The sequence below is a fragment of the Triticum aestivum genome, chromosome 3B (assembly GCF_018294505.1).
Source record: "Triticum aestivum cultivar Chinese Spring chromosome 3B, IWGSC CS RefSeq v2.1, whole genome shotgun sequence".
Taxonomy (NCBI): domain Eukaryota; kingdom Viridiplantae; phylum Streptophyta; class Magnoliopsida; order Poales; family Poaceae; genus Triticum; species Triticum aestivum.
This window is the reverse complement of record NC_057801.1, coordinates 262,315,413-262,387,501: the sequence shown is the minus strand read 5'-3', so window position 1 is coordinate 262,387,501 and position 72,089 is coordinate 262,315,413. Positions and strand designations below refer to the sequence as shown.

The 72,089-nt window shown below is 46.8% G+C and overlaps 1 protein-coding gene across 1 annotated transcript; it reads left to right on the top strand.

Moving 5' to 3' along the window:
* The first annotated feature begins 33,913 nt into the window (after positions 1-33,913).
* On the top strand, positions 33,914-52,420 carry LOC123069634 (translin-associated protein X). The gene is made up of 7 exons (XM_044492540.1): positions 33,914-34,106; positions 34,178-34,308; positions 48,529-48,608; positions 49,132-49,273; positions 49,344-49,493; positions 49,591-49,792; positions 52,135-52,420. Exons 1-7 carry the CDS (start codon positions 33,971-33,973, stop codon positions 52,236-52,238), a joined length of 945 nt encoding a protein of 314 aa, XP_044348475.1. The 5' UTR covers positions 33,914-33,970; the 3' UTR covers positions 52,239-52,420.
* Positions 52,421-72,089: the final 19,669 nt, after the last annotated feature.

The window sequence follows — 72,089 nt, the reverse complement described above, 5'->3', positions numbered from 1 at the left end:
TGGAGGAAAGAAGAAAGGGAGAAGGCAGGGCGCGAGGTCCTGCTGGCGGCGCTGCTTGCGGCCGGCTTGAGGGATTGGCTGGCATCTGAAATCGAGGAGGGGATGGATTGGGGAAGCGGGCACTGACTGGATGGGGATGGATCCCAAGGGGATTTGTTGGAGTGGCGGCGCGACTGGGAGGATGGGACAGATCCCTAGATTTTAGGGTTTGGTCTCAAATGGATTATGGTTTGACTATATATAGGGAAAAGAGAGGGGGGTTGGATCATCCGATCAAAATCCGACGAACGAGAATAAATATGATAAGGAGTCCAAATAATAAAACGGAGATGTTTTATAGATGTTAGGGGACGAACTGAATCCAAGGGTGATGACTGAGCATGTCGGGTTCAGGGAAGTTTTGGACGCGCGCAAAAGGGTTGGTGGTTGTGCAGAGAGGGTGGGCATTTAGACGAGAGGGGAAAACAAAGACAATGGGGTTCGACGAAAGGCCACGGGGACAAGGGGGGTTTTGTTGGTCTTGGAGAAAGAGAGAAGAGAGGGTCCGGTTGATCTAAGAGTGGTCAACAGGGACAAGGAAGAAGCGGCAACTACGAGCGAATGCAAGTTTTAAAACATAACGACAACGGAGTGCCAATGCAATGCGAATGATGCGATGATGAAATGCAAGACATGAACAAAATGCAACACAAAAAACAAAAACCCAACCCCGAAGGAAATAAAATAACACATCTCCGAAAAAGGCAAGAGTTAGAGTTACGAATATGGAAAGTTGTATCCGGGGTGTTACAACACTCCACCACTGCGAGAGGATCTCGTCCCGAGATCTAGGATGGCACCGGAGAGAAACGGAAGAGGTAGAGAAGAGGTAAAACTAAGTTGCTTCTTCGACCAATGAGTGAAACCAAAGAACCTTGAGAAGTTGAGCAATTTAAAAGAAAGAGTACAACAGAGATGAATGAGATTGCAAACAATCCGTTGGAACAGAGGAACAAGGAGTATTACGAGGACTTGAAGGTTGAAAGACATGAATCAAGAGTTTCACGAACGAAAAGAATATGACCACCTCGGTATAATGAGATAGCCAAGGAACAAGAATTACAGAATTTGGATAGCACTCCGGTAGAAAAGAGAAGAAAACTTTATGAGATGAAAAGATATTGAAGAGATGATACAACACTCCGGTTAAATGGATAAGCAAGAAAAGAACACGGTCCTCACAAAACAAGGTGATGGGTGAAGGGCACAACATCACAATACCTCCGTAACAAAGAATAGAAGTTAGATCATTGGGATAAAGGGATGGAGAAGAAAATGTGAACTTTTGCCACAAGTGAACTTGGAAAGCATCTTTGCAAAGAAGAATCGAACGGAGTTGTTGGAAAATCAACAACGAGAAGCACAAGCTTGTTGTGGGCTTATGGAAAACATCTCGAGACTATGAGGTGACAACCGGCCACTAATGGAAACCATTGATTAGATTGAGAGCACCAAAGAGATGAAAAACTTCTTCACCGAGATGAGAAGGAGAAAATTGGATCATTGATATGCACCACAAATAGCTACATTCCTTAGGGAAGGCTGTAGATGAGATATAACCCAATATAACTCCAACAAAAGATTGATGGATTTAAAATACCTCATTCTTGACAACATATGAATCATGAAACATGAAGGAAATTGTCAAGAGTGACATAACACCATCTCAAAAGATAAGGTAGAAAGAATTGCACTTTGGAATGCAAGAAGAAGAATACTTGAGCTCCTCAAAACAAAACATGTGTTGAGCACCATGTTTATTTTAGAGTATAGCTTGGCGGATCATAACTTCAAGAGAAATCTTGAAGAACAAATCGAGAATGAAAGGAATCCTTGACAAACCACCATGTAGAGCCTCCATGAAGAACTCCAGTAATAAAAGGATGATGAAAAGAAAAAGAAGTTGAAAACACAAGGTGAAGCCTTGCAATGATTTAGATAGAGCTTCGCGATGATAATACGGAAAACTTGGAACTCCGGAAAACAAAATATGAAGCATCTCGAACCGAGAATGTGATATGATGATCAACTCCGGAAAGAAAGATGAATCACTTGTAAACAAGAATTTATTCATCATGAATAATCTCCGTAAAAAGAATTGAGTCACCTTGAGGAAATAAGAATAAGATTTATTATAAGCTTATCCTTCATCAAATTAAATTGATGACAAGCAATGGATTTGGCATACTACTTATTCTTCTTAAGGGATTGAAAAGAGATATAGCGCCAACTTGAAGAAGTTATTGATGGGACCACCGGTGGGATTGGAAACAACGAATGAATTGATATGATATCAAAGGAAGAGAAATCTTGAACGAACCACCGTAAAAATTGAAAAAGAGAGTAGCAAGGGCACAATTCACCGGAAAGAGTTTGAAAACGAATGAAGATACTTGAAGGGATTTGGATACATGAGAACGAAGAGAACATGAACTGATTAGAGGATATTTGAACGATTCACCGGTAAGATTTGGAGATTGATAGCTACACGCTGAGAATGGAGAATTATGACATGATGACCTTCGGATGATTGAGAAAGGAAGCAACTCCTGAAATGCGCCAGATAATTGAAAAGAATTCTCACAATCGAAAAAAAAATTATGAGAGGATGGCATCAAGCTTGAACTACGCATCTTTGGAAGAACGGGTAAGGATTTAAGAGGAACTCTTCTTCGGTCTTCAAATGACGACGGGAAACACACCAAAATATGTTGAGACACTCCAGGGAAACGAAAGGCGAAGAGGTTGAGCCAACAATGAAAAATGATAAATTTGAGATCGATCTTGGAAAAACAACTGACTCATGAGATTCATTCTTACATCAAACTTGGAAATGAATTTGAGAATCACTCCTGATAATTCGAAGAGTCAGGTAAGATCCTGGGAGAAGACCTGTGGGTTAGGGCCCACTCAAAAGAAAACACCGTTTGAAATGATTTTAAAAAGAGATTACACCGGTTGAATTAAATGGCTTGAATGAGATAACAATCTCCAAATAGCTTGAACGGATTAAGAATGGAAACACAAATCTTCTGAGATATCTTCAACACTCTGGAACAAATGAATAGCAAGAGGTGAGTGATTGAGAGGTGCACCGGCATGAGAAAGCATTTGACACGAAGAAAGGAATATGATCAACACTAAAAGCTTGAATTGGATCCACCGGAGAAGCAAAAAGAACGGAGGATGATGAACTTGAAGCTCGTGAGCATCTTCACGAGGGATCACCGGATCAGAACATTGATTGAAAAGAGTGAAGTGACTTCACATGAATAAATGGATACTTGATTAAAATAAATGAGTCCTTGAAGAAAAGGGTGGGAGGGTGGGGAAAAACAAAGACAACTTGGGATGAACGAAACAAACACCGTTGAGAAAACTTGGAATTGATCTTGCAGATGGGGAGAATGATGGGATCATCTCGAAGAGAAGCGCACCGGTTGGAAAAGAATTAACATGACAACCTCAATGATCAAAAAGGATTAGTATTCACATAGCAATATGAGAACACCATTTAGGAAAGGTATGGATTCAACATTTGACTTTGAAGCAACTCGAATACCACAAATAAAACAAAACAAAGGATTTGGCTTGCAGAATAAGTCGGAACAAACATATGATAGAGATTTCGTCTGAAGTTTTCGTGGTGGGGCCCACACGGGCTCAATCGTACAGCACCATCATGTGCAAGGCAGTGCACATGACATACGAAGTGTCCCCGAATCGGCATAGCCAAGGATTCTTTAAGACACAACGAGACCACTGTAAAACCAACCGTGGATAGGCGGACCACTAGACGTCGAACCCCAATCTCATATCATACATCTGTCGGAAAGATATTCTAGGAGCTACTTGAATTCCCACCTATAAAACTCCCAAAACTTTCTGGTTATGCAATCTGGTGTTGGGGATACAGGGGAAGCAATATATATATCACCCAAAACTAACAATCCCTACATCCAAGCTGTATCCATCCGTCAACACATAACCAAGAAACCTTCGGAAATCGTGTACCTCAACCTTCGAAAAGCATCCATTATACGAGTTATGGCAATACTCCCGAACTCCCCAGTACTGGCTGGCGTCGAGGTTATCTCACCAACAACTGCATAAAAGAGATTTTCGATGTCGGCAAAACTCAGGTATTCCAGAACTGCAACGATAAAATTATGACGACAACACCTCGGAACTCAACTCCCCGGGACACTGCCACAACCCCTAAATGTCAGGAGGCACCAAGAACAATGTTCTCGTCATAAGAATATCGGAACGATCCCAAGATACCCGCTTGATCCTAAAAAAATTAGTGAAATTTGAGGAGAGAAAAGACAAAACATCTACGTCAGGAGACCTCACCAGAGCGACGAAGGGGATGAGGAGTAAAAAGAATCCTACTCTCCGATATATATAATCCTAAGACTCAAAATAGTTTTTTTCTAGACTCAACAACGGCCAACAATCAAGGGGGCTCCTATGGTCGGTCGAGGCTCTGATACCAACTTGTCACGCCCAAGATGTGACCCTATCCTAAAGGAACTCGAAGGTCCCACCAAGGATAGAAGCGCATCTTGAAGACGCTTTTGCAAGGTGGATATCATTACATCAACATTACATAATAGTGGGGATACATCCAATACATACAATGTCACATGAATACAACAATACAACATACAAGAACAACATCCGACTACGTATGAATCATAAACAGAAACTCAAACAGTATCCACCCTGCTAGCCCAGGCTGCCGACCTGGAACCTATCCCCTGATCGAAGAAGAAGTAGAAGAAGAACTCAAACAAGCAAACATCGCTCTCGCGTCAAGATAATCGCATAACCTGTACATGCAACTGTTGTTGTAGTAATCTGTGAGCCACGAGGACTCAGCAATCCCATTACCATGGGTATCAAGACTAGCAAAGCTTAATGGGAAAGGAAGGGGTAAAGTGGTGAGGTTGCAGCAGCGACTAAGCAAGTATGGTGGCTAACATACGCAAATGAGAGCGAGAAGAGAAACAAAGGAATGGTCGTGAAGCTAGCAATGATCAAGAGGTGATCCTGAACACCTACTTACGTCAATCATAACACAGAAACCGTGTTCACTTCCCGGACTCCGCCGAGAAGAGACCATCATGGCTACACACTCGGTTGATGCATTTTAATTCAGATCTGGTGTCAAGTTATCTACAACCGGACATTAACAAATTCCCATCTGCCACATAACCGCGGGCACGGCTCTCGAAAGTTTATACCCTGCAGGGGTGTCCCAACTTAGCCCATGATAAGCTCTCGCGATCAACGAAGAATATTCCTTCTCCCAGGAAGACCCGATCAGTCTCGGAATCCCGGTTTACAAGACATTTCGACAATGGTAAAACAAGACCAGCAAGACCGCCCGATGCGCCGACATCCCGATAGGAGCTGCACATATCTCGTTCTCAGGCCAACACCGGATGAGCACTCCGTACAACTAAAACCAGACCTCAAGTTTCCCTGAGGGGGCGCTGCAAAGGACTCTAGTTCGGACCAACACTTAGACAAGCATTGGCCCGGGGGGGCTATAATAAAGATGACTCTTGAGAGAGCGACTCCCAAAGGAAAAGTAGGTGGTGGTGAGGCAAATGGTAAAACCAAGGTTGGGCCTTGCTGGAGGAGTTTTATTCAAAGCGAACTGTCGAGGGGGTCCCATAAATCACCCGACCGCGTTAGGAACGCAAAATCCGGGAACATAACACCGGTATGACGGAAACTAGGGCGGCAAGAGTGGAACAAAACACCAGGCATAAGGCCGAGCCTTCCACCCTTTACCAAATATATAGATGCATTAATTAAATAAGAGATATTGCGATATCCCAACATAACCCTGTCCACCATGGAGCAATCTTCAACTTCACCTGCAACTAACAATGCTATAAGAGGGGCTGAGCAAAGCGGTAACATAGCCAAACAACGGTTTGCTAGGAAGGGTGTCAAAGGTTAGAGGTTCATGGCAATTTGGGAGGCTTGAAGAGCAAATGATAGGTAACGCAGCATAGCGATAGAACGAAGCAACTAGCATAGCAATGATAGTAGTGAGATCCAGGGTAGCGGTCATCTTGCCTGAAATCCCGCTAGGAAGAAGAACGAGTCCATGAAGAAGACGAACGAGAGTAGTCGAACGAATCCTCACAATCGCAACATTACCGGAACTAAGAAGCAACACCGGAAAGAAACAAACAACATGGTAAATGCACAAGCATAAACATGGCATGATGCACAAACAAGTACGATGCATGTCCGGTTTAATGAGGCATGGCATGGCATGGCAAAGTGCAACAAGCAACACTACAAATTAAGTGGAGCTCAATATGCAACGAGTTGCATATTGACAAAACACCACATTGACATATTTAGTTTAATCTCGTTTAAGCTACCAAACAATGTTAAATGTCGTTAAACATGGCATGAGGTGAAGCACAATTAAACTACCTATCTAGGCAAGTTTAAATGAGGACGGAACAACAAACAACAATTCCGAAAAAATCCCCATGTGCATATTTATGCATTTGCTACTGTTCTGCCCTAAAACATATTCTAAAGTTGTTAAACAGGAAAATAAAGTTCACCATGTTAAACTAGGCATTTTTCCACCCCAAATACATATAAAGTTTGTTTAAAACCGAGCTACGGTTATTTACTTATGAATTAAATCATTTTTGCATGGCATTTGAGAAAATTTAAACAAACATCATTTTAAACATTTTAAACATGGATGACAACAGCAGATTATGAAACTAGATGAAAAACTAAGCATTTTTCATATATAAATCATTTTAATCCGATGCACGGTTTGTGAGATATTAAATGCATGAACATGAGGGTTTTTCTGCAAATCTGTAAATCACTGGATAATTGCTAAAATCGCAGAATGAAAAAAACATGCATGGGCCGAATCTGCCTAGCCCAATAGTGGAAAGGCCAGGGGGGCTGCTCACCAGGCCTCATGGGCCGGTCGATGGAGGAGGCCAAGGCAGGCCGCGAAGGAGCGCGCTGGGCCTGGAGGCGCGGTCAACGCGAGGAGCAGGGGCACGTCATCCCGTCTCGCTTGAAGCAGGGGAAGCAGGGGCAGCGGCAGGGGTTTGTAGGTCGGTGCGCGAGCTGACCAGGAACTCCGGCGACGGGTGGCTGACGGAGACGCGAGCGTCGGGAACGGGCAGGTCCGGGCGAGAGGGTCTCGGATCCGGCGGCGCAAGGGAGCTGCGAGGCGGGGAGGAACTGCAGGGCCATGGCAGGGAAAATTCAATCAAGCGACAGGGACAGAGAGAGGGTCGGAGTGAGAGCGAGAGGAGGCGAGGCGACCTGGCCGTGGCCGGCCGGCGGTAGGCGCGGGCGAAGCAGAGGAGGCGACGGGGTCGGGCTCGGGACTTGCTGCGAGGACGAGGGCGAGGATGGTCCCTGGCGAAGCAGGCGCGGCAACAGGGCGATGTGGCTGGGCGGCGAGCCTCCTGGACCCGCGCGACGAGGAGGAAGATGTGGCGCGGGCGAGCTCGTGCTCGAGTGCCTGAAGATGGCGCGGCGGCGGAGCTTGTCGCGGATCTGTTCGGCCTCGGGCGTCGTCCTCCTAGATGCGCACGAGGAGCTTCTCCAGCGACGACGCTGATACAGAGAACAGAGAGAGAGAATCCGGTGAGACAGAGAGCAATGAGGGAGACAGAGGAAAGAAGAAAGGGAGAAGGCAGGGCGCGAGGTCCTGCTGGCGGCGCTGCTTGCGGCCGGCTCGAGGGATTGGCTGGCATCTGAAATCGAGGAGGGGATGGATTGGGGAAGCGGGCACTGACTGGATGGGGATGGATCCCGAGGGGATTTGTTGGAGTGGCAGCACGGCTGGGAGGATGGGACAGATCCCTAGATTTTAGGGTTTGGTCTCAAATGGATTAAGGTTTGACTATATATAGGGAAAAGAGAGGGGGGTTGGATCATCCGATCAAAATCCGACGAACGAGAATAAATATGATAAGGAGTCCAAATAATAAAACGGAGATGTTTTATAGATGTTAGGGGACGAACTGAATCCAACGGTGATGACTGAGCAGGTCGGGTTCAGGGAAGTTTTGGACGCGCGCAAAAGGGTTGGTGGCTGTGCAGAGAGGGTGGGCATTTAGACGAGAGGGGAAAACAAATACAATGGGGTTCGACGAAAGGCCATGGGGACAAGGGGTGTTTTGTTGGTCTCGGAGAAAGAGAGAAGAGAGGGTCCGGTTGATCTAAGAGGGGTCAACGGGGACAAGGAAGAAGCGGCAACTACGAGCGAATGCAAGTTTTAAAACATAACGACAACGGAGTGCCGATGCAATGCGAATGATGTGATGATGAAATGCAAGACATGAACAAAATGCAACACAAAAAACAAAAACCCAACCCCGAAGGAAATAAAATAACACATCTCCGGAAAAGGCAAGAGTTAGAGTTACGAATATGGAAAGTTGTATCCGGGGCGTTACAGACATGCTCCGCAACAAGCGCCAAAGGCTGGTGGAGGAATCCATGGATGTTCTCAAGCAGCGTCTTGAGGACACGAAAGAGCCCATCGCCGCTCGCCACGGAGACTAGTTCCCGCGGCCTGCAGCAACGCATCAAGAAAGTAGAGATCAGCGAGCCAGATCCTTGTCTTCCTTCTTCTTTTGCCCTTGTGTATTTCGGGCGTAGCCGCATGTGGCTTTTTAAATTATCTTTCTAATTATGTAAGACAATTAATCATCCTTATCTTTGTATGGAAGATCAATGTTGCGAGGCTGGAATGAAGAAAACTCTTGCTGTGGCGACCCTGGCGTTGTTGTTCTTCTAGTTGCTGTTGGGCTTCCTTCAGTTTCCTGGTTTCTTTTGATGTAATAATCGGTTTAGGATGTGGATTGTGTCGTCGGTTGTGAAATGTTGGGTTCTAGCACGGATGTTTGGCCTTTGTTGGCCTCTTGGGATGTTGCGATTTCAATCTGGTAGCTTTTAGTCCTTCGTGTTAGGCTGGAGTTGTGCTAAACTTCTTGTGAATTGTGGTGGTTTTCAGTAATGAAAATCGGAAGGGGCAAGACCTTCTTTCATCAAAACATAAATTAATCGTCCTTATATATTCATCAATCTTGCTATAAGTCGCAGTAGATGCTATATAGGTCCGTCGGATCTTACATCAAGATCCGTGCTTTCAGATTTTCTTTTTTCTCTCTTAAATCTCAGTCGAGTGAGACATAGCCACGCCATTAAACAGAGGCTCGAGCGCCATTAATGGAGACCTTGGGAGAGAGGTGGACGGCAGATGGAGGTCAAAGGGCTCTCCTCCCGATAAGCACGCACAGGGGTCTGATCGCACGCCTCTCGTACTCAAATAGCTACCCTGCATGGCGCCTCCTAGCTAATAAAAAATGGGGACGCGTGGCGGCACGTAAATGGTACTAGTAAGTAGAACGCCCACGGTTTCAATAATACTTGTGTTTCCGATTGTAATGTGACATCACTTGTTCCAAAATGACTTTGTTGATTGTTAATGTGTGCGCCTTCGCAAATCGGACTGCAAATTTACCACAGCATGTTGGTGCCATGTCATGGCACCAAGCCAACTTTCATTATTTTCATGCGTGTTTTGGATTTACAAGAATTAAAAAACTAAGTTTCTCAATGTTTCCAACCCAGCCACGACGCCCAGAATTTTGAATTTCATTCCCATTTCTTGCATGGAACCTAGAAATTTACCCAAGGACACACATGTGATTTTTCAACCAACTTTGGTGCAATGGAACATGTGCTTGCATTTCAAGTTTGAATTATGCACACAAAGGTGACACGTTCCCTCCCAGAACCACGAGCCTTCTTGAGAGAAGCTCCGATTTACAAGAAGCTTATACCAAAATTTGTTCCTATTCGGACAATTTTTTTTACCACGGCATGGTACTACCATGACATGACACCATGCCAAGTTTCATGATTTTAAAACCAAGTTTCTCAATGTTCTCGACTGAGCCACGATTCCCAGATGTTTGAATTTTATTCTCATTTTTTGCATGGGACCTACTCTCCTTCCATCTATATAGGGCCTAATGTGTTTTTCAAGACAGCCTTTGACTATTGACAAGATTAATAGCACATGAGATGTATACTATGAAAATTATATTATTGGAAGCTCCTTTGACATACAAATTTGAAGGTATGCTTTATGTAAGTTGCATGTCATATATTATTGCTCTAACATTTGGTCAAAGTTAGTCTTGAAAAAACGCATTAGGCCCTATATAGATGGAAGGAGGGAGTAGAAATTCTCCTGAGGACACAAATGTGATTTTTCAACCAACTTTGGTGCACAGGAGCATGTGCTTGTAGTTCAAATTTGAATTATGCACATTAAATGACCAAAAACTCAATTAATGTGTAAATAAGGCCAAACGAAGCCGGAATAATTCCAAAATTTAACAGGGCACTCATGTAGTTCTATGTTGCCTTTGTAAATAAACTCAAGAGGGACAACGTATATCGTTTCGCACTCAAAGGTGGCACGTTCCCTCTCAGAACCATGAGCCTTCTTGACAGAAGCTTCGGTTTGCAAGAAGCTTATACCAAAATATGTTCCTATTCGGCCAATTTTTTTTACCACAACATGGTAGTACCATGACATGACATCCATGCCAAGTTTCATGATTTTCAGACGTGTTTTGGATTTACAAGAATTTTAAAACCAAGTTTCTCAATGTTCTCGGCCGAGCCACGATGCCCAGATGTTTTAATTTTATTCTCATTTCTTGCATGGGACCTAGAAATTCACCCGAGGACACAAAATGTGATTTTTCAACCAACTTTGGTGCACGAGAGCATGTGCTTGTAGTTCAAATTTGACTTATGCACATTAAATGACCAAAAACTCAATTAATGTATAATAAACGACAAACGAACCCAGAATAATTCCAAAATTTAACAGGGCACTAATGTAGTTCTATGTTGCCTTTGTTAAGAAACTCAAGGGGGGCAGCGTATATCGTTTCACACTCAAAGGTGGCACGTTCCCTCTTAGAACCATGAGCTTCCAAATCGGCCCAATTTTTTACCACAACATGTTACTGCCATGACATCACACCATGCCAAGTTTCATGATTTCCAGGCGAGTTTTAGATTTACATGAATTTAAAATCTACGTTTCTCGATGTTCTCGGCCGAGTCATGACGCCCAGATGTTTGAATTTCATTCTCATTTCTTCCATGGGACCTAGAAATTCAACCAAGGACACACATGTGATTTTTCAACCCACTTTGGTGCACCTGAGCATGTGCATGCAATTCATATTTAGATTATGCACATAAAAAGTCTAGAAACTCAATTAATGTATTAAAAGGCCTAATGAACCCGAAATAATTCCAAAATTTAACAGGGCACTCATATAGTTCTATGTTGCCTCTGTAAATAAAATCAGGGGGGAGGCAGCGTATATCGTTTCACACACAAAGGTGACACGTTCCCTCTCGGAACCACGAGGCTTGTTGAGAGAACCTCCAGTTTTGCAAGCAGCTTATACAAAAACTTGTCCCAATTCAGCCAAAAATTATACGTATGAAAACAGGGTTTAGATTATCCCGAACATCTCGCTACCTAGACCAATAATGTACTATGATTTGAATTCAACATAAAATGGATACAAATATTAGAATTGGAGAGCGTATGGTACATGTAGTTCATAGTGAAATATGATTACTGCTACATGCATGTTTTTTGTTATCAAGATAATATTTAAATCATTGTATAACTTGACAACAATCGTATTCAAATAAGGAAAATTGATTCAAATTTAGTCCATATGGTAGACGACAATATATATGTTCACATGGTGGAGTAAAATGTTCATATATGATGGAAGATCAAAATGTACGACTACATCAATTATAAACCGCAAGGTCACCTAACGATATATTCGAATTCAACATAACGTGGATTAAAAAATTGAAATTCGAGATCATGGCATCTGTAATCATATAAAAAGGGACATTACTCTTTCTTTGGTGGGAATTGATTTGTTCTTTGTTGTTGTTGAGGGAAGTGCGAATCGATTTGGTACTGTGCAGGGTAATGTTGTTCTCCCGAACTTTTTACATTTTTCTTGTAGTTTTTTCAATGGCATCTATAGCAATATAGTAAAAGGGGACACGACTCTCTTGTGTCTTGTATGAATTGTTTTTTTACACGTTAAGTTTGTTCTGTCGAACAAGGAATCCGCACCTTGTTATCCCGAAATTTTCAAGCTCGAGTATCTTTTGTCTCACCTGCTTTGAAACTCCCGCTTCTTCAACCCGCGCCGCGCCTTGTTATCCCGAAATTTGGACGCGCGTGAGAACTCCCTCCTCATCCGAAATCGCTCCCGCAGCCCAGACACGCGAAATCCCCCTTCTACCCCTCAGCCGGAAATGAAGCTCCACGTCACGGTGTCAAAACCGGTGGGGGTACGCTGGTAACTTACCCTACATTTCGGACAAGCGCGTTGTAACGCTCTCGATTCAATCGTACACTAATCATGCACGCAAATGTGTACGATCAAGATCAAAGACTCACGGGAAGATATCACAACACAACTCTAGACACAAATTAAAATAATACAAGCTTTATATTACAAGCCAGGGGCCTCGAGGGCTCGAATACATAAGCTCGAATACACAAGAGTCAGCAGAAGCAACAATATCTGAGTACAGACATAAGTTAGACAAGTTTGCCTTAAGAAGGCTAGCACAAAAGCATCTACGATCGAAAAGGCAAGGCCTCCTGCCTGGGAGCCTCCTAACTATCCCTGGTCGTCGGCGTCCATCACGTGGTAGTAGGCACCCTCGGGGTAGCAGGAGTCGTCAAAGGTGGCATCTGGCTCCTGGACTCCACCATCTGGTTTCAACAACCAGAAAGAAGAAAGAAGGGGGGAAAGGGGGAGCAAAGCAACCGTGAGTACTCATCCAAAGTACTCGCAAGCAAGGATCTACACTACATGTGCAACATTATCAAAGAGGGGCTGTATATGTGGACTGGGCTGCGGAAATGCCAGAATAGAGAGAAGGCCTAGTCCTATCAAAGACTAGCATCTTCTGGAAACCACCATCTTGCAGCAAACAGGAGGGAGTAGAGTAGCATAAAGTAAAGTAGTAGTAGTGTTATCAACCTCGGCCAGAGATCCTTTCTCGACTCCCTGCGAGAAAGCAATCCCAGAGCCATACTATCCGGTTATCACCTCATCACAATCCAATTCTCATCCCAAGTATCCAGTTCTAGTTGTATCGATCGGGATACAACTCCGAGTGTCCGTTCCGTAGGACAGGCTATGCATAGATTAGTTCTTCCCTGCAGGGGTGCACCAACTTACCCACCATGCTCGCTTAACTCCGGTCGGACACACTTTCCTGGGTCATGCCCGGCCTCGGCCAAACAATACGCCGCAACCCGACCTAGGCTTAATAGAGAGGCCAGCACGCCGGACTAAACCTATGCCCCCAGGGGTCATGGGCCATCTCCCCGGGAACTCCTGCACGTTGCATACGCGGACGGTGCGCTGACCTAGCTACCTCCTTCAACAAGGCAGGTGCTTACGTAGTCCAACCCGGCGCGCGCCGCTCAGTCACTGACGTCTATTAAGCTTCGGCTGATGCATACGACGCAGAACGCCCATACTATGCCCACGTGATGGTTAGTGCTATCAGGCCAGAGGCCCCTCGGATCAAATATCCAAATTGTCGTGGATTAGGAACGCGCGGTAACAAGTAGAGACTCATGAAAGATGTGACCCCGTTGCCCCGTCTCGAGGACTTGCGGCAAGGACTAAGAATGCCCGGCCACGCCTCGTAATTATCTCGCAAGCACCCTCCAGGTCAACCCGTCTCCACATCACTCGCGGGTACCCCTCAGGGTCGACCCGCCCTTCCAAGTAACAATTGTAAAGTCCAAGTATCCGTGTGTCCAAACATCAAGGGGAGAACCCGAGGAATCACGCCCGGTGAATTCCACTCAATGTAATCATCAAGGTGCACGTAAGAGGAGCCACCCCCGAGGTTCACACTTGAGGGGTTGCACGACAGAGTCGTATCGGAAGTGGTTAAGGCAGAATCACCCTTGATAACCATGACCGAATAGCTACACTACAGGGTTAACATCAGAAGTGCTGTAGAGGTCTCACCCTCGACACTCGATAGTAACCCAGCAGTGTCGAGCAACTAAGGGGAAAGTGATGTGCGGTGCCGGGGCCTGGTCTTCGATCCCGTTGATCGGGTCTTCAATGATGAAGCAGGGGCAACAAGGACAAGGTGGGGGGGTCACTGATGGATCACTAACCAACCTATACTAACCAGTTTAGAATAAGCAGGTAAAGTAACAATAAGCAGGCTATGCATCAGAATAGGAGCAAACAATAACATTAGCAAAATGTAATGCAAGCATGAGAGAATGGAATGGGCGATATCGGGATGATCAAAGGGGGGCTTGCCTGGTTGCTCTGGCAAGGAGGGGTCGTCAGTGACGTAGTCGATCACAGGGGCAACATCGGTCTCGGGGTCTACCGGAGAGAAGAGGGGGAAGAAACAGTAAGTATAAAGCAAACATAGCATAATAGGACAACAGGCAGAGCTAGACGTGTTCTAACGCGGCGCTACACGATACCGGCGAGGGGGGGAAGTCAACCGGGAATGTTTTCCCGGTTCCGGACCTCTGTCACACAGATGACCGGAGGGGGAATGTTCCATGTTCAGATAGTTAGAGGCATCTAACAGGTAAACGGACCGCGTATCCGGATTCGTTGGATTTTTCTGAGCAACTTTCATATAGAAAACATTTTCATCTGAGTTACAGTTTATTTTCTATGATTATTCAAAGATTAAAGCATTTTCAGAAACTATTTAAAATAACAGAAAAGGAATATTGCATCAGCATGACGTCATAGTGACGTCAACAGTCAACAGGACGGCTGACCGGTCAAAACTGACATGGGGGACCCACCTGTCATAGACAGTGGGTTAAACAGGGTTTAAACTAATCTAAATTTAGTTAGTAAAACTACTGGGCCCACCTGTCAGTGTCTAATTAACTAAACTAATTAGTTTTAATTATTAAAATGTTTTAATTAGAGGATTAAGCGGTGGGACCCGCACGTCAGTGGCTGGGGCCTGCCCAGTCAGCACGGTTGACCAAGTCAACTGGTCAACAGGGGGCTAGGGGCCCCACTGGCAGTGACCCAGGGGTGGCCCCAGGTGTGCCACGTCGGTGGTGGCCGCCGGCTAAACGCCGGCGATCAAAAATACGGCGGAGGCGCTCGGGATCTCGCCAGAATCCACGTACATGGGGCCATTTGGCCCGTGCGTTGGCACGTTCGAACGAGTGAGCAACGCCGCATCCAACGTGGGTGGCCACACGAGCTGTGATGGCCGGAGCCGCCGCCAACGACAGGGACGGCGGAGACCCGAAGCACGGCGAACTCGTGCATGATGAAACGGAGGCCAAAACGGGCGGTGCGCTACTCCTACGGCGACTACTCGAAGCCACGAACGCGTTGGTGAGCTCGGCGGACCAGGACGAGCCCTACTATGATGGCTGCAAGCTCGATAGCGGAGCCAGGGCGCGACAATGGCGGCGCATCGCGCACAGCTTGCTGCGGCACGTAAAGGGAGCTAGGACGGGGATAGGAAAGGTGTGGAGCTCACCGAGTGGCTCACACGAAGGCCCGTGGTGGTTTAGGAGCTGTAGAGACGGCGCCGGAGGCGAAGAAGATCGACGGCAACCGGAGATGGGGACGAGGACGAACGGCGACTGCGGTGCTTCCTGGTTCCAGCTGAGGCCACCAGTCGATGTAGTCGACCCTGGCGGAGCTCACCGACAAGGTCAGCGGACGCGGGTCCACCGGTGGACGCGACAACGACGGAGGGCGGCGGCGACTACGCTCGGGCCGCGGATCTGGAGGAGAGGAAGGGCGGAGCGAGTGCGTGGGCGAGAGAGAGAGAGGGGGGGCAAGTGGGCGAGTGGGAGGCGAGGGGGCCGAGGCGTCAGGGCGGCCTTATCCTCTCCCGTCGACGGCGAGGTGGTCCGGCGGCGACGCGTGGGCGCGCGCCCTCGGTCGGTTGAACAGGGGGAGGGGAGAGCGACGACCCAGGGGGTGTGGGCCAGCCTGTTGGGCCAGCTGGCTCGGGTGGGCTGAAGCCTGAGTGAGGCAGAGGGCCTCTCTCTCTCCCCTCTACTTCTCCTTTTCTCTTTTCTTTTTGTTGTTTTCCTTTTTCTTTTCCAGCAGCTTTTGCATTTTCTTTTAGCCACAATTGACTTTGCAAAATTATGCCACTGGCCAAAACAATCTCAAAGAATTAAAGTGCACTGCCTCAAAAAGGTTGGGAGGCTTTTGGAATAGTTGCCAATTTTATAAATTAAAAAGGGCATTTAATTTATTGCTTAGGTCACTGTTTTAAGTAGTTTAGGCCACTTAAACCCTTTGCAAAAATGTTGGTTCACCACCAATATTAGTTGTGGAATATTTGGCACATGATGAACATTTTTGTTTTCATGTTTGAGAAATTCTGAATTCCCCTCAAAATTTGAATTTGAATTTGACTTTGATTTTTCATCAAGTGATAATTAGCTCAGTAAGCATGGTGACCTGGCACCATTAACAGGGGATTACTATAGCATGACACTGAGGGTGTTACAAATCTCCTCCACTACAAGAAATCTCGTCCCGAGATTTAAGTGGGGAAGAAAAGAGTAACTTCGGGAGAACTGACCCTTATGGGTTTAATTGTCTGGTGAACAATGCAGGTAATGTGACAGAAGTATCTCTCGAGTTGAAATTTAAGAATAACGTCGAGAGCAAAATATGAAGGTACAATAAGAAGTTTCAAGCGGATGGACAATCGATCGATACCTGAACAGAGTGTGAGAAGGGGTTCAGAGCATCAGGAATAGCTCATCCCTCGGGGGGGTGGCTCGTGACATGATACGAAGCCAAATGCAAGAATATTTCAGAATCAAAGATATACAGGAGAGTCAAGTTTCGATCATGTGGAACTGTGGGTTATGGGCCCACCGTGTGGGTTAAAAGCAGGAAGGCACTAAAATTTTGCACGACCATGATAGCAAGGCAGGTCAGAGGATAGCCTGCCAATTATGTTGGCAACAGCATTGGTACCAAGGGCGAGGGACGAAGAGAACAATTTTCCTGCTCGTAATACGAGGTGAACCAATAGGCAAAGTTCTCGTCCATCGGTGGTTACCGGAATGTCATCAACAATAGTAACAGGGTCTTACTGATAGAGTTGTACACCGAGGTGCTTACTTAAGCAAGGATTTATTTCTGCTCAGACAAGTTAGATGACAAGAAAGGTGAAACAAAACAATGGAAAGGAAAATGTGATTATTATGATAACCAGACCAATGGAAAGGAAAGATGTTTATACCCAAGTGTTAGAGTATAACTTTCCCAAGGAAAGGCAGAGCATGATAGGGCTCCAAGTATTAAGCCTTTTAGACAAAGGAGCAAGGAATTTATGAGGTTTACCCATACAACGGTGTTTGGCTAATTGATCAAGAACAGTTAGCATTGCGCTCCCAATGTTCTTGTTGATGATCGGAGTATCACACACATGCTTCGGGATAGTGTTGACATGGTCATCAGGGAAATGTCAGACTTCGGATACACAAAGGATCCATTGGAACAACTTATAAAATAAGTCATACAATTTCAGCAAGGAAAAGATGAGGATGGGGCCCACGGGCTCAGCAACAATTCATCGAGGGGGCAAGGATGGTATTTCTCATCATGAATTTGGTTGATATCCTAGGAAAGTTTGGAATGATGATGATGATCACGACACATTTGTCGAGAGGTTTCATGAAGATGTAATCGATTAACGATGAGATTAAGCAAAAGAAATGATGAAGTGTAAGGTTAATTGAACCACGAGTATGACACAAACTCGAAAGCAACCTTGTTGTTCATGGCAAAATGGTATGACGAGGAAGATCGACATAAGCTTAGCTCGTCGTCGAAAATTATGCTCCAGAAAGGACCTGGTAGCACAGTTAAAATTTAGCATGATAATGATATAACCGATCAAGCTAGGAATGATGTGATGGAGTATCATTCCAATGAGAATTCACAAGTGGTAGTGCAATGACACAATATACTTGAGATAACAAGGGGAATACTTGAGGTAGATCAAAAATAGAGGTTAGACATATGAAATGATCTGCAGAAGACAAGTATTTTAACTTGTCCGGGAAATGGAGTTAAGGAGAAACTATGGTCGGAACCACGGTTACGAATGATCAAACCACTGATACAAGATGAACTTATAACAAGGGGTAATCATTTTTACGAGCAGCTTCCACGATAAGTTCTACATCGGGTCCATGGGCATGAACACAAGGGTTCAAGGTCGACTCCCACTTCTTCAATGCATAACCTTTCATTCACTCCTCGTTTTTCAAAGAAAATGTAGTGCAGAGGATTTATCTGGCGAGTACCAGAAGAGTAAGACTCGTGAGAACTCTCGGGTTCACTCGGATTACGGAAGGCATAAGTTCAACCCATCGGGGCATTTTTACGAATCTATACAACCATCAACCAAGCAAAAGATACGAGTTCGAAAGCAGAGTATCGAAGTCAAAGCAGATGATACAATATACCGAAGGTATTATGTATCAGGGAAATACTGATAAGATTTTGGATGTGAAGGACACTGTCGGATAACAACCCAGCAGTGGATCTGGCGATTCACGACAGAGTTGATGTGAGTATCGGTAATCAATCAGATGAAGAAGGGGATGCAAAGGCATCGGCTTATATAAACGTCTGAATGATTCGATGCTTGGGTACACAGGAATTATGATTTCAAGACGAAGGATCAGAAGCAGAGGCTCTGATCAAAAGATGAGTAAGTTGAATAGACTTAGAGGTGCACTCGATCAAATCTTGATTGGGCAATAACCAGCTCATATTCAAAACAAAGCCTGAGCAGGAAAGAAAATTTCCAAGGATTAATTGATGATCGTGTGCATTCTCACACATGCTGAATCAACAGGATCAGAATGTTAATCCCAAAGGATTTTAATGAATATCGCTAGACAAATGGAATTAACCAGAAAGCAAGTATGCAAGAATTCCAAGAGCAACAGGTTCCGCGGTGATGGCGACCCCCCCCCCCACCTCCACCCACCTCAGGCGACTCCCATGGCGATTCTAGGGTTTAACCCTACGATCTCCTCCCGACGACCCCAATGGACGGCCTCCTCCACTGGGATTTCTCCCCTGGCCTCAAGGTTGAGGCACAGGTGCGTGCAAGGTTTGGATCTACGGTCCACTTCGTCCCCAACCCCGGCTCCAAGGAATTCTTCCTTGAAGTTTCCTTCTCCTCGGCTTATTTTCCCCTCTGGGTGGATTCGGTGGGTTTGGCCCTTCAGTCATGTATTGGAGGTCTTTCTGCTGGTTTCAATGTCTTGCGATTGGGTGATCGACATTTTCGGTTTTCAGTGGCCTCAAATCGTGTGGGACATTTCATTTTTGGGTTGAGAGACCGTATTTGGCCGGACTTTATCTGCCACTTTCATCTCCATCGTTCTGGGAATTCACGCCCATGGCTCCCCTCATGGCATGCTGATTCTGAGCTAACTGGTTTGGCTTCATCACCTGGTCCGGCGATTAAATCTAAATGGCTCTCTAACCAGAGTAAACTACCATTGGATCCCGCGTCTTTACCAGTACTGCAGAAATTGGGTTTCATTCCACCGCCGACGGACTTGCATTCCGGTGAGCCTTCAGATCGGATCTCCTTTGGTAGTTTTTCCTCTCCGGTTTCTCCGGATTCTTTTCGGATTGGTTCCATATCTTTACCTATTGCTCCCGATATTCCTGGAAGGTTGCCATCTATTCATGGGGAAGGATATATTGTGGGCTTATGGGATTCAATTCCGGATGAGAAACTTCTTTCTATTCTGGATGGCTGGCAGGCCGGATATGATAATGATAATGTTAAGCTTATGGTGCAAATTTCGTCAGTCCCCACCAAGGATTACATTTACAAAAGACTTTTGCATTGCTCTCTCTGTGATCGTCTTGGCCATGTTGATGCTTCCTGCACTGGAGTTTTCTGTCAACGTTGTGGGGATGTTTCTGGCGCCTATGCTTGCTCGATTACACGTCCTGATGATCACAAGCATGTGCCATGCAAAGTGGGCTCGGACCCTTTGGGCATTCCATGTAATGCATGTTCTGCGGTTGACCACATGACTAGGCTTTGTCCTGGGCTTCGCCGCTGTTCTCTCTGCTATCGTCTGGGCCACAAGTCACGTAAGCTTAAGGCTTGTGCTTTTCTCCCCCGCTGGGCTTGGAAACGAAAAAATCTAACACAATCGGAGAGGATCTTGCCTCGGGCTGCCGCGGATGAATCTGAGGTTGGTAACTCTGTGGATGTTGGTATGGCCCGTGTTGTTAGGGATCCGCATGGTGGTTGCATATGGAAACGGAAACAGATAATCCCACACCACGCGGACGTGGCTAACCCCCATTGCTTGACGATACGCCTACCCGGTCAGGGTGTAGTCAATTCTGCCTACCAAAAACCCCAATCGGGTGAGATGACGCTCTCCTCGAGTTCTACACCCACGCCTCCACCATCTCGATTCCTCTCATCTATGGCCTTGAGCAAGAAACCACCACCCCCTACTCCGGCAATATCTCTCAAGCCGCCGCAGCCCCCGGCTCCATCTACCATGGCGAACTTCCTCGTGCGCCCGTTTGCCTTCGCTCCTGATGGATCCACCTTTGATCGTGGGCCTGCTCACCGGGTCCAACGTCACGTTATGGTGGTGGATGATCCACCTCTGAACCATGATAGGTACGCCATTGTCTCCGTCAATCCTCCGGCCTTGATCATCAGAAGGAGTTCTGGCTAGCTGAGGTCTGCTGCATTATTGTTGGAGATTTAGAGTATGAACTGCTAGATGACTTTGTTTACCCGCTGGGGATCGGGTGTGTAGTGTTTGCGGATATGGAGAGTAGAGATGCTGCCATTAGAGAAGGACCGCATGCTTTGACTGAGGATTCCACCTTCTCCCTAGTTCCACATGATGAGAGTATCAATATGCGCATGCCTGCCTTTGAATATGAAGTTTGGGTCATGTTTCTTGCTTTTCCAATGGACTATCAAACTGAGCATTATGTCCATAAGGCTGTATCACACTTTGGGAAGATGCTTGCCTGGCCCCGTCCGGGACAGAACAAGGCTAGAATCCTTGTTAAATGTCATATCAAAGATGTGGCTGAGGTGCCGCATAGTCTTGTGATTACCAGGGTTGGTTTACTACCGGGTCTTGCTCGCTCGTGGTCGGTGCCTGTTTATGTTCTGAATGGCAGAAACACTATACCAAACTTGGTTGGTAATGAGGATGTTCCCCCACTTTTGAATGCATCTCCACATCCATACCAGCTTCCTTACTACACCCTCATGCAGCAAGCAAGAATCGATGAGATGGCTGCTCAGGATGCTTTGAATGAGGCTGCCTGGAATGCCCCTGAACCTGCTCAGGATGTTCAGGATAACGGGTGGGGTGTGTGGCCTGTGATCCCTCCACCTTACACTGGATTCAGTTTCAGGACTTTCTTTCAGTATGATGGTCCGTCTCTCATGGATGGTGTGGACCCGGAGCATAATGTGCAGGATAATCTATCTGACATTTGGTCATCCGATTCGGAGTTTCAGGCAGTGGAAGCTTTGGTTGATGGATTTGTGAATGGCAACCCTGCAGCCAGGTTGGAGTTCGTCAGGGCTGGGGGAAGCTCTGTTTTTCTTCAGGTTGCAGTTGATCATGAGTTCTTGCTTTGGATTGGGGGTATGCTCAAACGCATATATACACCAGCTATCACCCTTCAGCACAATTCTCCTGTGATGTTGCCCCTCAACCCTTTTCAGATTATTCAAAATCATCTTAATGCTGCTACTGCAGCTTGGATTGAGTGTATGGTGCCTGAACCTGACATCTTCTCAAGGATCTTTGCTTCTGGAATTTAGTGGGGGGCAATTACTGTTCCATCGTGTATGCTGTCGCCTAAACCCAGGGCTCGGTTGATTGCTCCGAATTGGGATCTACCTGAACACTCTCCTGGCCTCAAGGCGATCACGCAGCTCGTCTCGGCGGAGGTGGAATCTCAGATAGTGCCCTCATCAGATCAGCCTACTGCGCTTCAGGTGCTTGCATCCTCCTCTGTGTTCAATGCTACTCAACACCGTAATGTGTTAGTGCCTTTGGACACCACTACTGTCAGATGGAGCAATAGATCCAACAAGTATGATGGATTCAAAATCAACCACGCTCCAGACGCAAAGCGTTCCAAGTCAAGGGTGAAACCACGTGAGATTCCTTTTGTCAATGCTGTTTCTTTGGCTGCTGCTCCTGTGCAGGTGCCCAATGCTACTTGCCCCCCACCAACACCGATCAAGGATCTTCAACTGATGGGAAGTAACTGTGGAATTGCTCCGGAAGCCCTCTCCCGTGATAAGCTACTGGATGACCAGCGCTCGCCGGGGGCGGATGAACACTGAAGTCTTCCCTTCTGATGAATAAATCGTGGAATGTGCTCTCGTGGAACATCAGAGGCATAAACTCTGATGCAAAAATTTTGGCTATTAGGAATGCGATTGATACTAGCGGTTGTTCTGTGCTATGTATCCAGGAAACTAAACGTGAATCCTTCGATCTTGCATTTATTAAGACTTTCTGCCCTAAGCGCTTCGATAAATTTGTTTTTGCACCATCAGTGGGTGCCTCTGGTGGCATCATTGTCATTTGGAATAGTGCTGTGTTTACGAGCACATCTTGGTTTGTGGATTCTTTTGCCATTGGGATTTCTTTTGTGGCCACGCAGTCGAATGATTCGTGGAATCTGATCAATGTCTATGGCCCCTGCTCTGGTCAGCGTAGAGTGGATTTTACGAACTGGCTTTTTGATTTGAATAACCCTGATGATGAAAACTGGCTAATTCTTGGCGACTTTAACTTTATTCGATCCACGAATAACAGAAACAAACTGGGGGGTGACGCTGCGGACATGTTGTTATTTAACGAGCTCATCCGCGCACAGTCACTCATGGAATTACCAGTGAAAGGCCGAGCATACACCTGGAGTAATATGCAGGATGATCCTCTGCTCGAACAGTTGGATTGGTTCTTCTCGTCGTCTTGTTGGACCACCGCATATCCAAACACAATGGTCCTGCCCCTGGGGAAGCCAGTGTCTGATCACATTTCGTGCGTGGTCACGATTGAATCAAGTATCCCCCGATCCAAGCTTTTTTGGTTTGAGAATTTCTGGACTAATCATGATGGGTTTATGGAGGTTGTTGCTAGCTCATGGTCTAAAACATGTCATGCACCCAATGCCGCGGCGCGAATTTGCAAAAAACTTAAAAACTTGAGATACGATCTCAAGTGTTGGAGTAAGGGTGTCTCGAAACTTAAAGTTCTGATTCAACACAGTAATGAGACTCTGGCCATCATGGACACCCTTGAGGACAAACGACCTTTATATGTCCAGGAGTCAAACTTCAGGAAGATATTGAAAACCCACTTACAGGCACTGCTCAAATACCAGAATGAGTACTAGCGAAAGAGATGTACTATCAGGTATTTTCGCTTTGCTGACGAAAACACTAAGCTCTTTCAGTCTTTGGCCACAGAGAGGTGCAGGCACAATGCTATTGCCATGCTTAGAGTTGGCGAGGTCGAAATCCATGACCATGTTGGCAAGGAGGGGGTCCTGTTCAATACATACAAGGATCGTTTGGGTTCTTCTAAACCTACCAGCATGAAGTTTGATCTCTCTAGGATCATCCGCAGGATTGATGGGCTGGACCAACTGAGTGCGCCTTTCTCTAATGATGAAATAGATGCTGTTGTTAAGGAAATGCCGAATGACAGAGCACCTGGCCCAGATGGTTTTAATGGTTGTTTTCTTAAGAAGTGCTGGCAAATCATCAAGTCAGATTTCTATGATCTTTGTCACACTTTCCATGCTGGTGGTCTTGACATCACTAGCATTAGCGAGGGTTATATCACCCTGATTCCAAAAATATCCTCTCCGGAAACGGCTAATGATTTCAGACCAATTACCTTACTGAACTGTTGTCTGAAAGTCATTACAAAGATCTTGGCGAACCGACTGCAGAAAGTCATTCTAAAAATCATACACAGGAACCAATATGGTTTTATCAAAGGTAGGACCATCCAGGATTGTCTCGCGTGGTCGTACGAATATATTCACCAGTGCCACTCGTCTGGGAGAGAGATTATATTGCTTAAGCTTGACTTTGCCAAGGCCTTTGATACGATTGAGCATGCCCCCATGTTGGAAATCATGAAACACATGGGTTTTGATGATAGGTGGTTGGGCTGGATGGAAACGATCTTTGGCACGGGAGTTTCGTCAGTCCTCTTAAATGGTGTTCCTGGTCGAAAATTCAAATGCAAGTGTGGAGTGCGACAGGGTGACCCTCTTTCACCATTGATCTTTGTCCTTGCGGCTGATCTGCTCCAAGCTGCGATCAATGACGCTTACGCTCAGGGGTTGCTGGAGCTTCCCATTCCCCGTGAAAATGCAGGTGACTTCCCGGTGGTGCAATACGCTGACGACACAATCTTGGTTATGCAAGCTTGTCCTACGCAGGCAGCCCGCATGAAACTTATCTTGGAGGATTATGCGGCTTCGGTGGGGCTCAAGATCAACTTCCATAAATCGACCCTCATACCCATTAATGTCGACCACCAGCGTGCTGGTGGGTTGGCGGAGGTGTTTGGCTGCTCTGTTGGCACCCTGCCGTTCACTTATCTTGGTCTCCCCATGGGGACGACTAGGCCGAGTGTTCTCGATCTCATGCCATTGGTACACTCGGTTGAGAGGAAAACTTCCACTGCCCTATCACTGATGTCGTCGGGGGCCAAGCTGACGCTGGTCAATTCGGTGATCACCTCCATGCTGATCTATGCAATGTGCACGATCAAGCTGCACCCTAAAGTGGTTGAGCACCTGGACAAACTGCGCCGCTACTGCCTCTAGGCAAAAAATTCTGATGATGGGATCAAATCCAACTCCCTTGCTGCCTGGGAGCTTGTCTGTCGACCGAAACGGTGTGGTGGCCTTGGTGTTATTGATATCAAAATACAAAATGCCGCGCTTCTCCTAAAGTACTTGTTCAAATTCTACAATCGTGAGGATGTGCCCTGGGTTCAGCTAGTCTGGGAGGCGTACTACCCGAACAGGGTGCCGCACGCCGCTGAGCCAGTGGGTTCCTTCTGGTGGAAAGACGTAATGCAGCTCAGTGGAACCTTCCGTGGGATTGCCAAGGTCATCCCCGGAGATGGTTGCAGCTCTCTGTTTTGGAAAGATGTCTGGCTTAGTGACAATGGCTCTGCACTGATGGACACGCATCCGCGAGCCTTCTCTTATGCTCTGAACGAGGACGACTCCGTTGCCAAGGTTCTCAGGACCACTGATCCAGCCGCGATCTTCAGTCTGCCTCTTTCGATCCAGGCCAGGGAGGAGATCAGAGAGATACAACAAGGGTCCTCGCATGTCAGTTTGGACAACGGCTCGGCCGACGTTTGGGTCTGTGACCTAGGACGTTATTCGTCAAAGAGGTACTACAACCACTATTTCAGGCAGGTGAAAGCTGATGAGGCCTTTGGATGGCTATGGAAATCCAAAAGCCCGATCAAGTTCAAGATGTTTGGGTGGCTGCTTATGGTCGATCGTTTGAACACCAGGAACATGCTGAAGCGGCGGCACTTTGCTGTGGCTGGGGGCAACTACACTTGCATGCTTTGCCAAAACCCGCCCGAGGAAACCGTGGAACATCTCTTCTTCACGTGCCCTTTTGCCCAACAATGCTGGAGTAAGGTTGGTCTGACCTGGCCAGGAGGAACCAATAGGCTAGCCATCTTGCATGGTGGGAGAGAGAGCTGGCGTCGGCCGCTTTTCATGGATATCTTCTTGCTTGCTGCTTGGAGCCTGTGGATGGAAAGAAACAACCAACATTTCAGGGGGATCCCACACTCGTTTGTGGCGTGGTTAGCTAGGTTCAAACATCTGTTGGGTTTGGTGACCCATAACTGTCCTGAGAAGGTTCATCCTTTTCTCTCTGATTTCATTGTAAGTTTGGACCGCTAGCTCTTGTTTCTGCAACCCTTACGGCCAGGGGGCCTAAAACCCATTGTAACACACATGTAACTATTATGTTGTGAGTAATACAAAGTCAGTGGGAGCCTCTCCCACTGTCACTGATCCTTCAAAAAAAAGAGCAACAGGTTGTAGAGGATTTTCAGAAGATCAAATAGTATTTCGAAGTATTTTGTGAATCACACGAACAACTGAGGATGAACTGATCCTCGGTGAGTGCGAGGAATTATTCGAAGGGGGGTATTCATGGGGCAAAGAACTGTAAGGCAGTAAGCTCAAAGGATTCTTGAAACAATAGAGAATTTCGGGGCATCTTGTAATATCAGGAGCAACTAGGGATGAAGGTACAAGCGGCAAGGATGTTATTCAAGGGGATTACCAGTGGTCAGGAACTGCAAGGCAGTTGGTACAGGGTCTCGAGAAACATCGAGGAGTATCCGCAGAATCTTCTGGCGAAGCAAGCGATCATCGATAATGTCGAGGCTCTCCGGGAGGAAGTGGGTACGAGAACCTAATGCCAGAGTTTAGTAAAATGGTTAACCCGAATAGAAGAGAGATTAGAGTCCCAGAGTATAGACGAGGAATAAAAGATCCTAATACCACCCAATGGCGACGTGGGCCCGTAAGCCACACAGTCAATGTTAGTAAAAGTTTTTCAGTGACTAGACTCAACTTCGGCCAAGGAGTTGGAAAGGGGGCTACCTACAGGCAGTCGGCTCTGATACCAACTTGTAACGCCCTCGATTCAATCGTACACTAATCATGCACGCATATGTGTACGATCAAAATCAAGGACTCACGGGAAGATATCACAACACAACTCTAGACACAAATTAAAATAATACAAGCTTTATATTACAAGCCAGGGGCCTCGAGGGCTCGAATACATAAGCTCGAATACACAAGAGTCAGCGGAAGCAAGAATATCTGAGTACAGACATAAGTTAGACAAGTTTGCCTTAAGAAGGCTAGCACAAAAGCATCTACGATTGAAAAGGCAAGGCCTCCTGCCTGGGAGCCTCCTAACTACCCCTGGTCGTCGACGTTCGTCATGTGGTAGTAGGCACCCTCGGGGTAGCAGCAGTCGTCAAAGGTGGCATCTGGCTCCTGGACTCCACCATCTGGTTGCAACAACCAGAAAGAAGAAAGAAAGGAGGAAAGGGGGAGCAAAGCAACCGTGAGTACTCATCCAAACTACTCACAAGCAAGGATCTACACTACATATGCAACATTATCAAAGAGGGGATGTATATGTGGATGGGCTGTGGAAATGCCAGAATAGAGAGAAGGCCTAGTCCTATCGAAGACTAGCATCTTCTGGAAACCACCATCTTGCAGCAAACAGGAGGGAGTAGAGTAGCATAAAGTAAAGTAGTAGTAGTGTTATCAACCTCGGCCAGAGATCCTTTCTCGACTCCCTGCGAGAAAGCAATCCCAGAGCCATACTATCCGGTTATCACCTCATCACAATCCAATTCTCATCACAAGTATCCAGTTCTAGTTGTATCGATCGGGATACAACTCCGAGTGTCTGTTACCGTAGGACAGGCTATGCATAGATTAGTTCTTCCCTGTAGGGGTGCACCAACTTACCCACCACACTCGCTTAACTCCGGCGGACACACTTTCCTGGGTCATGCCCAGCCTCGGCCAAACAATACGCCGCAACCCGACCTAGGCTTAATAGAGAGGCCAGCACGCCGGACTAAACCTATGCCCCCAGGGGTCATGGGCCATCTCCCCGGGAACTCCTGCATGTTGCGTACATGGCCGATGAGCTGACCTAGCTACCTCCTTCAACAAGGCAGGTGCTTACGCAGTCCAACCCAGCGCGCGCCGCTCAGTCGCTGACGTCTATTAAGCTTCGGCTGATGCATACGACGCAGAATGCCCATACTATGCCCACGTGATGGTTAGTGCTATCAGGCCAGAGGCCCCTCGGATCAAATATCCAAATCGTCGTGGATTAGGAACGCGCGGTAACAAGCAGAGACTCACGAAAGATGTGACCCCGTTGCCCCGTCTCGAGGACTTGCGGCAAGGACTAAGAATGCCCGGCCACGCCTCGTAATTATCTCGCGGGCACCCTCCAGGTCAACCCGTCTCCACATCACTCGCGGGTACCCCTCAGGGTCGACCCGCCCTTCCAAGTAACAGTTGTAAAGTCCAAGTATCCGTGTGTCCAAACATCAAGGGGAGAACCCGAGGAATCACCCCCGGTGAATTCCACTCAATGTAATCATCAAGGTGAACGTAGGAGGAGCCACCCCCGAGGTTCACACTTGAAGGGTTGCATGACAGAGTCGTATCGGAAGTGGTTAAGGCGGAATCACCCTCGATAACCACGACCGAATAGCTACACTACAGGGTTAACATCAGAAGTGCTGTAGAGGTCTCACCCTCGGCACTCGATAGTAACCCAGCAGTGTCGAGCAACTAAGGGGAAAGTGATGTGCGGTGCCGGGGCCTAGTCTTCGATCCCGTTGATCGGGTCTTCAATGATGAAGCAGGGGCAACAAGGACAAGGTGGGGGGGTCACTGATGGATCACTAACCAACCTATACTAACCAGTTTAGAATAAGCAGGTAAAGTAACAATAAGCAGGCTATGCATCAGAATAGGAGCAAACAATAACAATAGCAAAATCTAATGCAAGCATGAGAGAATGGAATGGGCGATATCGGGATGATCAAAGGTGGGGCTTGCCTGGTTGCTCTGGCAAGGAGGGGTCATCGGTGACATAGTCGATCACAGGGGCAGCATCGGTCTCGGGGTCTACCGGAGAGAAGAGGGGGAAGAAACAGTAAGTATAAAGCAAACATAGCATAACAGGACAACATGCAGAGCTAGACGTGTTCTAACGCGGCGCTACACGATACCGGCGAGGGGGGGAAGTCAACCGAGAATGTTTTCCCGGTTCCGGACCTTTGTCAGACAGATGACCGGAGGGGGAATGTTCCATGTTCAGATAGTTAGAGGCATCTGACAGGTAAACGGACCGCGTATCTGGATTCGTTGGATTTTTCTGAGCAACTTTCATGTAGAAAACATTTTCATCTGAGTTACGGTTTATTTTCTATGATTATTCAAAGATTAAAGCATTTTCAGAAACTATTTAAAATAATAGAAAAGGAATATTGCATCAGCATGACGTCATAGTGACGTCAATAGTCAACAGGACGGCTAACCGGTCAAAACTGACATGGGGGACCCACCTGTCATAGACAGTGGGTTAAACAGGGTTTAAACTAATCTAAATTTAGTTAGTAAAACTACTGGGCCCACCTGTCAGTGTCTAATTAACTAACTAATTAGTTTTAATTATTAAAATGTTTTAATTAGAGGATTAAGCAGTGGGACCCGCACATCAGTGGCTGGGGCCTGCCCAGTCAGCACGGTTGACCAAGTCAACTGGTCAACAGGGGGCTAGGGGCCCCATTGGCAGTGACCCAGGGGTGGCCCCAGGTGTGCCACGTCGGTGGTGGCCGCCGGCTAAACGCCGGCGACCGAAAATACGGCGGAGGCGCTCGGGATCTCGCTGGAATCCACGTACATGGGGCCATTTGGCCCGTGCTTTGGCACGTTCGAACGAGTGAGCAACGCCGCATCCAACGCGGGTGGCCACACGAGCTGCGATGGCCGGAGCCGCCGCCAGCGACAGGGACGGCGGAGACCCGAAGCACGGCGAACTCGTGCATGATGAAACGGAGGCCAAAACGGGCGGCGCGCTACTCCTAGGGCGACTACTCGAAGCCACGAACGCGTTGGTGAGCTCGGAAGACCAGGACGAGCCCTACCGTGATGGCTGCGAGCTCGATAGCGGAGCCAGGGCGCGGCAATGGCGGCGCATCGCGCACAGCTTGCTGCGGCACGTAAACGGAGCTAGGACGGGGAGAGGAAAGGTGTGGAGCTCACCGAGTGGCTGACACGAAGGCCCGTGGTGGTTTAGGAGCTGCAGAGACGGCGCCGGAGACGAAGAAGATCGACGGTAGCCGGAGATGGGTACGAGGACGAACGGCGACTGCGGTGCTTCCCGGTTCCAGCTGAGGCCACCAGTCGACGTAGTCGACCCCGGCGGAGCTCACCGACAAGGTCAGCGGACGCGGGTCCGCCGGTGGCCGCGACAACGACGGAGGGCAGCGGTGACTGCGCTCGGGCCGCGGATCTGGAGGAGAGGAAGGGCGGAGCGAGCGCGTGGGCGAGAGAGAGAGGGGAGCAAGTGGGCGAGTGGGAGGCGAGGGTGCCGAGGCGTCAGGGCGGCCTTATCCTCTCCCGTCGACGGCGAGGTGGTCCGGCGGCGACGCGCGGGCGCGCGCCCTCGGTCGGTTGAACAGGGGAGGGGAGAGCGACGACCCAGGGGGTGTGGGCCAGCCTGTTGGGCCAGCTGGCTCGGGTGGGCTGAAGTCTGAGTGAGGCAGAGGGCCTCTCTCTCCCCTCTACTTCTCCTTTTCTTTTTCTTTTTGTTGTTTTTCTTTTTCTTTTCCATCAGCTTTTGCATTTTCTTTTAGCCACAATTGACTTTGCAAAATTATGCCACTGGCCAAAACAATTTCAAAGAATTAAAGTGCACTGCCTCAAAAAGGTTGGGAGGCTTTTGGAATAGTTGCCAATTTTATAAATTAAAAAGGGCATTTAATTTATTGCTTAGGTCACTGTTTTAAGTAGTTTAGGCCACTTAAACCCTTTGCAAAAATGTTGGTTCACCATCAATATTAGTTGTGGAATATTTGGCACATGATGAACATTTTTATTTTTATGTTTGAGAAATTCTGAACTCCCCTCAAAATTTGAATTTGAATTTGACTTTGATTTTTCATCAAGTGATAATTAGCTCAATAAACATGGTGACCTGGCACCATTAACAGGGGATTACTGTAGCATGACACTGAGGGTGTTACACGCGTCCCTAAACTTGGCTCCCCCTCCCCCTTCGCCCCCATTCGTACATCGAGGCCACCAAAACCCGCGAAACCCCACGCTCCTCCGTCGGCCTCCCGACCGCTGCCCAGCCGGAGACTCTTCCCCGACTACGTCGTCCACCGCAACAGCTTGCCGTCCCTCATCCACCGCACCGGATGAGGATCCGTTGTCGATCTCGTCGTCCCGACGGATCAGCCGCCCCGTCCTCCACCTCCAAGGAGCTGCCCCGACGTTCGCCTCGTCTATCGCGCCACCTCAATCCCCGACCTGCCACATTGGAACCGCAGCACCCTCACCAATTCCTCCGATGAAGCCGAGGCCAACTCGGCGCCACCAAGGAGGTTCTGCACTCACCGCTGCATTTTATCTTTTATTCGATCTCACGGGGCTGCCGGTGCTCGATACTGAGCAGACATGGCGTGTCTCCATCGATGGCGCCGTCACCGGCCACATCATCCATGGCGTCTCTCCCCCATGCCGTTGATTCCTCGGTGGCGACTTCCACAACGGCACTAGATGCAGCTGCTCCGGCTGTCGCTTGCGTTCTGGCTCTGTTCTTGCTGTCGGTCGCGCTGCTGCACTGCTCCTGCTTTCGTTCGTGTTGCTGCTCTGCTCTTGCTCTCGCTTGCGCTGCTGTTGCTACTGCACGACCTCCGACAGCTACAGGAGTTGCTGCTTTAGCACTCGCTCGTGGTGCTACTGCACAACTTGCTCTCTGTTAGTGCGTTCCCTGCTCGAGCGTCTGCTGATTTAGATCACTGCTTCTCTGCTACTAGTGCTCGAACGCCCTAAACATCTATTGCGATGCTCTGTTACTAGTTCAATCAGTTTTGACAGTAAAATTCAGTTTCGACTGTGAAGTTCATTTTCTGCAGTTAACTTCAGAGTGAACAGTACTTACAGCATCTGTCGGAGCGGCCTAGGCGCGGCTGATGCGTTTTACATCTAGCACTTTTTGGTGATGTATTTTACATCATCTACTGCAGATGGTATTAGGGTCCCACTTCAGATTAACGTTGTCTGTCTTGTCATGCTTCAGCCTCGTCGCCGTACACCTTAGCGGAGCTGCTCCAACGACGGAACCGTCCATCACAGCGGAGCAGTACCCTCAGCGCCGTTTCCAGAGGCCTCAGATCATCTTCCCCATTGCCGGCAGCCACGCCAACTGCATTACCATCATCGACTGAGCAGATGAACCTGAGGACTACACAGTTCCGGAAGAGAGGTCGCAGTCTTTCGTGTTTGCTTATGTTATACTGGTCTTTCATGCTATATGTAGAAAACTCCGTGATGTTTCTGGTAATCAACCCGCAACCCAGTTTTAAGCCAGATTTTTGCTTTTGCAGGAAACCCCCTGATATTTGAGTTAATTAGCCGGCAGTACATATCAAATGCTTAAAAAAATATCCAGATATTTTAAACCCAAATTTTAAATTTAACATGTTATATATGAAATTTGATTAGAAAATTGTGTAAAATCTGAATATGATGTTATTCTACATGTTAACTATTAAAAAAATGCTATTTAGGATGCAACCTTAATCAATATCAGATGATTTCTTTTTCTTTCATACAATGCCGATCCTATTAAACATGAACATCTCAGCAAAACTAGGATTGGAAACGAAAAAGCCATCTATAACCATGCATGCACACCTCGCCAAAAGCTCATGGAGGAAAAAAAAAGCAAATTTATAATCTTATGCCGAGAGAGATGATTTAGGATTGACAAAATTCAGACATGTTGTGATTGGGTGAACATTGAGTCCACCCTCGGCGAGGGTAGGAAGGAGGATGCGTGGCAACACATATGGGATGCCATGTGTTGAAATAAAGGATGTAGCCTATTTGAAGTATGGAGACATGATTATTGGGTTAGAAGAGTGTGGTATTTTTTCATCCCTTGCAATAAACATACTATTTTGCTAGTATATACTACTTCCTCCGTCCCAAAATAAAATAAACGTCTCAGGTTTAGTACAACTTTATACTGAAGTTAGTTTAAAGTTGAGATACTTATTTGGCGACGAAGGGAGAATGACATTAAAATATTTAATTGTCATTTGAGACGCCGCAACAAAAGTTTGCAGGATAGTCAGAAGTGCACATTGAACCAATCTGTGGTTGGACAGTGGTGTCCTCGACTCATCAGGTTTCAAGTCCTGAACTTACATTGGTACTCGCATTTTCGTGGATTTATTTCAGACCTTCTGGCGAGGTGCGTTTGATAGGAAAAGATGTTTCGTCGACTACGAATAGCGACTTTGTCAATCTTCTTTTTTCATGGAGTGACTTTGTCAATTTTAAAATAAGGACTGGGATCAGGTGACATGCGCTATGGTGATATGCACGGTGACATGCGGCCCAAATACAAATTTAAACATTGCGAAAAAATCTGAAAAAAATCATGCATATTCATAGCACATACTAAGATAACCCCTAAAAATGTCAGATCAAAATTCAAAACATACATCTAGAAATAAAAAAGAGAAACTCAGATGTGAATAGTTTACAGAGAACCGTTCGGGAACTATTCATGACAGATTTCTTTTTTTTTGTTTTTCGATGTATGTTTCGAATTTTGATCTGAAATTTTTAGGGGTTATCTTAGTATGTGCTGTGAACATGCATGATTTTTTTTCAGATTTTTTCGCAATGTTTAAATTTAAATTTGGGCCGCATGTCACCGTGCATGTCACCGTAGCGCATGTCACCTGATCCCAATCCTTAAAATAACGTGTGTATGTCATGTGTAAAAAAAAGTCTAGACACACGAAAAGAGGCAGCCACGGGCCCTCAAGAGCCGCGCCGAAACCGTGGGACGGGCCAGCCAGATGGTGCCCCTACGCGTCTGCCACCGCCTCGTCCACCTGCGCGGCCTCCCCTCCTCGCTTCGGCTTCCTCTCCCCTCCACCATGGCGGCGCCCCAACCCGGCTGCAAACCCCCTCGCCCCACCACCACTTCTTCGCGTAATTCACCTCCCTCCTCACCCCCACTCTCGCTCCCTCTCCGCGTTCTCACTGTCTGCTGCTCTCTCCAGCGTCTCCTGCCGGCCCGGCCACCAAGAGGTCCAGGACAATGGCCACCGACGCGGCGACTTCTCCGGCCTCGGCGGGGTGCTCCGCGATGAAGGCCGAGTTCACGGGCCACGCTGAGTACCTCAACGCGCTGGTATGTACGCGCGGGCGCTTACCGTTTCTCTTGGCTTCGCTCCCTCCCTGGATCAAGCCGCTGCTTGACGTGGCGGCTGGGCGTGATGCTTTCGCCGCCCGGGATTATTTTCTGCTGTGTAGCGCGCTCGAAGAGGGGTAGTCTAGAGCTTTATGTGTAGGTCAGCGCGTGTCTTTTTCTCTCTTGCCAAGATCTTCTCATGCGTGCTAGGTGTTCGGAGAAATTACAAGGAAATTTGTGCTGTATCTGCCTAGTGCTGATCCCGAATCAGGCAATGGGCGCTCACTTCGATAACAAGTTACAAGGTCACTCACGTTAGAGAGATATCAGCACAACAAGCCGAACACTCAACAAGTGCCAAGATCATTTGTGCTCAACCTGAACCAACCTGATATTTTACGAAAAAACTATTACACTAATGTGTGGTGTAGGCGATGCTCAGTCTTGACCCAGTGTCACGTCCTAGCCGCGGCAAGGTTCGCCGGACATTGATCAACTACGGCGAGGATTCGGATTTGGGAAGGGGAGAGAGACGAGGTAGGCAGCTAGAAGATAGAATGAGAGGTTCAGAGTCATTTCATTTCTTCGATGCCGAGACTCGACCGTTGCTTATATAGCTCAAGGTCCATTACAACTCACACCCTGCCCACACGGTCCATTACACAGGCGCTAGCCAGCCCAACCCACCATTTGAATTACGCACCAGCGCTTGACGCCTTCCCAGTCTTGCCTTTACGTCTCCCAGCTTGGCTGACGCCCATGGCCAGTACCTCAGGACTGACAGTACCTCCCCCTGAAGATCCAGCTTGCCCCCAAGCTGGTGCCTCTGGATAACGCGCCTTGAGAACGTGGTAATCCTCCCAAGTGGCTGCTGTGGAGGGCATGGTTGTCCATTTCACCAGAATCTGCTGGTGCGCTGCGTTACCCTTCTTCACCAGACGACGATCCAAAATTTCTTCAGGTGCGAGGCCAGGAACAGATAGGTCCAACGGCTCTGGCAGTGTAGCAAAAACGGGGGTGTGGTCAGGTATGTGCTGTGCCCCTGGGTAGCTCCAACCTGTATGCAACTTGACCAATCTTCGACAGGATCTTTCATAGCCAGCTTAGGACAGGGACGATTTGCCACTGAAGATTGGGTATACGGCTGCAGGCACAAATATACCATTTCCCCTTCTGTGAATTGACGATCCGACCTCTTTTTGTCAGCATTGTGCTTGTATTTGCACTGCGCCCTGGCCAAATGCTCCTTTAAAACTGCTGCGTGTTAAGTATGGGATGACAGCCAAGCCTGAACATCAGCATTCAGCGAAACTGTCTGACCATGCAACTGGCCCACATTAGGGTCATGTCCATATAATGCTCTGTAAGGAGTACAGCCCAGAGAAGAATGGCAGTACGTGGTATTATTACCAAAGTTCTGCCTGAGGTAACCAGGAGGCCCACTTAGCTGGTAAATCATGTACTGCACAACGCAAATACATCTCCAGACATTGATTCACTCTCTTGGTTTGTCCATCCGTTTGAGGATGATAAGCTGTGCTCATTTGCAGTTCAGTGCCCCATACTCTGAAACAGTACCTTCCGAAAAGCACTGGTGACGATCTTGTCACCATCAGATACAATGAACAGAGGCAGACCATGCAGTTTGACTATGTTATTCAGAAAAACTTTAGCCACTGAAGCTGCAGTGAATGGGTGTTTTAGATGCAAGAAATGAGTGACTTCAGTAAAACGATTCACCACTACTAAAATAGCATTAAATCCTTTTGATTTAGGCAAGCCCTCAATGAAATCCATACTTGTAGCTTGCCAAGGACCATAAGGTATAGAAAGTGGTTGTAACTGACCTGGCACTTTGCATAATTCATGCTTTGCTTGTTGACAAATGCCACATTGCTTCACAAAGTTTTCCACATCTTTCTTCAGACCAGATCAGCTGAACAGTTGTTTCACTCTATGATATGTTGGTAGCATGCCTGAATGCCCCCCCTATAGTAGTGGAATGATAAGCCTGGATTAACTTGGTTTGGAGCCCAGCATTGCCCCCACCCAGATTTTGTCCTCATGTTTAATCAGCCCCTCTTGCAACTGTTATCCAGGCATTAGCATCCAAAGCCAATTTCTGAAGAAGTACTTGAGCAGTGGATCTACTGTGTAAGAATTCATAATTTTTGCGCCCAGACAGGTTTACTAGTGGACATTGTTGAGAATAGCAACTTGTATTATTAGGAGGTCAAAGCCAACATATATACACATACATGAGGATGCCAAAAGGCTACAAGAGGATGCCAAGAGAGTAGAATGCAAAAGGCCAAAAGATATCACTTAATATAACTCTAACACCCCCCCCCCCCTCAAACTCATGGTGGATCCACAACACTGGGTTTGGAGAGGTGAAATCCATGCTGCTCTCTAGTCTGAGCCTTCGTGAAGAAGTCCGCTAGCTGTAATTCAGAAGGCACATACTGAAGAGCAACAACATGTTCCTGCACTGCAGCGCGCACATAAGAAGCATCAACACTAATGTGTTTGGTAAGCTCATGCTTCATGGGGTCCCGCGCAATATTGATAGCACCTGTGCTGTCTGACAGGAGGGTGGTAGGTGTAGTAACAGAAACACCAAAATCCTCCAGTAACCAAGTCACCTCAGCCGTCAGAAGAGCCATAGCTCGCAACTCAACCTCTGCGCTCGAACGAGAAACTGCAGTTTGTTTCTTCGTCTTCCAGGAAATGAGGGAACCACCAAGAAAGACACAGTAGGCAGAAAGTGGACGGCGATCTGTAGGATCACTAGCCCACGTAGCATCCGAATAGGCCTGGAGCTGTAACGAACTGGAATGGGGAAAAAAGAGACGATGAGAGATCGTGCCACTAAGATATCGTAGAGCGTGAAGAAGGTGACTATAGTGAATTGAAGCGGGAGCAGAAACGAACTGACTCAGAATATGGACAGGATAGGAGATATCCGGACGGGTGACAGCAAGATACACAAGACTCCCAACAAGATGACGATAACGTGTTGGATCAGACAAGGGCTCACCATCAGAAGCATGAAGGTGAACATTGAGCTCCATAGGAGTCTCAGCAGTGCGCTCATCACTAAAAGCCGCACAAGTAAGAAGACCCTGGTTATACTTTTCTTGGGAAATGAAAAGGCCAACAGAGGTGGAGAAAACCTCAATCCCAAGAAAGTAACAAAGAGGACCAAGATCAGACATAAGGAACTGCTCATTAAGATGGGCCTTGACAAAGGCAATGCACTCAGAATCGTCACCAGTGATGATCATGTCATCAACATATAGAAGAAGAGTGCGACCACGAGCAGAAAGGTGGACAAACAACGCTGGATCGTGATCACTGGGTGAAAAACTAGCAACAGTGACCACAGAGGCAAAACGCTCAAACCAAGCGCGAGGGGCTTGCTTAAGGCCATAGAGAGAGCGACGAAGACGACAAACCATGCCATCGGGAACTGAATACCCAGGTGGCTGCATATAAACCTCCTCACGCAACTCACCATTAAGAAAGGCATTTTTAACATCAAGCTGTGACACAGACCAGTGGCGAACAGAGGCCACGACGAGAAGTGTGCGGACAGTGGTCATATGGGCCACAGGAGCAAATGGCTCATCATAATCACGACCATGCTCCTGCTGAAAGCCATGAGCCACAAGACGAGCTTTATAACGCTCAAGAGAACCATCAAAGCGAGTCTTAATCTTATAGATCCACTTACAAGTGATGGGATGAACATGGGGAGGAAGAGAAACCAGATCCCTTGTGCCGTTGTGCTCAAGTGTGGCAATCTCCTCTGCCATCGCAAACTGCCATTCAGGATGAACAACAACATCACGATAAGAGGTAGGCTCAAGTACAACTGAAAGGCCATATTGGCTAGGAGAATAGCGGTCAGAAGGAGGGCAAGGTCGAGCCTGAAGACCATAAGTCGGCTGGGACGAGGAAGACGGTGCACCAGAAGTAGATGGCACGTCAGTAGATTCATCCATACCACGTCGACGACGGGTATAATGAAAGGAAAAGTGGGATGAGAAGGAACCACCGGAGGTGATGGAGATGGAGAAGACATCGGTGATGAAGGTGGAGTGTCATGCAATAAGGAAGGAGAAGACACGATAGGAGAAGACGGTGTCGGATCTGCAATAGTGGGACGAGAAGGAGTAGGAATATGAGGCATAGAGGGAGGTGTATCAGGAAACGTGAGAAAAGAGATATCCTCTACTGAAAAGGTCGAAGAGGATGGTCGTGGGTAGAATGGACGAGACTCATCAAAAGTCACATCCCTAGAAATACGCATCCGTCGACCAATAGGATCCCAACACCGATAACCCTTATGTTCATCACTGCAGCCCAGAAAAACACATTTGACAGACTGAGCGGTTAGTTTGGTGCGTTCTCGGGGGGCAAGGAGAACATAACAAACACAACCAAACAACCGAAGAGCAGAATAATCAGGAGAATGATCAGAAAGACGCTCTAGAGGAATACCTCCTTGTAGAGCAGATGAGGGTTGAATGTTTATGAGATATGTGGCAGTGGAGACAGCCTCGGCCCAGAAATGAGGCGGAAGAGAGGCGGCAATCATCATCACACGAGCTGTCTCAAGAAGGTGATGATGCTTGCGCTCAGCCACGCCATTCTGAGTGTGAGCACCGGGACAAGAGAACTGAGCAAGAGTACCTTGCTCAGCAAGAAAACCACGCAACATTTTGGAGATATACTCGCCAACGGAATCAACACGAAACTCGAAACACACGAATAGGTGTAGAGAACTGAGTGTGGACCATGGCGGCAAAACGCTTATAAATAGAGAACCTCGCTATGAGAAGACATGAAGTAAAGCCAAGTGTAGCGAGAGAAATCAGCTATAAAAATAATACAGTACCGATGGCCCCCTTTGGAAGAGAAGGGAGCCGGACCCCACACATCTGAATGTACTAAATCGAAAGGGCGCTGAGACACTGACTCACTAGTAGGATAAGGTACCTGAACTTGTTTACCAAGCCTACAACCCCGACATTGTAAGGAGACATCTCCTGAGACAGGCCCTAGAAGACCACGACGAACTAAAGACGATAGTGGAGAACCACAAAGGTGACCAAGTCGATGATGCCACTGCTGGAAGGAGCTGGTAGCTGAAGCGACGAAGGCAGATGGATGTCGAGTGTGGTGGTAGCGGAAGGAACATTAAGCCAGTCCAACTCCCAAAGCCCCTGAGAATCATGGCGGCGCGGAGGACAAGGGACCTCACCGGAAAGAACAACCTAGAGACAAATGCCACGCATGTGAATGCGCATAAAGGCAACGAACTCAGAATAGTTAGCCCCATCAAATATCACTTGGCAGCGCGGGATGGCAACATAGCCAGATGACGCCAAAGACATGGTGCACCTTTTCCGTCTTTTTTTTGAGTAGCAAAGGTCACCCAACTCAACTGACCAAGATGAGAGCGACCAGAACCACCAGCAGATCAATCACAGGAAAAGCCAGCCGAACGAGGACCAAATCGATTCGACAGAGTCGCGATCTGGAGCAGTAGACACCCGGAGAAGAAACGGCAGCAGCCACTCACGTGACCACGCGAGCGCCCCGTAGACAGCCGCGGAAGACAGTAGCGTCGCGGACGGGCGGGCGGGCGGTAGCAGCAGTGCAGACGGGGCCCGCGACCGGTGGTGCTGCAGAAGGCAGTAGTGGCGCGGACGAGGCCGGCGGCCGGCAGCTGTAGAAAGCAGCAGCGGCGCGGACGGGACCCACGGCCGGCAGCGACCTTGGAGAAGGACGAGCGGCGAGCTGCTGGATCGATTGAGACCAAGTCCGACCGGATCCAATATTAGCCAGCGGATTCCACGCGAGGGCCAAATCGATTCACAGTGGATTCCACATGAGGGCAACAACTAGCCAGCGGCTGGGGATCAACTAGCTAGCTTGGATGGGAAGTTCTTGTAGCTGGAGATGGACGCAGGCAAAAGCAAAATCACGGCCGGCAGGAAAGAGAACAACAGCGGCCGTGTAGGTGTTTGGACCGGGTGCAGCACGAGTTGCGCGTGCGGAAAAAAATACCTAGAGCTCTAATGCCATGTTGAGAATAGCAACTTGTATTATTAGGAGGCCAAAGCCAACATATATACACATACATGAGGATGCCAAAAGGCTACAAGAGGATGCCAAGAGACTAGAATGCAAAAGGCCAAAAGACATCACTTAATATAACTCTAACAGACATTGCCTAGACTGAAAACAAACGTGACACCCTGGAAAGAGCATCAGCTGCTGTGTTCTCCACTCTTTTCTTGTACTGTATAGAGAACTGTAAGCCAACCAGTTTTGTCGTAGCCTTCCTAGTTCCTTTGCAAATTAGAAGTCAAATTTTGATCTCCCAAGTGGCAAGGACTCTGGCGATCAGTTTTAATCACAAAAGGAGCTCTACACAGATAAGATCTCCACCTGTCAATGGCCATCATTATAGCTAGAAATTGCTTCTCATATATGGAAACCTTGTGGCTGTTAACCCCCAAGGCCTTGTGGTAATAAGCTATGGGATGGTCCTCTTGTGTAAGCACAAGCCAGTATTGCAAGCATCTGTTTCCACAGTAAAGGATTTGTTGAAATCTGGTAATGCCAGAACTGGAGTAGTAGCCATTGCCTGTTTCAACAATTGAAAAGCTCTCTGGGCTGTGGCCATCCACTGGAAGGCCTGTTTCTTGAGAAGAGCTGTCAGTGGTTTAGCCAGTAACCCATAATTCTGGAAAAAATTCCTGTAGTATCCAGTGAGCCCTAAAAATTCCCTTAACTCAGTGACATTTGTGGGAGTGGGCCAGTCCACCATGGCAGCAGTCTTTGTCGGATCAGTAGTAACTCCAGCATCTGAAATAATGTGGCCCAAATACTCCATGCTCTGTTGAGCAAAAGGCATTTACTTTCCTTCACAAACAGCTTATGCTCTTGTAGTATATCAAACACTGATTGCAGATGTTTCAAATGCTCTTCTAGAGTTTCACTGTATACTAATATATCACCCATGAAGGCCAAAACATACTTCCTGTTGGGAACTGCAAATATGAAATTCATAAAGGATTGGCAAGTTGCTGGGGCAGTAAACAACCCAAAAGGCATGACTTTAAACTGATGCTGTCCATTATGTGTTTTAAATGCTGTTTTGAATTCATCTGCTTCTGTCATTCTGATCTGATCATATCCTGACCTAAGATCCAACTTAGAAAACCACTTAGTGCCTCATAATTCATCTAGTAACTCATCAATCACTGGCATAGGAAATCTGCTTTTGATAGTTAGAGAATTGAGTTTTCTGTAGTCCACCCAAAATTCCAAGTGCCATCCTTCTTCTTCACCAACGGAACAGAAGAGGCAAAATGACTTAAACTGGGTGTTATTAGACCAGCTTTGAGCATTTCAGCAACCTGTCTCTCAATTTCATCTTTTCGCAAAGGAGAGTGTCTATAAGGCCTACAGTTGGCATTAGGAACCAGGTGAATGGCACGGTCAAACTCTATGGGAGGCAGGGTCTTGGGATCAACAAACACTGCTTTGTTAGTCTCCAATAGTTGCTGTACTTCAGTTGGGACTTGAGCACCCGGAGTAGCAGTAATGGGTTGTAACACAGCTGTGGCTCAGATGTCATTACCCTTCTCCCATTTCAGCAGCTGGTCCACAGAAATTTCTTGGATAGACTCTTGCTTGGCAGGTAAGACCCCCTGTAACTTCACTTCTTTTCTCTGATACACAAACTGAATCCACTTCTCAGCCCAATGACGGTGCATTACACCCCACTGTTCCAGCCAGTCCATCCCTAAAATAATGTCATGTCCTGCCAGTGGTAACACTTTCATAGAGGTTGTGAAATTATGGCCTGAATCCACCAGGTTAAGTTGGGTACAAATTCAGTGTATGCCACCAAGTCTCCATTGGCCACTTTAACTTGCAAGGGGTGAGTCAGTTTTTCTGCAGTAACTGGCACTCTGCTCAACAGGGCCTGATCCACAAAGGTGTGTGTACTGCCTGAATCAATGAGCACCAGCACCACTTGATTACCCATGAGAGCCCTTAGTTGAATAGTTTTAGGATGTGAAGCTCCAGACAAAGCTGTCACAGAGATAGTAGCACACTCTTCCTGAAAATTGTCCACTAAAGCATCTAAGACAGCATCAGATATTATCTCATGAGGATCAACCACTTCAGCTGCCTTAAGTTGAGCTGTAGGAGCAGGAACCTGCTTGCATACATGCCCATATATATATTTTTCTCCACAACTGTAACACAGACCATTAGTACGTCTATATTCCTTTAACTGTTTGGCTTTCCGCAATTCTCCAGGAGCAAAATTTGGTCTGGTGTCAGTTCTAGTAGATGTATTCTTCTGATAACTAGACTTGTATGATTTCTGTTGAGCCAACAGCCCTTCATGAACTGTATCATACATGGATGCCACCTGAACATTGGGTGGAAGTTGGAGCTCTACCACTGATCTCAGCTCTTCCTTCAGTCCCATGACAAATCTAGCAACCAGAAAAGTATCACTGATAGTGGGCTCATACAAGCTTATATTGTACACTAACTGCTGGAACTGAACCTTGTACTCTTCCACTGTATCCAACTGCTTGAGTACCATCAGTGCTTTGATCCTCTCTCTGAATATTCACATGAAACTTGTTAGGAATAGCAACTTGATATTATTAGGTGGCCAAAGCCAGCATATATACATGTACAAGATGAAGCCAAAAGGCTAGAATACAAAAGGCCAAAGGCCATCATTGGTATAACTCTTAACACCCCCTCTCAAACTCATGGTGGATCCACAACACAGAGTTTGGAGAGGTGAAATCCATGTTGCGCTCTAGTCTGGGCCTTCGTGAAGAAGTCTGCTAGCTGTAACTCGGAAGGCACATATTAAAGAGCAATAACATGATCCTGCACTGCAGCACACACAAAAAAAGCATCAACACCAATATGCTTGGTAAGCTCATGCTTCACGGGGCCCCGCACAATACTGATAACGCTTGTACTGTCTGACAAGAGGGTGGTAGGTGTAGTAACAGAAACACCAGAAACCTCCAATAACCATCGTAACCAAGTCACCTCCGCCGTCGGAAGAGCCATAGCTCGCAACTCGCCCACTGCACTCGAATGGAAACTGCAGTCTGTTTTTTCGTCTTCTAGGCAATGAGAGAACCACCAAGAAAAACACAGTAAGCAAAAAGTGAACGGCGATTCGAAGGATCACTAGCCCACGTAGCATCGGAATAGGCCTATAGCTGTAACGAGCTAGAACGAGGGAAAAAGAGACGATGAGAAATCGTGCCACGAAGATATCGTAGAACACGAAGAAGGTGATTATAGTGAACTGAAGTGGGAGAAGAAACAAACTGACTCAGAATATGGACATGATAGGAGATATCCTGACGAGTGACATCAAGATAGACAAGACTCTCAACAAGATGACGATAACGTGTCAGACCAGACAAGGGCTCACCATCAGAATCGCGGAGGTGAACATTGAGCTCCATAGGAGTCTCAACGGTGCGCTCATCACTAAGAGCCGCACGAGCAAGAAGATCCTGGATATACTTCTCTTGGGAAATAACAAAGCCATCAGAGGTGGAGGAAACCTCGATCCCAAGAAAGTAACAGAGAGGACCAAGATCAGACATAAGGAACTCCTCACTGAGACGGTCCTTGACATAGGCAATGTACTCAGAATCGTCGCCAGTGATGATCATGTCATCAACATATAGAAGAAGAGTCCTACCGCGAGCAGAAAGGTGGACAAACAATGCTGGACCATGAGCACTCGGCGAAAAACCAGCAGCAGTCACCACAGAGGCGAAGCGCTCAAACCAGCCATGGAGGCCTTGCTTAAGGCCATAGAGAGAGTGACGAAGACAACAAACCATGCCATCAGGAACAGAATACCCAAGTGGTGGTTGCATATAAACCTCCTCACGCAACTCACCATTTAGAAAGGCATTCTTCACATCAAGCTGAGACACAAACCAACAACTGACAGAGGCCACGGCAAGAAGTGTGCGGACAATGGTCATATGGGCCACAGGAGCAAAAGTCTCATCGTAATCATGACCATGCTCTTGCTGAAAGCCACGAGCCACAAGACGAGCTTTAAAACGCTCAAGAGAACCATCAAAGCGAGTCTTTGTCTTATAGACCCACTTACAAGTGATGGGACGAACATCGGGAGGAATAGAAACCAGATCCCATGTGCCGGTGCGCTCAAGGGCAACAATCTCCTCTGCCATTGCAAACTGCCATTTTGGATGAACAACATCATCTCGATGAGAAGTCGGCTCAAGAACAATCGAATGACCATAGCGAGAAGGAGAATATTGGTCAGGGGCGGACAAGGCCGAGAACAAAGACCATAAGTTGGCTGAGAGGAGGAAGACGACGCTCCAGAAGTAGAGGGCACATCAGTAGACTCATCCACAAACGTGGACGACGAGTATAATGGAAAGGAAAGGAGGGAAGAGGTGGAATCGTTGGAGGTGGAGACGGGGAATGTATCGGTGATGATGGTGGAGACTCATGCGGTGAGGGTGGAGTAGAAACTGTAGGAAAGGACGGGGTCGGATCTGCAATAGCAGGACGGGGAGTAGGAATACTGGGCACAGAGGGAGGTGTATCCGGAAACGTAAGAAAAGCGATGTCCTCTGATGTCCTCTGTGGAAAAAGACGAGGAGGATGGACGCGGGTAAAAAGGAGGTCATCAAAGGTCACATCGCGTGAAATACGCAGCCGACGATCGACAGGATCCCAACATCGATAGCCCTTATGCTCATCACTGTATCCGAGAAAGACACACTCAACATACTGAGCGGCGTTTGGTGCGTTCACGAGGGCAAGCAAAACATACCAAATGCAACTAAACAAATGAAGCACCGAATAATCAGGAGAACAACCAGAAAAACGCTCGAGAGGAATACCACCCTGTAGAGCAGCAGATGGCTGAATGTAGATGAGATAGGTGGAAGTGGTAACAGCCTCATCCCAAAAGTGAGGCGGAAGGGAGGCGCCGATCATCATTGCATGCGTCGTCTCAAGAAGGTGACGATGCTTGTGCTCAGCCACACCATTCTGAGCATGAGCACCAGGGCAATAGAACTGAGTAAGAGTACCTTGCTCAGCAAGGAATCCTCGCAGCACACGGGGACTCGAAAACTTGGTATGGACCATGGCAGCAATTTTTTTGTATATAGATAAGACCTCACTACGAGAAGACATGAAATAGATCGATAAAAATCATCTATAAAGATAATATAGTAGCAATGACCCCCTTTCGAAGTGAAGGGAGCCGGACCCCAAACATCAGAGTGAACGAGATCAAAAAGGCGTTCGGACACGACCTCACTGTGAGGATAAGATAGCTGAATCTGCTTACCAAGGCGGCAACCCAGACAATCCAACGAAGAGTTACCAGAGACAGACCCCAGAACACCGCCATGAACCAAAGACGAGAGACGAGAACCACATAAATATCCAAGACGATGATGCCATAGTTGAAAAGAGCTGGTAGATGCAGCAATAGGGGTTGTGAGACTGGCGACGATGGCAGCGGAACGAAGACGAAGCCAGTCAAGTTCCTAAAGACCATCAGAGCATCGAGGGCCAGCACCAATCAGAGTGCCCATGCGACGATCCTGAACAGAACACGAATCAAAGTTGAGAATGACCCTACAACTAGAGTCAACAGTCTGACCCCAGATATGAGCTGCATGGTAAGTCGGGGAACATGAGCGACAGAGGGAACATGAAATGAAGAAGTGCGAAGAGTGCCTCGGCTAGCTACAGGGAGGGGAGTGCCATCAGCCATAAGAACACGAATAGGAGACTCGACGGGTCGAACGGATGCCATAGTGGAAGAACCATGAGTAATATGAAAAGAAGCTCTAGTATCAAGGATCCATGGGGATGTAACTGAATGAGTAGAAGGTGGTTTCTCAGTGCCAGAAGAGTCAGTCACAGAAACTGCAGAACCTGACGATGAAGAATCTCAGGCAGCAAGCAGGCATTGCAAAGTAGGGGACAACGCCACAGACGGACGAGCACCAAGCACCGAGCGGCGACGTATGTGTGAGACTTGGTCAATGTAGGGAACACCGCCGAACAACGCCTGACAGCACGGGATGGCGACATAGCCCGATGGTGAAAACATTGTACTCTTTTTTCTTTTCTTTTCTTTTTTCTTTTTTTCTCTCTTTTTTTTCATTTATCTCTCTCTCTCTCTCTCTCTCTCTCTCTCTCTTTAACCAATCTGCAAGGGCGGAGTATCAATCGCCTCACACCTGAAGAGTCAACCGAACACCAAACCAGCAACCACAAACTGCAGAACATCGAACCAGCATCCAGGTACACACGAGCGGTCAGGATGGGCCTGGACGAGAGCGGTCAGGACTAGGGAGTGGCGGCAGATCAGGCAGCGCCTCGATGAGGGAGAGCGAACAGACAGCGCCTCGATCCAGAGGGAGAGTGAACAGACAACGCCTCGATCCAGAGGGAGAGCGAACAGACAACGCCTCGATCTGGAGCGGCGGCCGAATCAGGAGCGAGTGCAGCGGCGGGCGTCCTGCGTCAAGAGCTGGCGGCGGATGTGCTCCCGCGTCCCCGCGTCGCAGCTCAGCAGCGGGCGTCCTGCGCCAGGAGCCGGATGTGCCCCGCATCAGGAGCCAGCGGCGGGCATCCCCAAGTCCCCGCGTTGCAGCTGGTGCAGCCGAGGCTGACTCGATCCAGAGCACCAGATGGCGTGTCGCGGTCCAAAAAGGACGCGGTCCAGAGAAGTTGATCAGGGCAGACGACTCGAACCAGAGAAGTGGATTTGTGGCGGCACGAGCGGCTCCTTGGCGAAACGGGACGAGGAGCAGCCGGAGTAGAGAAGGAGACCACGGCGGCGGAGTAGCGGGTCAAGCACGAGTTGTGCGCGCTAAAAAAGGACCTAGGCTCTAATACCATTTTAGGAATAGCAACTTGATATTGTTAGGTGGCCAAAGCCAGCATATATACATGTACAAGAGGAAGCCAAAAGGCCAGAATACAAAAGGCCAAAGGCCATCATCAGTATAACTCTAACAGACCTCCTGTAAAATAGCCACACAAAACTGCTCCAAAGTGTAAAAGGCACTGTGCTGTTTGAATGCCTGATACCAGTGTGCAGATTTATCTGAAAGATACAGTGCGGCAGAAGTAACTTTGAAATTATCAGGGATATTGATACAACTGGAAGAATGCTTCACACTTATTGATCCAAATCCTTACATCCATACCATCAATGCGAGGAAAATCCATCTTAGGCATCCAGGAGCGCTTCCCAGCAGGTTTATCCGTAGCTAGAGAACAGTGTGATCGACAGTGGAAAAAAATTAACATGTACCTGAGGAAAACGCTGTGGCGGACAAGCCGTAACTCCTGGTGCTGCCCCAAGGATACCATCGGACACATCAGATGCTGTGGGAGAACTCTCACCACTGGGTGGAAGAACTCTCACCCAAGGATACCATCAGATGCTGTTGAACCTTCCCCAACGTATCACAGGAGAGGTTGACTTTGCCCTGTACCTGATCCAGACGTGTCTATTACAACTCACACGCAGCCCGCACGGCCCATTACACAGACGCTAGCCAGCCTAACTCTGCCATTTGAATTACGCGCCAGCGCTTGACGCCTTCTCAGTCTTGCCTTTACGTCTCCCTGCTCGGCTGACGCCCATGGTCAGCACCTCGGAACTAACACCCAGTTGATGGGAAAGATATTTCCGTTCCTCTCTCCTGGTTGAAGCTAGACTTCTTAGCATCTTTGTTTTCGGATTAAGAGGGGGTTTGTCTTTGTCATTATACATTTGCACGTGGATATCTATAATAGCATGGCAAAGTTGCAACATCTGTCAGATTCCATTTTCTGTATCTGAGTTAATTGCATGAAATTATCTACTACTTTAGCATTCTGTCTCTTCAGGGTTCCCTGAACTATATTCTAGAAGTTTTTCCTCTTGGGTCAAATGTGCACAATCAACACTCACCATTAGAACTGTTTTTTCTATTAGAATTTGTTCTTCCATTTCAGAAACTGAAAGCAGGCATGTTGTCACAGTAGGATGTTTTGTTTTTACTCCCTTAGGTTATTAGGTAATTACTGAGTATCAGTGCTTTCATATTATCTTATCACTGTTCTCTATCATTGTAGAATGATAAAAGGGAAAGGCTTGTGAAAGCAAGTCGGGATGTGACAATGAACAGCAAAAAGGTCATCTTTCAGGTCCACAGGTAATTGATACAGAGTGCTGATGGCCTGCTTCATCTGAGCATCAAAAGTTGTGCTAGATGTATCACGATTTATCTATTTATTTTTGAAAAAGGAAGAAACTTATTGCGGTTTTCAGAATAACTTGGAGCACTCTTACTTCTTAACCTTGATCTTTTATGAATTAGTATGCTGTGTGACGTTTAAAAATGTGGGATGTGGAAATGTGTTCTTTTACAATGAAATTATGTTTGGCTTAGTGTAAACACGTGATGCTGACTTTTGCCGAACATACCCAAGCCAGTGGGTAGCTGCACAGACAATCAGGAATTCTGCATGAGTTAAGTGGTTTGAAGTATTTGTTTCCTCCAAATCAAATGTGATGATAGAAGCAGGATTTTAGCTTAAATATCATGTCCATCATGTAGCATGTGGCTTGAAATTATAAACAGCTCTTGGAATTGATCAAACTTACATCTGCAAATGATCTTCAATTTCCAATGTGTGACAGTTCACATGTATTCTTATACTATTTTTCTTCTCCAGGATCAGCAAAAATAACAAGGAGGAAGTTCTTTCAAAGGCGGAAAATGACCTTGCTGCTGTGGTTAACCAATACATTGGAAAGTTAGTAAAAGAACTACAAGGAACCGACTTCTGGAAGCTCAGAAGAGCCTATACCCCTGGTGTTAGTATCAATATCGTCCTTCTACATTTGTTTTGCCAGAAATCCGACATGTTTTTCATGAATGCTGCAGGTACAAGAATATATTGAAGCTGCAACATTTTGTAGATTTTGCAAGACTGGCACTTTATTGGGTCTAGCTGAAATTAATGATTCTTTGCTTGCTCTAAGTGATAAATCCATTGAGCCCTTGCAGATAAATGTGCTTGACTATCTTTTAGGGGTAAATATACTGATATATTTATAAATTATTTATGATCATTTTCCCTTTTCTGTACTTGCTGGAAGTTAATGCTATTTCTGTGCTGCCAATGTCTTAGGTTGCTGATTTGTCAGGAGAGCTAATGAGGCTTGCAATTGGACGTATATCTGATGGGGAAGTTGAATATGCTAAAAATATATGTGCATTTGTACGTGACATTTATAGGGAGCTGACCCTTCTTGTGCCACTGATGGATGACAATAATGAGATGAAGAAGAAAATGGAGGTTATGCTTCAAAGCGTAGTGAAAATTGAGAATGGTATCACTTCTTTCATGCCCAACATCGTATGCTAAGTACATGAATGATCTAAACCTTTTGTTTGGAGACATATGGTGATGATGGAGGCACCGATTTGGGGAGGACTAGAACTAGAATAGCCAGCGAAAGAGGGAAAATCGCAGCAGAATTTATGGATTGTTTGGTTTGAAGAAAAAACTCGTCTCACTACGGGTTAATCCATTGAACAATCGCATGAATTTTGGTGGAAACAACCCTTGTTTGTTATTCCATTGCTTGGGTCCAACCAATGTGGTGCTAGCCTTATATAGTGCTTAGAATGGATAAAAACTAAAGATATTGACACTAGGCTTGGACGTGCTGGCTGACTGTAGCTAATTTATCTTTGTTGCACAATCCATGTGCTCAAATGCAAGGAAATTATGCATTCCAGGGGTGAATTTGATCAGAAGAAGCAGTGATTAACATTAGCACAACATATAAACTAGACATGATACCAACTGAAAATACAGTTAATAGACCTACCATATTGGCGATATAATTATCGGCTTCCATAGATGTTGCCGAGGAGGCGCAGAAATGTTGTCTATGAAGTGGTGTATATTTACACAAATGTAGTCACCTATTTATTGATTAAATTAATCATGAAAATGCATAAATTTCTGATAGATAATCAGCTACATATGACACTTAAGAATCTGGATTTGTAGATTATTAAATATCAGTTACACCCTGGTAAAAGGTTGGAGCGTACTATCTTCACATGTACATAATGCTATATAATTTTGTGTGTTCTCCTTGACTCTGTAACACTCACACCTTAGTTCCCAGACCACCAACTGATCTTAAATGTTGATTCTTACTTGCCAGTTACCACCAGTATATGCTAACAAAAAGAGCAACTTTTCTGCTTTTGCTAGAATAGCTGATCTTTTAAGAAGGTTCTCCTCAACTGAAAATGTGTTGTCCGGTAGTTGCAAAGTTATATTGTGAAATTGGCAGTCCTTTGCTGCCTTTGTTTGTAAGGACTAATGATTCTGCTATTGCTTTAGACATTATTTAGCAGTTAATTAAGCGTGATTTCCGTTCGTAAATCACATGTTTTTGTTTGATCTTGTGTTCTTTTATTTATCTGTACTTTTATTTCTACGGTGACACTAGATATCCCATCTTTCAATCATTTTGTCTATATACAACAAGAACCACCATGACTATGTTAAAGTTTATCAAGGATCAAACTAGCATGAGTAATATATTTGTTTGGTTATTAGTGTTTTTAAGTATACCCAACCTGAACTAGGGTTGGTTTTAATCGTGCTATTTAAGTTCACATCTGAACTTTCTTGTTGTACCATGTGCTAGTCAACTAGAATCATTCAGTGGCACCTTAATTGTGTCTGTCAAAAGCTCGTTGTCTGTTGTAGTACCTCTAGAAAAGTCCTGTGTTGGTTTGCACTCGGACGTTCCACATTTTTAAACAAAAAGAGTGGTCTGTATTTTGTACATTCAGAGGTGGGTGCTTGTGTTTAAACCTTGAACCTACGTGTTCAGAGTTGATTGTTACCTACCTGTGCATCTTTAAAAATTCTCAAAAAAAACTAATGTACATTTGCACAAGTATGTAAACCTTGAACCTACATGTTCAGAGTTGATATATTTTTTTAGAATTCTTCAAAATGCACAAGTACCTAAACCTTAAATTCAAGCAAACATCCTTGCGGGTACAGTAGCTTTTCCCAAAAAGCTGTTTTACTTTGAATTTATTGAATATATGCAGGAAAAAACAAGTACACGATGTTTCTGCTGTTTATAAATAATAATTGTAATCCACTTAGTTTAAATGGTTTGATTCTCTGCCACAATGATAGTTCAGAAGCTTTTGTAGTTTTTACTTTTTCTGAACTATCTGGCACAAAAAACTTTGTTGAAAATTGATAATTTAGCTTATTCAAATATTTCAACGCTTCCTTCTATTTTGTGGAATTACATTTCAAGCACAACAGGTTCACAAGTACTGGGGATAGCTTAGGTCTGCTGTGCCGTCCACTTCATCAGTTATCTTTTTGCTTTTGTTTCAATATTGTTGATGTTATCTCCTGCCTGTCTTACTGTCATTTTTTGTCGGTGTATTTCTGTTTTTAAAACACATCGGACTAGGGGCACTACGTATTTGTTGATGTCCCCCCTGGCAGTGTTTCTGTATGTAGGTGTGCTGATTTAGTTTAGATCCACCTTCTCTGAATACCTAGATTTGCATTTGTGGTAACATCATAATCTTATGTTCGTTATTGTTGGATCCATATTAGGGCAGATGCAATTATACTTCTGCTGACTTTGACGCTGTGCATGTATATGTTATACAGCTTGCTTCAGTGTTCATGTGAGAGGATCTGAATACATCGCTATGCTGGGATCATCTGGCGAGTCAGACTATGCCTTCTTCGGTGCCGCCGACTATGACCAATGAAGCCAGACCGCCTAACAGACATGTTCGGGGACCTATCTCAAAAAAGAAGCTTTGAACATGACTGTATTATTTATTGCTTGTGCACAGCACACCGTAGAACATGTAATATCTGTATTCTGTAGCATTGCAAGACTAACCTAGCATTCTTCTTCTTCTATGCACTGGTTGTTTCTGTTTCCTTATCTTCTGATGCTCTTTTGTCCCCTCCAGAAAAGTCCCTTGAGGGTTCTGAACATCAGCTCTAATCACCTGATATGCGTTCAGACCTCACCAAAGTAGAGAGAAAATAATTGTCTTGTTAATACAATTTCAAGAAAAATCATCAAATCTCCAATTAGTTTGGATTGCTTACCACATGTCTTAATAATTATAGTGAGGTGTACTGGATAATTTTCTCTCAAAATATACCATCCCCTAGAGAACGCCGTAAGAGATGATATGCCGCCACCTTGGAACATTTGGAAGAGGTCGTACCCTGCCCATAGGAAATGTTCAGCGCTAGCCGCCGATCAACCGGCCTAGTTTTCAGTCGGTCACTGCACGGGCGTTGAATACGTGTGCGTGTGGCCGTCGGATCTGTCTTCCCATGTCGTTTTTTCTCCCCCAAAAGAACAGATCTGACTAGCGCAATCGAAAAAAAAAGCAGTGGCGCATCCGACACTTGCAGTGGACGAGCGAGGTGACCAACCTCGAAGCACCACCGCCGGTCGCAGTGCTCCATTGACGAGTTCGCGCCTCGGTTTGCTGGTCGCAGCAAAAACTCCCACCGGTAATAGCAAACATGTGTGCCAGTTCGAGCAAAAAAAACCATCGTTGATGCCACCCCGTCGCCATCATAGCAAAACTGCTCAATGATAGTTGCTTTTGTTTCTGAATGCAACAAAATATGGCGCCACCCCCTATCGCCCCCAAACCACTCCCATCGACGGGAGCAAAAAAATCCCTCACTTCAAACTTCTTTTGTTGCTGGTTGCAGCTATCTCGGCACCACATCTCCCCGCCATTGCATCACCCTTCGTCGGTTGCAGAAAAATAGAGGACCTGTTCTAGCATCCGATGGTTGTCGTTGTAGCACCGATATTGGTTGGTTGTAGCTTGCTGACAAACCGCGGCCGTGGTTCCAGCTCGGCGGGTGCTTGGTTCCATCATCCCTGTGGTCGGGGGTTTGAGCTCGTCGCATCGCCGTGGCCCCGATGGTCGTAGCCATGGAAATCGAAGATCGGCGGGCACGCGAGGTGGGCCTGTCGTCGCAGCCGCTCCCAATTGGGGTTTGGAGGTGATGGGTTGGTATTCCCATGGTCGAGATCAAGGAAGTGGGTAACGCCGGCGACTGTTGTCCCACCTCGCCTGCTCCCTTGGAGGGACGAGGATGCGGTGCTCTCGGTGAAGGAGAGGTAGAAGATGATGCTCGCAGTGGAAAAATGGAGATAAGGATAAGAGCAATGGGTGGTGGGCCATATGAAACATGTGGCACGTGGGGTAGGTTGCAGGGGCGCACAATGAAAGCCGGATCCAGCGGCTCGTGTAGCCAGCGGAAGTTTCGGCCGATTGGCCGAAATGAGTCATTATCCCAGGAAATTCAACGAACAAGCACCAAAAAGATTGTGTGTGATAATTCCAGGGTTCAAGTTCTCATGGACATGAATTTGTGTTCTTGTTCTTTCAAAAACAAAAAACAAAAAACAAAAATTGTTACAAGGGCTTCCCCTGCCGTAATCCTTTAAAAAAGTTGGTGAAGCATGTCGCGTGAGAATTGGGAGCTTTTGGAGAAGGATAATTCTGTGAAGCCATCTCAAATTGGCTACTAAATTCATCAAGTTTACGTCCATACATGCAACGAACCTTTTGCGCCGTATGTCGGTGTTAAAACCGGTGGATCTCGGTTAGGGGTCCCGAACTGTGATCTTGGATCGATGGGGAACAAGGGACGCAAAACACGATATTTATCCAGGTTCGGGCCCTCTCTAAGAGGTAATACCCTACGTCCTGCTTGATTGTATTGCTTGTGTATATAGGGGTTACAGAGTTGATCTACCTCAAGATCAGAGGAACTAAGCCCTAACTAGTAGGATGGTGATTGTTCTCATAGACTCTATGGACTAATCCCTCTGGTTTATATAGGCACCAGGGGTACTAGGGTTTATAGATAGTCGGTTACATCAAGGAAACGTCGGATCTTTCATCTTGACTTGGGGTACACTCCAAGGCACAAAAGGTCTTCGGTTCGGATATGGTGCGGCCCAATAGTCCGGCCCATGTGAGATGAGCCGGCACCCCGAGGACCGCCTAGTCCAGGACTCCCTCAATAGCCCCCGAACTAGCCTTCAATGGCCAGAGCTCCAAATGTTGCGCATTCCATGCTCTCCAAAGTCTTTGGCTTGCGACGCGAGTTCTCCATCTTCCTAAGGTTCGACTGTAGCAATTCGGCTGCCATGACTTCCCATCCTACCAAACTGTTAATGGGCCCGCATCATTAATGTGGTCAAGGGCGATCCTCAATTTTTGGGCGTCCCTCAGAAGATGAACAACCTTGCATTCTTTTTACAAAAACACCCTTCAGGGATCAAAGATCATGCCTATTAAATAAGCCAAAGGCGCATTGAGCGTCCCATTCATCTCCCAAATAGGAATCCAATCCTGCCCAAAGAAAGCTCAACACTCATGGCTAGTGCCCCAGGCTCATCCTCGCGCCCTCATGGCCAAGCTCTAGGTGACTGGTCCAGTGGCTCTGTTTCACGACTCCAGCTATGCGACCTGCAGTGGCAGGGGTACCTTCCAGCCGCAGATCTCGTGCCCATTCGCGCTGGATTGGCCTCGGCGAACGGCGAGGCCCTTGCAGAGAACTCTCCTACTCCAAGCAGAGATGAGAGGGTATGCTTCGTATCCTTCCTTCTAAGAGGTTTCAGATTTCCTATTCACCCCTTCTCAAGGTGCTGAGTTGGAATCCCATTCTAAGGATTCTTGTGGTTCCGGGGAATCCAGTTACAGGAGAACCAGGAACGGGGAGCTCTCCTCCTTTTCCGCCCGGCTCTTTGATCTTAAGAATGCTGGTTTTAAGAACGAGTGATTGCCCTTCTCCGACCCTTACTGCCCAACCGGAGAGCGGACGGCTAATGTGTTCCACTTATTGAACATGGTCTATGTTCGGTTCGTGACCCCTGGACGCCAAGGGCGTCCTTGGGGTGATCTCGTAGTTCCTACGGGGTGGAGACAATGGGGTCGGTCCATGGATTTTCCTTCCTTTTGTTACATTTTTCTCAAAGGGTTGAAGGGAGATAGTGCATCAAGTTATTCGCAAGGGCCAACTTGATCCTCTTCCCCAGGGATCCCAGATGAGGGAAGCCTATTAGAGTTCTACGGGATCCAACTCCACCATCTCACCCCCAGACCAATCCTGCACATCTCCGGCTTCATTGCTCTCTGTGAGATGTTTTTGGGCTACGAGGCCCATTTCGAATTATGGAGGAAGTACTTCTGCCTCGTCCCTCGTCCCCACAGGGGATCAATTTTTGAAGTAGGCAGAGCCGAAGTATGTCGTATAGCCGGCACGGGATATCCCATTGGGACCCCGAAGAATGGGCTTCAGAGTGGTTTTATATTGAAGACGTCCCCTTGTCCAAACCAGTCCGGAGGGGCTTACCCGATTATTTGGACGCTCCGCTAAAGAAGCGATTCAACTGGCGGCCCCGACTCCCTTCCCAAGAGGAATCCACTGAGGTGTGATGCCTGGCCACCAAGATAAGAGTGCTGGCCCACAGTAAACTGACCATGGTCGACGTAATAGCCACGGTAATGGATCGATGTGTGCAACCTCTTCAACAAAGGACGCACTCCCTGTGGTGCTACAACGGGGCAAGCGAAGCGTCCCGCTACAAGCGGCATGGACCGGACAACCAAAAAGCGATGGCTGCCATTTTGGCAGATCTTTTCAAAGGCGAGGAAGATGAGTTCGCCCGCCCGAGGAACTGGAAAGGCTACTCGGGCTACAACCCCAACGAATGGGGAAGTTAAACATGCACATACTGTCCGGATGTTATATCCGAATACTGACTGACTCAACCATTTTCCGAACAGAGCTAGAGACGTCAAATTGAAGGCACCAGCCGCCCTTCTCCTCAACCATAAGACCACTCCCGTGATGATGATCCAGGATTTCATGAGGATCCCGAGGTGTCCGTTGAGTTTGAGGATGGGGTTTTCTTTCAGGAAAGCCTTGACGGTTCCAAAGTGGCTATTATAGCCGATCACCTCGGGCTTCTCCCCTCTTTTGTCGTAAGTAACAATAGGGCCTCTTCTCAATTAGGGCATTCGCCTCGCACTGCTCCAGTTATGCTAACTTCTACTCCCAAGGGTCGTTGTACATCACGCCGAAAACCAACGGGGGCGACATCAATCCCCTCCAACAAAGGGGCCTTCAAACGAAAGACGACCATGGGTGATATGACAAGCATGTCTTCGGGAAAAAGGTGGTGTGATTATCATTAGTTCATTAGTGACCTCACCTGACATTCAACCTGTGCTTGTAGGAAAAAGGGACCACCTTAACCGTCTGAAGACGTCAAAGGGGTGTCTGGGCACGGTCGAAGACGCGTCATACAAGCAGTGGTCAGTGTGGGAACTTCCACTGCAGACCAGCCTTTAGAAGATCCCAATGATGTCTCGATCACCAATATGGAAGTTGAAAGCGTGATGAACCACCGACGATGGAAGGAATCCATGCGCCATGTCGCCTTTTTTGATCAAGAATTTAACACCTTTAATTCAGTCGACGCATACCTTGGAGCGGCTCGTACAGGCCTTGAGGGGATTGCTAACCTTTTATCGGCTAATATGCAGGTAAGAGATAGGTTCTAACAACCGAATATAAATGCTAACCCAGTAGCCCCCGAGCCTTGATTTGGGCGGGACGATCGAGTTAAGGGTCTGGTAATATAGTTTTTTATTGTTACCGGCAGGCTTCGAAGGACCAGAACAAGAAACTATCCGAAGGCCTGGACCTGAGCCGAACACAATTGGCTGATGTGAAGGCCGAATTAGAGGCTATGAAGAAGTTCACCCGCGAGGCCCATGGTGAGTTAAAGTTATGGACATGCATTAATGATGCTAATGTGCCCTATCTAACACCGGCCTTATATAGCAGTCGGATCCATATGTCAACTTCAAAAGGACTTGGATACTGCCAAAGAATCCCAACGGTATGCTGAATCACAGCATCAAGCCGGTCTATGGGTTCTAAAACGAAGCCATGAAGAAACCAACAAATTGAAGGCAGAGAATCAGCAACAGGTCAAGGAACTGGAGAGTTTGAAAGCTCAGCTGGCGCAGGCTCTGAGAGATAACCAGAAATTAGAAAGCGGCATGTTCAGTAAGTGTCATTTAATCATTGGGTGTACATAGCCGCCCGCAATGCCTGAATATAACAAATATGACACGCTTGATGCTAGGTCTCCTGACTGGTCAACCCGGAGAGGAGGTCAATTCCTTTGGAGGAGATCTTTTAAAAGAACTGTATGTGGTTCATGAGAGAGCTCGAGAAGCTATGAAGAACATGGTCAAGGCACTATGGCCGACCGAAGTAGCGCCGGATGATATGGCCGAACTGGCGAATCGCTTTAAGGGAGCTCGGCGACGGTTTGAATTGTGAAAAATATCATCATGTCAGGAGGGTGCACGAGAAGCATGTGCCATGGTGAAAACCCGATTCAGGAAACTTGAGCCAAATCATATGGCTTGTGTTGGACCAGTAGGGCCAGATGGGTAGGAAATACCTCTGCACTTGGTCTATGACCAAGTGATGCCCGCAGCTCGGCTCTTCCAGCAAGATTGCGCTTTAGATAGCATAATAGACAATGTGGACAAAGAGTGATATGTTTGATTCTATGTATCTATGTGCTTTACATCAAACGTTCTCGATCCATGCTAAAAACATTTTCATAACCGACCATCGGCTTCTGCCTCCCCGACCAGAGATCGGGGAGTGTTCTGTACTATGTGATCTGATGTAAGCAGGAAGTCACTTCCGGTAACCAGGCAATTCGGCCTTTAGGTGCGAATAGACAAAAACGTATGCGGAGAGTTATGTTATATTAGTTTTTAACATAAGAAACATCTTCTGAAGAAAATAGTTCCTCCATGGGTTCCTTTCTTCAGGTTCGTCGTGCCAAATATAGACGTTTGTATTCGGATACCCGAAGTATGTGAGTAATTGGTGCGAGGAATGAATCCCCAAGCATTGGTGACGAACACCAAGAGTACTATAGTTTCCCTCATTGCCGACCCATTATGTTCTTAAGAATGCTAGCTTTCGGCTTCACCCGTCTGAGGTATGGACACGGTTGACCCATTCGTAACAATCGCAGAGGTACTCCCTTTACCCCTGATATGTCTCCAATGTATCTATAATTTTTTATTGCTCCATGTTATTATATTATCATTCTTGGATGTTCACAATCATTTTATAACAACTTTATATCAACTTTTGGGACTAACCTATTGACATAGTGCCTAGTGCCAGTTGCTGTTTTTTGCTTGTTTTTTTACTTCGCAGAAATATCAATACCAAACCGAGTCCAAATGCAACGGAACTTTTTGGAGATTTTTTTGGACCAGAAGACACCTTGGGGGCCAAGAAAGTACCAGAGGGGATCCCCATGGGGACCATAAGACACATGGGCACGCTAGGAGGTCCAAGTGTGCCCAGGTGAGTTGTGGGCCCCAGGAAGGTCTCCTGCACCACCTCTTCACCCTATAAATTCCCAAATATTCTAGAAACCCTAGGGGAGTTGACGAAACACAATTCCAGCCGCCACAAGTTCCAGAACCACGAGATCCAATCTAACACCATCACGAAGGGGTTCATCATCCTCATTGGTGCCTATCCGATGATTTGTGAGTAGTCCACCATAGACCTAAGGGTCCGTAGGTAGTAGCTAGATGGCTTCTTCTCTCTTTTTGATTCTCAATACAATGGTCTCTTGACGATCTATTTGATGTAACTCTTTTTGCGGTGATTTGGTTGGATCCTGTCAGGACCCCGACTCAATGCCACACCGATCTAGCATGTAACACCTCATATCACTTTGCGGCCTCACGCACGGTATTCCCACGGGTGTCGCCTTACCAGGCCCGGGACCGTTTGCGCCTTTTGGCACACGTATATGATAGCATCGCTAGCATCCATATGACAAGGAGCCCGGGCTGACATGACTAGTCGTGAACCCAAAGTGGCGCTAACTTACAGGGACAAGCATACATGACCCAGCAACGAACATGTCGGTTATCAGTGAGTGAATCCGGGCTGTAGCAACTGGGCTAGCAGGACTCCGGTAAACCGGGCGGTAGCAGGCTAACAGGACTCCGGTAGACACCGCGTGACATTTCCCCGAAGGGACAGACACAGGAACAAAGAAGGACACATGCCGGCCAGCCTAAGTGTTCCGGAGCAGTAGCAAGCTACCATGGCTCAGTGGAAGCACTAGGAGACATTTCCCGGTAAGAGAGGCTACCAGGGACAAACAACTAGATAGTCAGATCCCACACATACCAAGCATTTCAATAACATGCACATAATATGCTCGATATGTGCAAATACAACATGGCATCACAACATGACTCTACAACTCAAGTATTTATTCATTAGGCTTCGAGGAGCCAAGTATTACAAACATGGGTCTCATGAACAAAATACAGAGCATACAAGCAACAAGCACATGCGGAAGCTTAACTTGTCTGAGTACAGACAACTACAAATGAAGAAGGCTGAGAAGCCTGGCTATCTACAAGACCCTCCCAAGGGTACAAGATCGTAGATGAGGTAACAAGCTAAACGTTGAAGTCCACGCGGAACTACTAGCGAGACTGAAGTCTCTCTGCAAAACATAAAATAAGCAAACGTGAGTACAAATGTACCCAACAAGACTTACATCAGAACTAACTACATATGCATCATTGTCAACAAATGGGATGGTGGGGTTTAACTGCAGCAAGCCAGCTTTGACTCGGTGTCTATCCTGAACTATGACTCAAGTAACTCTTTTGAGGTGGCGCACACGAGTCCACATATTCACCATATCAATACACCGTTATGGATTCGCTCCCGTCTACCTACGAGAACGCCATCCATAGCACTCACGCTTATCTTGCGCATTTTAGAGTATCCACTTTCACTTGTCTATGAACTGTATAGGCAACCCAGAAGTCCTTTTTCGCGGACACGGCTATTCGAATAGATCATATTAACCTTGCAAGGGTGTACTTCTTCACACACGCTCTCGCCACTTACCACCATGTACACGTTGTGTATCTCGGCAACCTTCAAGCGGAAGCCTGGCGAGGGAGTCGGCCACGACCTGACTAACCACACAAGTCTCTCGTCCAGGTTTATCGCCTATTCGGGTTCCATCCGCAAGGAGATCCGGCCGGGGTGTCGCTCACGGCCCCAAACGATGTGTGCAGGGTTCCCAAGCCCACCATCCGGGTGCCACTTGGTACACCGTGCCACTGTGCCTAGTCTGTCCCAAGCACACCTGTACCAGGTGCCACTTGGTAGACTACTAACACTACCTACAAACACCAGAAACTAGTTGCAACTCCTGGACAGAGATCGAGTTGATTAATAAGTCGAGAGGGGCACTTAAGCATTCCAATGTGTGGTAGTAGCTGTTCATGGATCACAAACACAGAACTTAGTTCCTGAGGACGGTTTCAATGAGACAACCCACCATGTGCTCCTACATGGCCTCTCATCGCTACCTTTACCAAATCATGTTCACGCACTTAGCTCTCAACACTAGGGCATGTTCACCACATTCCAATTCATCCCCGATGAATCAGACCTGACACAACTCTAAGCAATAGCATGCATGACAAACAAGCATGAATGAGTAGGCACATCAGGGCTCAAACAACTCCTACTCATGCTAGTGGGTTTCATCTATTTACTGTGGCAATGACAGATCATGCAGAGGAAAGGGGTTCAACTACCGCAGCATGTAACCGTTGAATCATTGTTGTCCTAATGCAGTAACAGAGAGCAGGAGCGAGAGAGTGGGATTGTATCAGAATGAACAAGGGGGTTTTGCTTGCCTGGCACTTCTGAAGATTGTATAGTTCTTCATCGATGTCATCGAACTCATCGTCGGAACCACGTCTACTGAGAGGGGACAATTGCCGGCAACAGAGAAGGAAACACAATCAATGCAATGCACAATATGATGCATGCTCATGACATGGCAATATGAGTGTGTTGGCCTAATGCAACTACAACCAGATGGGTTTGAGTTATTTTGAACCCAAGGTTCAAGTTCAAACTCAAACTAAGAATTTATAAAGTGCATTATCATGTTTTGATATAAAACAGCAGGTTTAAGTTTCTTTAACATGCATGAAACCAGCACAAATGGATAGATTGGATTTTTCTGATCATTCTTCATATATAATTTGTTTCATTTGGAGTTATGGTTGAATTTCTATGAATTTTAGAAGTTTAAGGCATTTTCTGAAATTTCCTGAATTATTTTTTAATCCAGCAAATGATTAACTGCGTCAGCATGACCTTAGTGTGACTTCAGCAAGTCAATAGGGGCCGGTCCAGGTCAAACCTGACACCGGGGCCCACATGCCAGTGAGATAGAGAGTTAACAGGGGGTTATTTAACTTAACCCGTGTTTTTAATAGTAGCGGTCCCACATGTCATACACTAGGGGTTAACTAACCGAGTGATTAGCACCTAACCTAGTGCTCCGCGTCAGCTCTAATCGGTGTTTAGCCGCCAGCGTAAATAGGGCACGGCGAGGTCGCTCGTCCGGCCAACTCCGACGACGAGAGGTCGCGCGACCCGGTGCGTTGGAACACCCGCAGCAAGGCGCGTACGATGGTGGTGGTGGCTCGAGCTGATGTAGGCTATAGCGGCGCCGGCGATGAGATTTGCGGTGGCCAGAGCTCGGGTGCACTCGGGAACGGGGCTGTGGTGCGCTAGGGGAGGATCTGATGGGCTAGGTGGCATACATGGGCCACCAGAAGCACGCCGGTGCCACGGGTTCGAGCAGAGGGGATCGGGTCAAGAAAGCTAGCTGGCCATGGCGGACGGCGGTGCTCGGGCATGTGGGCGAGGGTGCTACGGCATGTGAACGAGCAAAACGAAGGAGGGGAAACGGAGTGGAGCTCACAGCGGACTCGCAAGACGCTCAGAGTGCTCGGGGACGACCTCCAGTGCACGAATCGGCAGCGACCTCCGGTGGCCAGATGCGGCAGTGGAGAGCTCGAGGGCGACGCTGTGGTGCTCCGGGCCTTGTGCTTGTCGGTGAGGAGACGCAACGGAGAACGGTGGAGCTTTTGGAGAGCTCGGGGAGACGAGGGGATGGCAGTGGGCGCGGTGTTTTGCGGCGGCACACTCCGCCTGTTCGGGCGGCTGTCAGAGAGAGAGAGCAGAGGAGGGGAAAGAGGTCCAGGGAGAGAGGGGAGAGGTGCAAGGGGTCGCGGGCGTCTTCATGGCAGTGCTAGAAGGGTCGGGGAGAGGTAGGCATGCAGGGAGGAGCTAGCGCGGCTCGGCTGCGCGCCTGGCACGCAGCTGCTCCTACTGGCAGCAGCTTGAAGAAGCTCGCTGGAGCTAGTGGGTTGGGCCTCTCTGGTGGGTTGCACATGTGAGTTTCTCTCTCTCGGCTATTTTCTATTTATTTAGTTTTATGTTATTTCATTTAGTTCATTTGCCACTGTTTGAATTAAAACAAAATTCAAACAAGTGCCAAACTTCCTCTGAATTTATTTATGTTGCTTCATGGACTTTTCCAAGGCACATAAATTATTTTATAAGCATTTGAAAATATATTCTAGTTATATGAATATAAGTTCAAATCCAAATAGCTATTGATTTAAATTCAAAGTCCCAAAAATAATTCCTTAAAAATGTTCCTAAATTTTGGTTTGATATATAGCTCTTGCCAAAATTTTCAAACATTGCAAAAGGACATCTTGGAAACAAAGAATGAGATTTCCAGGGTTATTTTCCCTTCTTTTATTTAAGTTTATGAGGCTTCCACTTTCCTCAATTCCAAGTTTCAGAAATTTAGACATGATGCATGAGCGCTCTAACATGCAACTAATACAAGCAATATTCTGGGGCTGTGACAGATCCGATGAATTTTGAGTTTATGATCAGATCTATATCAATGAATATTATTTGAGTCTTCTTTGATCTCTTATATGCATGATTATTTATAGCCACATATTTCTTCTTCAAATCTTTGGTTTAGTTAGGCCAACTAGATCGATTTTTCTTGCCACGGGAAGATGTGCTTTGTGATGGGTTCGATCTTGCGGTGTCCTCTCCGACTGACATGTATCGTTGCTATTAAGGATAACAAGATGGGGTCTATTCCTACATGAATAGATCTTGTCTACATCATGTCATCATTCTTATTGCATTACTCCGTTTCTCCATGAACTTAATACACTAGATGCATGCTGGATAGTGGTCGATATGTGGAGTAATAGTAGTAGATGCAGGCAGGAGTCAGTCTCCTAATTTTTGACATGATGCCTCTATATTGATCATTGCCTTGAATATCATCATAAATATTCGATCTTCTATCAATTTCCCAACAATAATTTGTTTACCCATCGTATCCTATTTTCTCGAGAGAAGCCACTAGTGAAATCTACGCCCCCGGATCTATCTTTTATCATTTTGCTTTCAAGATCTATTTTTATTCGCATTTGTTTTCAGATCTATTATTCCAAAACCCCAAAAATACCATGTTGCACTTTTTCTTTATTTATTTTATTTCATGTTTTATCAAGATCTATTTATCTAAACTTATACAAACCGGCCTATCTTTTTACCGAGGAGGGATTGGCAACCCCTCTTACGCGTTGGGTTGCGAGGATTTGTTCTTTGTGTGCAGGTACCATTTACATAGTGTTGCTTGGTTCTCCTACTGGATTGATACCTTGGTTTCATAACTAAGGGAAATACCTACCGTAGCTGTACTACATCATCCCTTCCTCTTCGGGGAAATACCGACGCAGTTTCTAACCGCATGTCCGCATCAAAAGGAATTTTTGGCGCCGTTGCCGGGGAGACATTATCAACATCTATCAGGTTCCTAATCACAAATCTCATCTCCTTGCAATTTACGTTATTTGTCATTTGCCTCTTGTTTTCATCTCCCCCACTTCACAAAAATTTGCCGTTTTATTCGCCTTCTTTTTTGTTCACTTTTTTCGTCAGATCTATCTTTTATTTGCAATCTTGCTTGCTTTGTTGTTAGGGCTAGTTCTTCCTCTGTTACGTGTACCCCCGAGAATGAGGTTCTTAATTTCAAACAAAGGGGAGGGAGAATCTAAAATATGCTTGGTATAGAATTTGTAATGCTCATAATAGATCTATTCGTAAGCATTCTACCGTTGTTCTTCTTCGCAATTTTTATGTGGGCATAACCACTTGGTATAGGTACGTCCTTGATACAATTATCGGTGGGAATTCCTTGATGAGTCCATCTTTGGATGCTTTTAATGCCATGGGAGATCTAGTGGGTGCATCACCTATCATTATTAATGAAACAATCTTAACTCTTGAGCATGTTATGCAAAGATTAGATGCTATTGAAAATAAGATGGTCACCGAAGAACAAATTGAAAATTTGGATAAAAGGATGCAAAATCTTGCTAATAAAATTGGGTCAAAAGTGGGTGATGTTCTTAAACTACTAAGGGAGAAGGAAACTGTAGTTAACTAAAGAATTGGAGAAAGTCCTTCTCAGATTAATAAGTTGGAAGAAATTTTTAGTAACTTAAGCTCGGCCTTTTCTTCTGTTAGAACTATTTAAAAAACTCCAGTAAAACTTTGCAGGTTTACTCAAGTCACTAAGAACAAGGATGCCACTTCTAATTGCAACAAAGAAGATCTTAAAATGATTAGTATCCATCCCAATTTTGTTGAAGTAGTGAAAGGCCCTACTTGCAAGAATGATTTTTCCACTCTTATTCCTAGAAGCACTGTTATTGAAAATATGCATGTCCTTGAAGACTTCTAGTTGCGTGATCGAGGAGTTGAAAACTAAAGATTACAATACTTGAATCAATGCATAATGCCTACCTATGGGCATAAAACGATAGCGCTTGTTGGGAGGTGTGGCACCCCGGCTCAGAGCAACCGGTTTACCTTGCATTGCCAGCCCAGAGATCAAGTATTCTGGCAACACACAACAACATGGTACAGAAGACAACCGCTTTATTGATGCTAGCGGGACCATAAGTCTGATATTACATCCAGTTGCGAGGTCAAGCAGCACACATAGTGTGGCTGAACAGTATGTACATTATTTAATGAACATGAAGGGGCCTCCATCACATAAACTATGCGGCAGCGGAACGACAACGAAGTGGAACTCCATAGCACAGGGAGACCGATGTGGACACGATCTAGACGCGGGAAGCTCTCCGAGCCAATACGACTTGCCTAAAATCTGGCATGACACGCCAGGTCAGTACATTGAATGTACTTGCAAGCTCACAACAAACATAAGCATAATGGCAAACAATATCATGACAATTATTCATATTAATGCAATGCAACTCATGCTACTGATGCGGTGAAATCAACTTGTGCATCGAGTCTCTCGGACTCTCTTACCAGACGGGTTACCTCTTAACCGAACGGTGATCATACCCAGATCACAACTGAAGTTAACACTTTGATGCCAACCACGATCATCTCATGATTCCACAAATCATCACGTAACCAGTGCCAACAACAAATCTTTAATGTGCAAGATTACTTATGAAAGTTGATCCATGGTGTGACTTACTCACGAGCTGTGTCCTTAACCGAGGACGCGGCTATTGATATGTTAAATACACTCTATAGAGGTAGCGCACTTTACCCACACCACGGAACCCATGGCCTCGGCACCCCATTCGGGTGGACCAACGGCATTCCAACGAAAACCTCCCATTTCCATGACACTCCCCCGGCCACTCCGACCAACTCCCCTTTTGGCTAAGTCATGTGTGGCCCCGTGCCTACCAAAGGCATCAACGGCCACCATCATGGCAAAAATGGTCCCAAACAGGGACAAGGTACCATAAAAACAAACGGGCACACAAGGTTATGTCTGCTTACCGGGCCAGGGTACGAACGCCCATAACCTTCCCACGTTGGAGGCACCGGCGAGAGGCATCAAAACGGACCAAATCAAGACCTCCCCATAAAGGTAAATGTGGTCACACTGGGAAAACTCGATTCAGTGGATGCTTGACTCGATCAATGTTATATTCAAGTTGGATTAATATCAGGTTTAACTTGAAAATAAAATAACTCAAGTCATCAGATGCCATGATCATGCAACTATTCGACATGCAAAGCATACCACTCAACGTGAACGGATCAACATCATCCAAATGATCTACTTGCACTACTCATCATTAAACCTTACTGGTTCTACTTTACCGGTTTTTGTCATTCATTATTTTAATTAACTCATGATAAAAATAAATCAATATATCATATAATGAAACTACCATTATTCATAAAATCATAACCACTTCATTAGAAATTTCTTCTACTGACTAATACTAGCTCATGCATTCAACCAGTACCTTAACCAAGCATTTCAAGCATGACAAAATAACTAGCACTAAGCAATATTTATTTAAATGATTAAATGCATGAAAAATAACTCATATTCAAGTTGGAAAAATCATAGATATTGAAATGACACCATCCAAATGTTGGTGTGGCTCGCCTTAGTGCAGAGGAGGTTCACACTCCTGCTGGTTATCACAAAGACAAGCTTCTCCCTCTGAAAATATTTAAAAACAGCAAAACAAAATATCAAAAACCACTCTGAAAATTACCAGAAATTCTAGACAGCAAGGAAAAATCTCCATTTTGGTGTGCTGCTAGAGCTCTTTGGAACAAACACAATGCAAAAAGAATCAACTCATTTGGACTTATATTTTAAAAGTTATCACTAGTCAAAGTTCCGGTCAAAATTTTGAATTAATTTGAATTAAACAGAAAACCAGGGGCGTGACGACGACGTATTCTCAGAATACGCCTCCACTCGTACCGCTTCAGGCGCGAGTGGGGAGGTTGACAGTGGGACCCGCTGGTCAGGAGAGAGGGGAGGGGGGAAGAAACACAGCGACAGCGGTGAGGGAGTCCTGGATTAAGGGGTCCTCGGCCGGCCGGACTACGTAGCGTGGGCCGGACTGTTGGGCTATGAAGATACAAGACATAAGACTTCGTGCCGTGTCCGGATGGGACTCTCCTTGGCGTGGAAGGCAAGCTTGGCGTTCGGATATGTAAATTCCTTTCTCTATAACCGACTTTGTACAACCCTAGCCCCCTCCGGTGTCTATATAAACCGGAAGGCTTAGTCCGTAGAGGCAATCATAATCACATAGGCTCGACTTCTAGGGTTTTAGCCATTACGATCTCGTGGTAGATCAACTCTTGTAATACTCATATTCATCAAGATCAATCAAGCAGGAAGTAGGGTATTACCTCCATAGAGAGGGCCCAAACCTGGGTAAACATCGTGTCCCCCGTCTCCTGTTACCATCGACCTTAGACGCACAGTTCGGGACCCCTACCCGATATCCGCCGGTTTTGACACCTACATTGGTGCTTTCATTGAGAGTTCCGTAGCATCATCACCAAAAGGTTTGATGGATCCGTTAATCATCTACAACAATGCAGTCCAGGGGGAGGTTTCCTCCCCGGACAGATCTTCGTATTCGGCGGCTTCGCACTGCGGGCCAACTCGCTTGGCCATCTGGAGTAGATCGACAGCTACGCCCCTAGCCATCGGGTCAGGTTTGGAAGCTTGAATTACATGGCCAATATCCATGGAGACTTGATCTTCGATGGATTCTAGCCCATGACGGCCGCTCCCCGCCACCACGATGAACATGACCTAAATCTGTCATCGGACCGTGCTCAGGAGATAGTGCATGTAACTACTCTGGCCCTAGATCCGGAGCAGATTGCACCGTCTGAGGATGGGAAGCTCAACCCCGCCACGGAAGCCGCAGACTCAGTGGCATTGGAGCCACACACAGATCCCACCTCGAGTGGGGTCCGTGTCACCGGAACCTCGGATTCGTCTCCGGCTATAGGTTCCGAACCGCGTGCATCCGTGCCCATCGAACCTGATCAGGAGCCGATCGTTGAGTTCAGCTCCGCAGACATCTTCCGGCACTCGCCTTTTGGCGATGTGCTAAACTCATCAAAAGCCCTCTCCTTATCAGGAGACTCTTAGCCGAACTATATCCGGTTTGAGTTGGATGCTGATGGCGAAGAATTTCGCTTCCCACCCACCACCAACTTCATAGCCACTATCGAAGACTTAACCGACATGCTCGATTACGACTCCGAAGACATCGACGGCATGGACGACGATGTTGGAGAGGAGCAGGCACAAAAACCACCACTTACAGGGCGTTGGACAGCCACCTCCTCGTATGATGTATACATGGTGGATACACCCAAAGAGAACAACAACGACAATGAAAAGGATACAGTCGAGGATAAACCTCCTGAGATACAGCCAAAGCACCAACGTCAGCGGTGCCGCTCTAAACCACGCCGTGGAAAAAACAGCAATACCGGCACAGGAGAAAATAATACTCCGGATGATGCCGAAGACAATGAAGACCCCGTTGAGCCAACCTCCGAACAGGACAAACGGGAAGATGGGCGAGTTAGCCATGATGATTAGGCCATGGATGAAGACTCCGAGGATGGTAACTACCTTCTGCTCTCCGAGGACGAGGTGAGCCTCGGTGACGAAGACTTTATCGTGCCTGAGGAACCCGCCGATCAGGAGCGCTTTAAGAGCCATCTAATAGCCACTGCAAGGAGCCTGAAAAAGAAGTAGCAGCAGCTTCAAGCTGACCAAGATCTTCTCAACGATAGATGGACTAATGTCCTAGCAGCCGAAGAATACGGCCTCGAGCGCCCAACCAAAAGTTACCCGAAGCGCAAACTGTTACCTCAATTTGATGACGAGGCACTGGAGCCCGTCCTACCAGTGCATGATGCGGCTGACCGACCACCACGTGGCCGGGACAAAGCGGCAACTCAAGCCGAACACCAGCCTGCACTACCTCGCCATAAAAACAGAAACACAACAGCTCGAGGATACACATATGACCTGCAGCACAACCTGGAAAACAGAGCAGGTCAGACCAGATCGATCTATGGATCGTGGGGGCGTGCCCCGATGCGCGACGATGGCCAACCGGCCGGACGTGACAAACATAATCACGCCCGGACCGAAGACAGCAGACGAGCTCCATTCAAGCTACGTCATGACTTGGCCCGATATGGAGGCGTCGCACACCCCCTTTGCTTCACTGAAGAAGTAATGGAACATGAATTCCTAGAAGGGTTTAAACCCGTGAACATTGAGTCATATGATGGGACAACAGACCCCGCGATATGGATTGAGGATTTTCTTCTCCATATTCATATGGCCCGCGGTGATGATTTTCACGCCGTCAAATACCTCCCGCTAAAACTCAAGGGACCAGCTCGGCACTGGTTGAACATCCTGCCCGAAAACTCGATTGGCAGTTGGGAGGATTTGGAAGATACCTTCCTCGACAACTTCCAAGGTACATATGTCCGACCTCTGGATGCCGACGACTTAAGTCACATAGTCCAACATCCCGGAGAGTCAGCCAAGAAATTTTGGACTAGGTTCTTAACTAAAAAGAACCAGATCATCGACTGTCCGGATGCCGAAGCCCTAGCGGCCTTTAAACATAGCATCCGTGACGAATGGCTCGCCCGACATCTCGGCCAAGAAAAGCCGAAGTCCATGGCAGCCCTCACGGCACTCATGACCCGCTTCTATGCGGGCAAAGATAGTTGGCTAGCCCGTAGCAATAACAATACAAGCGAACCTGGCACTTCTGAAGCCAGAAACAGCAACGGCAAGCCCCGATGCAGTAGACACAAGCGTCGAAGCAACGGTGACAACACCGAAGACACGGCGGTCAACGCAGGATTCAGTGGCTCTAAGTCCGGTCAGCGGAAGAAGCCATACAAAAGAAACAATCCGGGGCCGTCCAGTCTGGACCGCATACTCGATCGTCCATGTCAAATCCATGACACTCCTGATAAACCAGCCAATCATACCAACAGAGAATGTTGGGTTTTTAAACAGGCTGGCAAGTTAAATGCCGAGAACAAGGAGAAGGGGTCGCAAAGCAAGGATGATGATGAGGAGCCCCGGCCACCGAACACAGGGGGACAGAAGAAGTTTTCCCCCCAAGTTAAAACGGTGAACATGATATACGCTACCATATCCCCAAGAGGGAGCGCAAGTGCGCGCTTAGGGACGTCTAAGCGATGGAGCCAGTCGCCCCAAAAATTCAACCCATGGTCGTCCTGCCCGATCACTTTCGATCGTAGGGACCATCCGACCAGTATTCGTCATGGCGGTTCAGCCGCACTGGTCCTTGACTCAATCATTGATGGATTCCATCTTACGCGAGTCCTCATGGACGGCGGCAGCAGCCTGAACCTGCTCTATCAGGATACAGTGTGCAAAATGGGTATTGATCCCTCAAGGATCAAGCCCACAAAAACCACCTTTAAAGGTGTCATGCCAGGTGTCGAGGCCCGCTGTAGGGCTCGATCACACTGGAGGTGGTCTTCGGATCTCCGAATAACTTCCGAACCGAAGAGTTGATCTTCGATATCGTCCCCTTCCGCAGTGGCTATCACGCACTGCTCGGACGAACCGCATTCACTTGATTCAATGCGGTACCATGCTTATCTCAAGATCAAGATGCCCGGACCATGCAACATCATAACAGCCAATGGAAACACGGAACGATCCCTCCATACCGAGGAGCACACCGGTGCCCTCGCAGTAGAAGCACAGAGCGGCCTTTTCAGGCAGAACCTTAATTCGGCCCGGACACTGTCAAACGAGTCCGAACTACTCTGCAGCAGGACAGTCCAGCTCATCAAGAGCTTGACTAGCAATTCGGCCTCCGTCCCAGTCCTGACCAAACAGCGGCATTCGTACCGCGCGTACATAACTACGCACTCAAAATACCATGGGCATAGATGGAGGCACATCTAGACCGTGGTCCATAATACGGCTCAACCTGTCCTGGACCCACATACTTTTACTTTTTCTTTCTTTTCAGGTTTCTTCTCTTCCTAGGTCTTTCCTGGTAGCCTGATTGTCGGACCTATCAAGGGACGGATACACCAAGACGGCAAGAAGCATTGATGTATAAGGGAATTTCCAGGTGATCTCTTTAATCGATCTTTATGCCTATTCTAAAGACCCGCATGCAGCTATCCCTTGGTTGTGGCATGTTAAATAGCCTGGTTGCTTATCACACTACTTGTACAAATACGCTTTGACGTATTAATCAAACCATAATGGAAAATAGTTCGCGGCCCAATTTCTGCGGCATTAGCCTACTACTTCATTTTTTCTTTTTTCTTGATATTTTTATCAATTGTACCCGTACACTCTGGTACGCCTTAATTCACCAGGGGCTTCATTACGCCCCATAATACGGCAAAAAGTCCGAAAACTTTTTTAAGTATAGTTCGGCACCCCGAACTTATAGCATTATACGCATCGGCTCCGAATCATGTCTTTGGTCAATAGTTGGGTTGCCCGGCTCCTGTGCTTACTGTTAGGAAACATAGTGATTTCAAAACAATTCCTATGCACACGCAAGATCATGGTGATGCATAGCAACGAGAGGGGAGAGTGTTGTCCATGTACCCTCGTAGACCGAAGTGGAAGCGTTAGCACAACGCGGTTGATGTAGTCGTACGTCTTCACGATCCAACCGATACAAGTACAGAATGTA

Coding starts and splice junctions, on each gene's coding strand:
- LOC123069634 (XM_044492540.1), top strand. CDS start 33,971: ATGGTGCCCCTACGCGTCTGCCACCGCCTCGTCCACCTGCGCGGCCTC. Junction 34,309..48,528: donor CTGAGTACCTCAACGCGCTG/GTATGTACGCGC, acceptor CTATCATTGTAG/AATGATAAAAGGGAAAGGCT. Junction 49,793..52,134: donor CGTAGTGAAAATTGAGAATG/GTATCACTTCTT, acceptor TATGTTATACAG/CTTGCTTCAGTGTTCATGTG.